The sequence below is a fragment of the Pongo pygmaeus genome, chromosome 2 (assembly GCF_028885625.2).
Source record: "Pongo pygmaeus isolate AG05252 chromosome 2, NHGRI_mPonPyg2-v2.0_pri, whole genome shotgun sequence".
Lineage (NCBI taxonomy): Eukaryota > Metazoa > Chordata > Mammalia > Primates > Hominidae > Pongo > Pongo pygmaeus.
In genome coordinates this window covers 157,182,264-157,254,352 of record NC_085930.1, presented here as the reverse complement: position 1 = coordinate 157,254,352, position 72,089 = coordinate 157,182,264, and positions in this window count along the sequence as shown.

Here is a 72,089-nt window from a genome sequence, read left to right as displayed (position 1 = left end):
GACATGCTCTAAATGAAGTACCAATTACTAGTCACTGGTTCAAAATTCAAAGGGGAAGAAGAAAGGAGTTGAGGGTGAAGTTAATAAGTAGTCTTCTGCCCTAGACTCCGAATCTGCACCCTGATTTGTCCCCATTCATCTCCTCCTCACACCAACCCCACCTATGAGGTCAGTTCTACTCTGGAATCTGGGACAAATCCTAACTTCAGTATAAAGGAGTTTAAGTATTTGTAGCTGAGTTCTCAGGGAGACTCAAACTTGAATCCATGTTTCTCTGGTTTTACTCTGACCTTTTGTTTTATTTCTAGAAAATGCAATTCTTGACTTGTGATAAAATCAGTTCCCCAATTTATACTGCATTTGTGGAAACTGGGTCTCGGGCAGCATCTCAGTAATTCCTTCCAACCTGGAGTTCTCTCATCTGCTGGTAACCAGTCCATTCCTACTGGTGTTCAAGCAATCACAAACACATCCTACTTTTGAGAAATGTGAGCACATCCTTCCCAGCCCCTTCCTAAAACTCTGCCTTGGATATAAAACACATCCCTGGGTAGCTCTTTTTCTGTCATCACTTTTGCCAGATGTCGATTGCAGAATTCCTGTTTGTTTATTATTAACATCAATTCCAGGAGATGTGTTACCCTCTGTCCAGAACATGAAGTACTTGACTTGCATCTATCTTGCTTATGATTTGTATTTCATTTGCACATAGTCCAAGATGAAAAACTTCAAGCAGTATAATCATAAATATTGGCATTTCAGTCATCTGATCCCTAATTTTTTTCCCTTAGCATTAGGAATTGATTCAATTTACAATGATTGCTGCCTATGTAATTATTTCTTTGTAACACAATATTTTAAGAGTACATTAACTCATGCATTATGAGATTGAGTATGTCATAATTATACAAAGCAGCAACTTGATCCAAGAGTTACAAAAAAGAATGGTACTACCTTTCATTTATGACTTTATCTCAGATCCATTTATTAAGTATTGTCAGTCTCATGGCCTGTGGATATCTTTATTTTGCATCATAAATAGAAAAAGAAAAAAACATTCAGTTCAGAGCTCAAATCCCTTCTAGGAAAAAAAAATCGTATGGTAAAACTGCTTAGCATAAGAAAAACATTTTTTTAAGGCTTTACATAGTTTGTAAACAAGTGTTTATAAAGCCCCTTTTGGGCCTTTGTGACCTTCATAAAATGCCCCTGATTATCAAAGAACAAATAAATTAGGCACGTATACCAAATTTTTCTCTTACAAAGAAACACTGGTGAAATTATGTTAAAATAAACTTGACAGGATTTCTGGATAAATGATACTTCAGTGCCAATAATGTTGTTTCTCTGATAACCTTGCTAAAATGCTAAATTTTTCGGTGATAGATTATTCCTGACCATGATACAGATTGCATTTTTAATTTTGCAAATGTTTTTGATTGGCTACTATGACCTTGATATCACACTGGACACTAGGCTATCGGGGGTTGATACTGGCTGTAAAGTCATCACAGGTGTTTTATTTGCAGCCAACTAGTGTTCTCTTTAACTCTGATGCCTATCTAAACTAGTTGGAAAAACCCAGGATGGGAAAAACAGAAAAGGAAAAAAGAGAGAGAGAGAAAAGCACTTTGCATGAAGAACCATTCGGCAAAGCATTCTTTATTTTTCTCTTTCCTTCTTTTGTGAAGGGGTCAACCTCAGATAAATAGATTAGATTTGATTTATTTTTTGCCATTGGTTTATTTTTTGCTGATAACCTAAGGTTCAAATCTCACAGTTTACTTTAAAAGTAAACAGGCTTCCAAATTAACCCACCTTGGGAAGGTCTTGTGATTCATGGCAACATCCTGTCCATGGGTAAAGAATCTTATCGTGAGCTTTCAAATTGTTGACGTACTGATAAATGCATAACCTACTGACACTGAAAAGGACACTGATTTATTTCTGAATTATAAAGTTTTACTGACTGTCTTGCACGTAGACATTCTAGCCTGTATGTTGCAATCTGTTTCCAAGGATTGTAACCTCTGTATTGTACCCATCAATAATAATGGACAACTCCCATATGAGGAGTCCCCCCTCCCTTCCAAGCTTTCTTATAAACGCCTTCCATCTTGTCGCAGACTCCAGAACACTCCCAATTTTGTTGGTGTGTTTTCCCAGGTCAATCCTCACATTTGCCTTCCAATAAACCGTTATCAAATTATTTCTGCCTCAACAGCCTTAGTTTTGGTGGACATTACCAATGTTACTATTTTGTGAACATACTCTATTATTTATTTAACCCACACTCTATTTACTGTAATCTATGTGTGCATCAAAGCTACATAGCTTTGAGGTTGAGTCCTGTGATGTATAGCTTTTCATCTCTCCCAATTTTTTTTTCTACTTCTCTCCTTCCTCAATTACTCTTAATTATTTTGAGGCAGGCAATGAACAGATAAACTTATCTCTGCAGGTGTGTTAGAATTTTAGCATTGATGTATATGACAATTTCTATATAAGTTTTAGTTAATATATAAATTTTGCGTAGTGTGAATATATTATAAGCAAGTGCTGTAGTTGGAAGTAGGAACTAGGAGGTTAAAGCCTTAGGATAAACATTTGTCACTTATAGCCAGATGAGAAAAATATTTTCTTACAAGAGATTATAAAATGAAGTTATCTTTATGTCTATTAACGCTAACATTTGTACATGTAAAAAGAGAGTTGTTTTTTAGTTTTCAAATTATAAAAACTCAACTTTTTTCAATTCATGTAAAGAATCCAGGCTCCATAAATGTTTTGCAAGATTACCTTTCTTTAAAGATAGAGATAGATAGATAGATAGATAGATAGATAGATAGATAGATAGATAGATGGATAGATAGATATGTGTGCTTAACAAACAAATGAATAGCTTTGTAAATAGTAGTAGGCAAGGACAATTAATGAATCTCTAAATTTCTTAATTGTTCTTTCCTGCTGTGGACTTTTCCCAGTGATTTTTTATTTTAAGTAACAGTTAATTCAGTTAAATGAATTGGATATTTTCAGCCAACAGATATTTCTTGGCCTCACTCTGTGTCTGAGGCACTGAGTCAGGGGTGGGGATTAATCAGTTGGTCAGGGAAAATTCCAAAACAATCATTAATGTCTAGAATCACAGAAGACATTTCCTCATGATAATATAGTATTGAGAGGGCAGAATCGTCTTGTTAAGTTATAAACTACAGAAGTGGGAAAGTAGCATCAATTACAAATTTATCCATTTACTAGATAATCTAAAACTTTATGATTTTGTAGAGAAACAGCCCATACTATTATTCTGTGTGTTGTTTATATGGTTCTGTTTTAAAACAGAAATGTTTACTGACAGGATGCTAAAATTTCTGCTTTTGAAAATTACCTGCTCTCTCAGGTGGGAATTCTGGAAATACTAAGAGAAAAATTACCTGAATTTGCCTTGGACAAATTTTTATTTGACTCTAAAGCCATACACACCAATAAATCAACTGACTGGGGGTAAAGATTTTAACCATCAGCTTTCTCTGTGATGATTTTGCATTTTTCATTATGTCATGAGAGTAAGCTATAGCCTAGGCCAGAATCCTATGGCTTTGGGCTAGAAAGATGAGAATGTAATGAGGTAGAAAACATATACACAAATTGCAACGTCAATGATGATGTCCTTATAGCTTAACTTGCCTGCATAACTGCATTATAAATGGAGACATAAAAAGATACAGCATGTTGACATCAACTTGTAAATCAGCAACCCAAGGGCCTAAGAGCTTCACAACCTTGGAGCAGAGTCAGTTTGCATGTTTTCTTCAAAACAATTCAGAATGTACAACACTCACAGAGGACTGGCCTTTTTTTTCTGTATTAAATGAAACAGAGGTCTTAGAGACAGAATTTTATATATATATATAATTATATATATTAAAAATTAGATATATATAATTTTATATATATACATCATTATATATATATCATTAGATATATATACACATCATTATATATATATCATTAGATACATGTATCATTAGATATATATACACCTTTACATATATACATCATTAGATGTACATATATGTATATATATATCTTTTTCATTTTAAAAGTTAAGTGACAAGAAGCCATTTCTTCCTTGTTATTACTAAAAGCTGACAGAAAGCGATGGGAAAAAGAAAATGGTGGTGGAATAAAAAGGTGATTGGTTTCAAGTAAGAGGACTGCCACCAACCTAGTCTCTGTTTCCTCAGTTTGGTTAAGAGATCTCTGAAAATATTCCAGCCAAATTTATTTATGTTACAGCTCTAAGACACTTGAGAATATCTTTCTAAGCCTTTTGTTAGTTCTGAAAGTCAGTTCTAGCTAATGGCACACTAATCTTTCCTTCTGTTCTTAAGTTTAAAGGTAGCAGCAGCAGTAGCTTGCTCTATGTCCCAGACAACCTCTGCCACACCAGGGCTTCACAGCTCATCAAACACAGAGTTGTTAATTTTCTAAAATTTTACCCCCAGACTGGAAAAAAAATTAAGAGATTATGAAAGAAATTGTGTTAGTTTGTTCTTGCATTTCTATAAAGGAATACTTGAGGCTGGGTAATTTATAAAGAGCAGAAGTTTTATTTTGGCTCTCGGTTCTGCAGACTATACAGGAAGCATGGTGCCAGCATCTGCTCCTGGTGAGGGACTCAGGAAGTTTACAATTATGGCAGAAGGTGAAGGGGGAGCCAGTGCAACACACGGTGAGAGGGGGACAGAGAGCAGGGGGAGGAGCCAGACTCCTTTAAACAACCAGCTCTCACATGAATTAACAGAGCAAGAAGTCACTTACTACCCTAGGGAGGGCACCAAACCATTCATGAGGGATCCACTCCTCTGACCCAGACACCTCCCATAGGCCACGCCTCCAACACTGGGGATTACATTTCACCATGAGATTTGGAAGGAACAAATATCCAAACTATATCAGATTGCAACTTAATAATGTTTGTATTTTATCAGTATACTTAGGAGAAAGATTAAAGATAAAGTAGCAGTAGAACACAGGTTTTTTGTGTTTGGGTTTTTTTATTTTTTATTTTTTTGTCAGACTTACTCTGTTCACGTCCAAGATCTACTACTTAAAATATGTAGCCTTGAATTATTTATTTTCAGTAAACTTCAGTCTCTTCATTTATAAAATGGTAATTATAATGATAATGATGGCTGTCTCAACTTTGCTTTTTTACCTAGAATGAAACTCAGCACATAGTAACACATTCCTTATAGGGAATTAAACTTTTGGCAGTGCATCTCTTTCCTGAAGACCTTCCCTAATTAATCAGAAATACAGACGTACACCTATGTCTGTGTATTTCACATGGATTAAAAACGTGTTTATCATAACTTTTGAAGTTTGACTCCTTCATACACATTAATGAAAAATAGAGAAAAACTTACTTTGAAGACAAAATGTTAATATCTAAGGTGGCAGTATTCCTCTTAGAATGTGTTTTCTGTTGAACATTGGAGGCTGATTTTATTAAAAAGAAAGCACATCCACATTCTCAAGATTTACAACAAAGTTAAAAACTAAACAAACATTTGGTTGTCCAAAGTTCTATTAACTATCAAAACTAGAATATTTATTTATTTATTTTTATTTCAATAGCTTTAGGGGTACAGGTGGTTTTTGGTTACATGTGTGAATTGTATTGTGGTGAAGTCTACAATTTTAGTGCACCTGTCACCTGACTAGTGTACATTGTACCTAACACGTAGTTTTTATTCCTCACCTCCCTCTCATCCTATGCTCATCCCCCTCTAATGTCCAATATACCACTCTATATGCTTTTTTGTATCCATAGCTTTGCTCCCCCTTATAAATGAGAGCGTGTAGTATTTGGTTTTCCATTCCTGAGTTACTTCTTTTAGAATAATGGCTTCCAGTTCCACCCAAATTGATGCAAAAGATATTATTTTGTTCTTTTCTATGGCCAATTAATATTCCATAGTGTGTATATGCCACATTTTCTTTATCCATTCATCAGTTGATGGGCACTCAGATTGATTCCATATCTTTGCAATTGTGAATTGTGCTACAATAAACATATGCATGCATGTATCTCTTTGATATAACTTATTTTCTTTTGGGTAGATATCCACTAGTGAGATTGCTGGATCAAATGCCAGATCTACCTTCTGTTCTTTCCATACTGATTTCCATGCTGTTTTCCATAGAGGCTATACTACTTTAAATTCCCACCAGCAGCGTATAGGCATTCCCTTTTCACTACATCCACACCAACATCTATTGTTTATTGACTTTTTAATAATGGCCATTCTGCCTAGGGTAAGGTGATATCTCATTGTGGTTTTAATTTGCATTTCCCTGATAATTAGTGATGTTGAACATTTTTCCATGCTTGTTGGCCATTTGTATATCTTCTTTTGAGAGCTGCATATTTATGTAATTTGCCTGCATTTTAATAGGCTTATTTGTTTTTTTCTTGCTGATTTGTTTGAGTTCCTTGTAGATTCAAAGGATACTAGACCTTTTGTTGGATGCAGAGTTTACAAATATTTTCTCTCATTCTGTAGTCTGTTTAATAATTATTTATTTTGCTGTTCAGAAGCTTTTCAACTTAAGTCCCATTTATTTTTGTTTTTGTAAAACTAGAATATTTGAGAGAATTTGTTTTATGAAAAAATATCAAGTTTAGTTTTTAACCACCTGAGCTAACAGGCAGAAATTTTGGTGGTTATCTTTATGTTTCAGTACTTGGGAAAAATAGGTATTTGCTATATATACCAATAGAACTAAATGAAATTTAATTTAAAATTCAGAATATGCATTTCAGTGTTTTCTGTACTTGTCTGATTTTAAGCATCAGGCACCCAGAATCATTTCTGATAATTCAGATTCCTAGGGTTTATTCTGGAGCTATCAAATCAGAAACTCTAAAGAGAGTCTGAAATAACACTGCGTTATTCTTATGATCAGATAAGTATGTGAAGAACTAACACAAATATTTCTCTGAGTTAAGCACATCTTTTAAGATTTTTAATCGTTACCAAACAACATGGACCTTCTAAGAGAGAGGCTTATATTAAAAATAATGCAACAGAATTTGAACAGCAATAAAGTTTACATTTTATAAACAAAACCAAATTCAATTATCTTAATTTCTTTTAATCATCTCACAGTTTTCAGATCAATAACATTTAAATTTGTGAATTTCTCACATTCATAAGGTGTTTTGACTCTCTGAGAGTCAAAAATAGGAAGTGCAAATCATAAATAAGGAGGTTTTGAAGTATAGCTGTATTGTTGCTGGTTTAATTTGTGAAGAGGTTTTAAATATTGATTTTTTTCTTCAACAAATAATTTAAACTATCTGCATGTTGGTGCATGCTAAGCTATTGTGTGAAATTTTACCAGCTGGGAATTATCCCCTCATTCTCTGGTGTGATTAACACTTCCAGCTGTAGAATAATTAAAATGTCAATCAGTTCAGAAACAGAGCAAAACAGTTTCTCATTTGATCCGTCAGTTGGAAGGCTAAATGAAAGAGTACTTCAGGTGTCTAGCTCTTCTTGCAACAAGAGTTCACATCCCACCTCTCCCTGTTTTCCTCCACCTCCCCTCTTCTGCCTTCACATACACAAACACACACTGTGGACTCTGGGTTTGGATTATGTTCAAATTTGATTCTTTGATATGTCATCAATCTTTCAAAATTTGTTGTGTTGATTATCTTTAAGAAAAACTTGGGGGAATAATGAGACCAGAAGGTTAGGTGGGTTTTGTATGTGTTTTTATATGTGTTTTCTGCATGGTATATGTTCCTTGAACCATGTAAACATACACTCTATTAGTTTTGAAACTTCTTCCTTCTTGATCTGACAGCACTGACAATTATATGCTTCATCATCACTCATAACCAGGACCTGAAGGGATGATAAAGCTTCTAGGCTTATAAAAAACAAAGTGATGGGAAAAAATAGTCACAGCATGCTTAATGTTCCTGAGTGTTCTAGTCTGTAGACTTGCATGAACGTAGTGGCTGGAAAATACAATACAGATGCACAAATTTAAATCAATACATCTCTGAAAGCCCCAGCCCCACTTCTGCTTCTTAAATACCCTTTTATAGGTCTCGATGCCTAGAGTCAGCAGCAGCAGTGTGGCTTTTACATTTTTCTGTTAGAGCTCTTTTTAAACTTAATTAAAGCTTTAATAGAAGTTTTATTTCCCTTAGAGAGTTACTCTGAAGTTTAAAGTGGCCTTAAAAATAAGTACCCTAAATACCTGTTCATCAAACATCCTTTTGAACTTTTTGTTTTACTCAGAAGAATATTACTAATCATATATATGAACTCTTTTGGATGAATCTGATACTCTAGGTAATGATCCCTAAGACTTCTATAGTGGTTATTTTAGTGGTTTCTTTGAAGTCTTAAGAAAAGGTGGTAGCAACATGTAAGTGAAAGGGTGTCAAATTGGTAGAAGCTAAAAAAGGTTGGCTTTCTGAGTGATGTCCTCTCATTTGAAGAAAACTTGAGCAACTCTTTAGCCAGCACCTGCTGTGATGGCAGGCTGAACCTCAGATAATATGGTGATGTTCCTGATTTATATGATCAAGGTCATACCACCCACAAGTACATTTCTAGGCTTAATCTTTTAAATACCTTTGTCATTTCCTTCCTTCTAAAGCAATTGTGCACACAGTGGAATTTATTGAATGTTGAGACAGCACAAAATATTTGCTCTTTTCACTAATTTTCCTTTTCTCTCTCTTTTCAACACACTAAACCTTTTCCAAAGGTTCCAGAGGAGGAGTCAAAGCGGCTGTAGTCTTGATTCAGTTTTATGGGCAATAGAATTATTTTACTGATTCCTGGAATCATGACTCCTATACATGTAAGTAAGATAATCTTTTTCTCCAATCAGTATGTATTCACTGAGAGGCTGAGATTACATCAGCAAGGACTAGTCCACTGACCCCTAAATATTCATACTTAAAAAGGAAATTTGGAATCCAATAAGAGAGGTGAGACTATGGTTCAATTAAAGAAAATGCCTTTAAAAAGGATGATGAAATTCCTTCAAGTACAAGGTATGCTCTTTGAGTTGTTATAAACTTGTTATTGTTGGAATTTTACTCTGGGTAGCAGATACTTTAATGTCAATGAATCCCAAATGCAATTCTCTGGGATATTTTTGAAGACTATGGAACATTAGAGAGCAAAAAACATAAAGTTACCAAAAAATGTCAGCACTGCATCTGAATGGGTTCAAAACAAAATCAGTCCATATCTTGATGCTGTGTGCATTCTCTGAAAACACAATAACCACAAATGGTGCCAGAGGGAAAAGAGAAAGGGCTTCTGTTGACTTCAAATAAAGGCGGTATCTGACAAAAGGGGAAGCAAATGATACCTTGATATGCCATTAACAAATGCCTTGTATATCTACAGCTGCACTCTATGAGCACTTTGGAAATTAAAGGATTGCCAGCTTTTCCACTTTGGGACAAAAAACATTTGTGCTAAACAGCCGGTAAGTAAATGCAGTAAACATATTTTTACAGTGAATAGAATTGTTTTATATTTTGGGGACTGATTGTGAATTTCTACTGCTTCTTGATTAGCAAACATTTGGCAGTTCCCGAGTCTTTAGACATTAAAATGCCAAAACAGATTTTTATTCTCAGACTGAGCTCCTATATTTTTTTCATTCCCCTAACAATTATCCTCAAAACATTTGAAAGCACTAAAATAAAACGTGTTCTGAAAACACATTTGGAAACATTTTACCTGTGTGACTTTAATAAGTATGTAAATAAAAAAAAATACTGGGTTGCTGTCTAACTGCCTTAGGGCAGAGATGAGAACACAGTACATACATAATGACTGATGGAACTGTTGGTGGGCATTTCCTAGGGCCTTACCTTGGGACAATGGAAGGTTTTACTGCTGAACACCAAAGCTGGTAAAAACAGATGTTTGTGCAAAGTCTCTTGGGTGTATCTGTTAGTAGTAATGTTCCTGCTAATTTTTAAAATCAATAAACTTCTAAGAGGTTTAAAAGTTCTCAGTAATGATTTCTATCTCTTTTTAAGAGTCATGTCCTCACACATTTTTGTGTTGTTACATTGAAATTATTGGAGGGTTTTTCTTTTAAATGATCATTTTAAGTGTCTTACACTTTAACCTTAAGATGGATTAGGAGATGGATTATATTTGTTTTGCATTCATTCAATGATTATGATTTTTAGTTAATTATATAGAAATGAATGTTTTAATCTGCGAACTTTATATAAAACTTGAAAATTCAGAAAAAACAAGTAGGCAAGATGGCATAATTTTTACACTGGTTCACATCTTGGTTGCAGTGCAGGATTTTGCAGTCTTCTATGATTGAGTGTGTATGTGTTGTGTATATATTTGTGCATGTGTGTGTATGTGATTTGTGTGTGTGCATAAGTGGAGGTTGTGGTTTTATCATTGTAATTAAAATTTTAAATTAAAATGTAATTGCATGTACTAGTTTTCTATTGCTTCTGTAACAAATTACTACAAATTTAATGGCTTAAAACAATACACATTATCTTATAGTCCTGGAGATGATCAGTCTGAAATGAGTTTCACTGGGTTAAAACAAAGTGTTGATGGGATTGCATTTCTTCTAGAGGCTTTAAAAGAGAATCCTTTTTATTTCCTTTTCCATATTCTAGAGGCCACTTATTTGTATTCCTTGGTTTTTAAGGAATCTTCAAAACAAGCAACTACATCACTCTGACTTCTGTTTTCATCAGAGTCTCTTTCTCAGACTCTGACTCCTCTGGCATCCCTCTGACAAGGACCCCTGTAATTACATTGGTCACATCTGGATAGAGGGCCATCATTGTTACTTCTACTGGCATAAAATTCACTAAAACAAAATTCTTGCTACTCACCTCTCCCTTCAGTAAATCTTCCCATGATTTCTTACCTCCCCTGAACACCAGTATTTTTATCCATATCGTATACCTATTTGCTTAAGGAAATTATCCTTGAGTATCCATGAAATTCATGCTGATGCCACTTGCCCAACCTTCCCCAACATGCCTACTTTATAAACTTTGGGCTTTTCCTTGCCCCCTTCCCTGTGTGAGGTGGAAGCATTACTTCTAGAACAAACTTCTTCTACCTGAATCTTTTTTTTCTAATGGTGCTTCAATTCCCTGAAATGGAAGCACAACTTTCTCCTGGAGGTTCCATTTCTATAAGATGACCTTCCACTGGAAGTAAATTCTTTTCTACTTCTGCAACTCAAGGTGCATATAAGGAGATGCCTCTTCCTTATTTCTTGATGCTTCTTCCACACCATTATTCTACAACCACCATCTAACAATTCCTCCTCCCTTGAAGTTGATGATATCTGGCGGTTGCTTTTCTTTCCCCATTTTTGACATGGTATGCTAGCTTCAAGTTCTCCTTATATTCTTCATTTAATTTATTATTTTATTTTTATGATTTGCAGGGATTATTCCTTAGACACTTTATTGTCCATACTGCTATCATCTACCAAACTAGCTTCAACTTCAACATCAATGGCCTCCTTTATCACCTTCCCATATTGTCCTTTATGTATGGCAATATCTTGAATCTTGAAATTACTTGGAAATGATGAGATGGAAAGTGAACTCTAAGGTTCTACTTTGTGACTTTACCCTTCTTCCCTTCCAACTGTTCCCTTTCCCTTTATTCTTTCTTGATGCCGTTTTTCAATTTCACCTGATTCCCTGTCTCTAAACTTCTCTATTCTCTCCATCTTTTAGCCTCTCCCATAAGTCCTTATTTATATTCTGGTGCAGTGTTTCTGAAACTATCTGTGAGGTAAAGGACCAGTGTTTATTTCCCAACCCACTGTCAAATGATATTTTATTAAAATATAATAATCATGAATTTTACTTGAGAATTGAAAATAATAGACAAGTACATACAAAATGCAAACAATTTTTACTTTGTCGATAGATGTAAAATTTCAATTACTATGATCAAAGCAAATAGAGTAGAATAAAATAATTATAAAAATCACACGTAACACATTGAAAATATGCTTGTAAATGACTAATATAGCCATTTTACTCATATTTGTATGATATTCTTCAACCATAACCAACTGGAATTTCATTAAGATTACACTGAATTTATAGATCAAGTTGGTAAAAACTGATATATTGACAATACTGAGTTTTCCTATCCATGAACATGGAATATCGCTCCACTTATTTAGCTCTTCCTTGATTTATTTTATCAGAGTTTGTCGTTTTTCTCATATATGTTTTGTTTATATTATGTTAGATTTATACCTAAGTATTTCATTTTTAGCATGCTAATAAAAATGGTGTTGTATTTTTATTTTCGAATTTCACTTATGCATTGCTGATTTATAGGAAAGTAATTTACTTTTGTATACTAACCTTGTATTCTGCAACCTTGCTATAATCACTTACTAGTTCCAGTTTTTTGTTGTTTTGAATTTTATATGTAGAGCATGTCATCTATGAACAAAAAGTTTTATGTCTGTATTCCTAATCTGTATACCTTCTTTAAGAAGCTTTCCTAAGAAAAGCACACATAAGTCTAAAACCCACTGGCCTGCATGCTATATATCTGTATGCTTTCTTAAATTTTCTCCTATATTTTAGTCATTTTTATTCAAACACAGCATGATATTTAATCTACTTTGAATCTCTAATTACTTTACTCTTTTCTTTACTGATTTCTATTCCCTGCCTCCTGCTCCCAAATTTCTTTCTGTTCTTTATTCTGTTCTTTAATGAGATACTAATATAATAACTTAAAATGTACCCTCTATGGGTAAATCAATATTTTGAATTAGGACCTCCACCTTTCGTTCCATCTTATTTTCAGTTCCTCTGGGCAACTCTTCTTATGTTTTTATCATCTTAATGAAAGTATAAACATCTGTTCTCCCAAGTCTATGTTAATTTTTTGTCTCATTTCACTAGTACCTCCATGTCCTCATTCATCCAGGATAAGTATTTAGATCTGTGGGTTTTTTTCTTTCTGTATAGGCAGAATTCTAAAATGATGCCTGTGATTCCCGCCCCTTGAAATGCACAACATTTTGTAATCTCCTTTTTCATGCAGGTGAAACTTGTAACTCACTTATAACCAGTAGAATATAGCAAAGGTGAAGGGAAAACTTAGATGTAACTAAGGTCTTTAGTCAGTTGATTTTTAGTTAATAAAAGGGGAGATTATCCTGGGTTGGCCTGACTTAATCATGTGAGCCCTTTAAAAGAGGCTCTAAGCCTTTTCCAAAATAAGACACAGGAAATAGCAGATACTCTCTCCCTTTCTGGCTTTGGAGAAGTAAGCTGCCATGAATTTTACAGCCAAAGAGAAATGAATCCTACCAACAACCCGAGGAAGCTCGGAAGTGAATACTTCCCTAGTTGAGCTTCCAGACGAGAATACATCCCAACCACCATTTTGATTACAGCTTTGTGAAACCTTGAGCAGAGTACCCAATGAAGCTATGCCCAAACTTGTGACCTACAGAAACTTTGAGATAATAAATATGTGTTGTTTTAAGCCACTAAATTTGTGGTAATTTGTTATGTAGCGGTAGAAAACTAGAACACTCATTTCTTCCAATTTCCACATTTGCTCTTCAACCAATTTCTGTCTCTTCTACATACACAATATTTCTTACTCCCATGTTTCACCTTCTCATCACTACCACTTTGGTTTATTTATTTATTTTCTATTACTAAAATGGCCTTTTGAATGATCTTATTTCCTCTCCAACTCACTCTAAGAACCACTAGAAACACTAATTATGCCATTCTCGCTGTAAGGAAAGATGGTCACTGTGGTCATTAAGTAGAGAGGTTGATCTAGTGGTATTGGCAGAAGAGCATGATTAGATGAAATTTCCAGGGAAGAACTATTAGAACAGATGGCTGGAATGGAGATGGTAGGACCCCAAAGATAAGTTAAGGAATTGAGAAATCATTGTGACTATGTTGCATAGGATATTCAAGTAGACACCAAAAATAAAATATGCTGGTTATTTTAATATTACAATTATAACAAGCAGAGAACAAATGAAATTACTTATTTTATGTTGTTTCTCATGCCTTCTTTCACAAAAACATAGTAAAAGTTCCCCTTTGGCCTTTTGAGAAGAAAGTTTTAAAAATGTGCATTTATGTAATAACTAAATATAAGTTACAAAAGTCATGTATTACAAAGTCCATGCAAAAAAAATTGTTATCACATAAAAAAAAATTCTGTAATTATCAAGCCTTCTAACCAAAAGTGAGTCAGTTATGCTCTTTTATACAGAAGCTGCTTTCTTCTAGGAAAAAGCAAATGCCAGCGTTAATCAAACCAGCATGGAAGTTAATTAGAACCCCAAGAACAAGTGGATGGGCTTAGCACCTTGGACACACGAATATCTTGTTTCTAAAGATGACCTCAAAAGATTGCATAACAATCAAGCCCAGCACAAGTCAGAAGTAACTAATTAACTTTTCATTTTCCCCTTAGTAATTTAGTCCTGCTCTTTAAAAATATTTCTAAACTGAGAAATCCCCATTAATTGCTGTATATTTGTTGTTCAAATGAGGGTAATGACCCTTTACTTGATTGTATATACCCGTCATTTAGTTTGTCTTTTATATGTGCTTTATAAACAACTCTCAAACATGAAGCAACTTTAGTTAATAGCCTCATTAAATTTGAATGTAGATATAGAATTTTAGAGACTGGAAAACTTTCTAACACTGCATGGGAAATATTAAATATTTTCTTATCTACCTTGCAATTGGGGGAGAAATTGTGCTAACCTCTCCCCCAGACATTATTGCTTCATCATCTCAAACCTCTGGAGGCTCATAGTGGAAATCGTTGGGAAGAGGGCAATACATCAAAGCACACTTTCTTATCAATAATTACTTTGATGTTTTTGGTTCTGCTCTCACCTTTTTTAGGTGAGAGATCTGCCCACTCAGTGGTTACCTAGGCTCAGCCCTGATAAAAGAGAGGTTAGGGGTCACTTCAGATGTTGCTTTGGCAGTTTTTTTTTTTTTTAATGTTTTGTGTTTGTTTATTTCCTAGAGTCAATCTACTGAGATCCTACAATTCTCTTCATTGACCTGAACAAACTCAACTCTGCTTTTCCCTTAAATTTCTGTACAGAACCCTGACAACTCGTCTGTACTTTCTGTTATTGATTTCTCCCATGCTTCTAAGTTTCTTATGACTTCTGGATTCTCCTTTTGGCTTTGCAGAACACCCCTACTTCCAAACTCTAGACTAAAATTCCCGTGAAGACTGATACCTCAGAAGTGACTGCTTCACAGATAGACATCTCATTTTTTAATTGAGAGTTCAACTATTTAACACTTACCATGTTAACTCATGACACTCTCCTCCATTTGCTCATAAACAACAAAACAATAACAAAAATGAAAGCTCACTGAGTGCTACAGAATGCAAACTATTAGAGATACAGAAATAATGAATAGGACTTCTGACCTTGAGTGGCTGGTAAATAAAACAGAAATATTAAAAATGAAATAAATAATTAGGGTTACTGCCACTATAGAAACAGATCACAGGCTACAGATTACTACTGGCCCTATGAAGCAGGAAGACAGCACAGGTATAGCAAGGGACCTTTTATATGTAGGTAGAACCTTGTTGGAGGTAATGATGAAAGCCAGTGAGCCCTTGCTCTGGGCTGCTCTGGTGAATTGGCACTCCCCTTCACTGTTTCGCTGACTAGACTTCAAGTACCCTCCATGAGAGACTAGGGAGGCCTTGTGGAGCTGTGTCCCCTTTTCTACTTGCATGAATTATTTGCATTGGTTGTTTGTGAGTTTTAGCAAAAGAAACTGAATGCAGACAATGCCATGTCCAAGTAGTCTTGCTTGGCAATGTTTGAATCTCTATCAGACTTTGCCCCTGCTTACTTTATTCCTTCTCCCGGTTCAACCCCAGAAAAGATACAGGAGTTAAATGACAAAAAGTGTGGGTCTGAAGAACTAAATCAAGACTGTTAGAAAACACTGGGCAGAGAGAGGTGGTTTTGTGCTTGTATGGAGAGAAATAGCTGGCAGGATTGAAAAGGTTTGCATGCACAGCATAGAAACTACTTAGGGGAAGAGCTTTCAATTGTGCTCCTTTCTCATAGTGCCACATTGGCTTCCATAGATGCTCACTTCCTCCTCATTTTTGATAGAAAAGCAGCTGTGACTGTGTAGGGCCTGTGGGGTCAGTAGGGTGGCATCAGAGAGGCTTAAGACCACACAGACTGGAAGGCCAGCTTCTGAACAAGCCCTCATCCCCTCCTCTCCTGCCACCACCCTCACCCAGCTGTAAATAACCAAACAGTGAAGGCAGGCTCTGGGAAAGAGCTGTGTCACAGCAGAGGGTTCCCTGAAAACCAGTGCCATCTGTTGGATCGGGGGCAGATGATGGCTCCTCAGCCTCTGCCCCATGGTATATGTCTCCCACCTTTAACCAGGCCGAGAGCAGCACATGCTCTACCTTATACACATTACCAGCAAGATACTGCATATGCCCAGGGAAGATGTGCTGGCAAATGGTGTCAGACTTTTGTGAGGCAGAATCATGAAATAGGAGAGTCAATAAAATGGGCAAGTCAGACTAGATGAACCAGACTTAATTAAAGTATCAAATCAAGAATTAAAAACAAGAACACTATCCTCTAATACTACAGAATAATAACGAAATGAGGGAAATGCAAGCCATTTTAAAGAAACACAAAGTAGAAAACTTGGATGGAGAAAGAAAATAATTAAAACATTAAAAATGAATAATTATACCTGAAAATGAATAAATGAGAGTATCATGTCAACAAACTCTGGTGAAAAGAATTAGCAGGAATTAAGAGAGGAATTTTAAAAGTTAAGGTGTACAAAATTTAGTACTAGAAACATCAAAGTCTAAATATTAGGATACAAAAGATGGAGAGGAAAGTGTTGAATACGTAATCATGCACAATTTTTCAGAACTAGAGAAAAATAAATAAATCATAGTGAAGAGATTCCTAGTATGACAAATAGGATAAATAAGGAAACATTTACATCTAGACATATTATAGTTAAAATATAACATTTACATCTAGACATATTATAATTAACATCAACTGTATCAAGAATATTCCAAAAGCTTGTGAATAGAGCAGATCTTCCTAAAAGAAAAAGACTTAGACTGACTTTAGATTTCCCTTAATGACCCAAGAAGCAAGAAGTGAGGTCACAATTGCAAAGGAAAAGAATTTAAACATGAGATTTTATTCTGTTTTTTATTATTAAAGATTTGTGACAAAAAGATAAGAATAATAAACATATATCTACTATAAATTATGAAATAATAAATCATTACTTTTTTGTGGAAGTATTTTGCTTGCCTACACCAATCAAATTCCTTCTGAGTATGTTGAATTTGATGGTCATCCTTCTAGGCATGTCTTTATATGTTTAGTTCTTATGGATGCATTTCTAGACAATATGTCATTTTTTAAAAAATAAGCCAGGTATTTTATTACCATTATTAAGCTATCATTTCTTTGGTGACAGGAATGTCTCTTTACTTGTATAAAATAACAGTCGTCAAAGAGTTACACGGAAAAATTAGGGTAATATTGCTTATCTTCTGATGCAGGCAGCTAAACAAAACTTATTTCCACCTCTAGTTATTTCCAATGAACACTTCCTTAATATGCTGACAGAAACTCGGTAATAGATAAGTACAGTAGTTGCAATATCATTTATGGCCTTTACAATACAATTTTAGTCTTACAATTCATGTTGTTAGAACTATTTTTCACCACAGATAGTACTAGGAACTCTGAATATTTTGCTAGACTCTAGTTTGATTATCACCCACTGATTGTGAAAAAGGTAAAATTTGTGTTTACGCACAATCATTGGTAAGCTAATGAAACTTTTCTTCCAATATCAGTTATAAAAACAGACACATAGACCAATGGAACAGAATAGAGAACCCAGAAACAAGTCCATACACCTACAGTGAACTCATTTTCAACAAAGGTGCCAAGAATGTATAGTCTCTGCAATAAATGGTGGTAGGAAAAACACAGTCTGTTCAATAAATGGTGTTGGCAAAACTGAAAATCCATGTGCAGAAGAATAAAAATAGATGCTTATTGCTCACCATATCAAATCAAATCAAAATGAATTAGAGAATGATAGTTTCCAGCTTCATCCATGTCCCTGCAAAGGACATGAACTCATCCATTTTCAGCAAACTAACACAAGAACAGAAAACCAAACACCTCATGTTCTCACTCATAAATGGGAGTTGAACAATGAGAACACATGGACACAGGGAGGGGAACATCACACACCAGGGCCTGTCGAGTAGTGGGGAGCTAGGGGAGGGATAGCATTAGGAGAAATACCTAAAGTAGATGATGGGTTGATGGGTGCAGCAAACCACCACGGCATGTGTATACCTATGTAACAAACCTACACGTTCTGCACATGTATCCCAGAACTTAAAGTATAATGAAAAAAAAAACCTAAAAAAAGAATTAGAAACTTAAATCTAAGATCTCAAATTATGAAACTACTACAAGAAAACATTGAGGAAAATCTTCAGGACATAGTCTGCGGAAAAAATTCTTGAGTAATATCTCACAAGCACAGGCAACCAAAGCAAAACTGGATAAATGGGATTATATCAAGTTAAAAAGCTTCTGCACAGCAAAAGATACAATCAACATGAAGAGAAAACTCACAAAATGGGAGAAAATATTTGCAGATTACCCATCTGACAAAGGATTAATAACCAGCATATATAAGGAACTCAAACAACTCTGTAAGAAAAAATCTATTAATCTCATTTAAAAATGGGCAAAAGATCTAAACAGACATTTCTCAAAAGAAGACATACGAATTTCAAACAGGCATATGAAAAGGTGCTCAACATCACTGATCATCAAAACTACAATGAGATATCATCCCACCCCAGTTAAAATGTCTTATATCCAAAGACAGGCAATAACAAATGCTGGTGAGTATGTGGAGAAAAGGGAACCCTTGTGTACTATTGGTGGGAATTTAAATTAGTGCACCCTCTATGGAGAACAGTTTGGAGGTTCCTCAGAAAGCTAAAAATTGAGCTGCCATATGATCCATCAATCCCACTGCTGGGTATATATCCAAAAGAAAGGAAATAAGTGTATCTAAGAGATATCTGCACTCCTATGTTTGTTGCAGCACTGTTTACAATAGCTAAGATTTGGAAGCAACCTAAGTGTCCATCAACAGAGGAATGGATAAAGAAAATGTGGTATATACAATGGAGTACTATTCAGCCATAAAAAAGAATGAGATCCAGTCATTTGCAACAACATGGATGGAACTGGAGATCATTATATTAAGTGAAATAAGCCAGGTACAGAAAGACAGACATTGCATGGTCACACTTATATGTGGAATCTAAAAATTAAAACAATTGAACTCTTGGACATAGAGAGTAGAAGGGTGGCTACCAGAGGCTGGGAAGGTTATTGAGGGTTCTGGGGGAAGTACAGATGGCTAATAGTTACCAAAAATAAATAGAAAGAATGAGGAAGATCTACTATTTGATAGTACAACAGGGTGACTATTGTCAATAATAACTTAATTGCACATTTTAAAATAACTTAAAGAATGTAATTGGATTGTTTACAATTCAATGGATAAATGCTTGATGGGATGGATACCCCCATTTTCCATGATGTGCTTATTTCACATTGAAAGCCTGTATCAAAATATCTCGTGTACCCATAAATATATACACCTACCATGCACCCACGAAAATTTTTAAATGATAATTTAAAATAAAAAATAAGATCTTATAAATATCAGCATTTACCTTTACAAAGAAAAAAGCCCATAAAACAAAATAAGATGCCATACACAATGGAATAAAACAATAAAATATTTTTTATTGTGCTAAGATATACATAACATAAAATTTACTATATTGACTAATTTTAAGTGTACAGTTCAATATTGTTAAGTACATTCACATTATTGTGCAACCATCACTGCCATCCATCTCCACAACTTTTACATCTTCCCAAAATGAAATACTGTATGCATTCAACCCTGATTCTCAGTTCTTTCCTTTCCCCAGCCCTTGGCCACCACCATTCTACTTTCTGTCTCTGTTAATTTGACTACTCTAGTACCTTGTCTAAGTAGAATTGAACACTCTTTGTTTTTTTTTTTTTTTTTTCATGACTGGCTTTTTTCACTTAACATAATGTCTTCAAGGTTCATCCATGTTGTAGCATGTGTCACAATTTCCTTTTTTTTAATCTGGAAAATATTCTATTGTATATTTATATCACATTTTATTTATCCTTTTATTCATCAATGGACACTTGGATTGCTTTCACCTTTTGGCTATTGTGAATAATGCTGTTATGAACTGCACGTACAAATATCTTTTCAAGCCCCTGCTTTCAGTCCTTTTAGACATATACCCAGAAGTGAAATTGGTAAATCATATGTTTAATATTTTGAGCAAATGTCATACTATTCTCCACAGTGGCAGCACTGTTGTACATTTTCACCAGCAAGGTGCACAAGGGTTCTAATTTCTCCACATACTCACCAACACTTGTTATTTTCTATTTTTTAAGTAGTTGCTATTCTATTATTTGTAAAGTAGTGTCTTATAATTTTGAGTTTTATTTCCCTGATTAGAGATGCTAAGCATCTTTTCATGTACTTATTGGCCATTTGTTTATCTTCTTTAGAGAAACGTCTACCCATGTTGTTTGCTCATTTTTTAAATTTTGTTTTGTTGTTGTTGAGTTAGAGTTCTTTATATAGTCAAGATACTAATTTCTTATCAGATATATGATTTGCTAATATTTACTTCTATTCTATGGTTTGTCTTTTTATTCTGTTAATAGTATCCTTTGATCCATAAACGTTTTTAATTTTAGTAAAGTCCAGTTTATCTACTTTTATGCCAATAGACAGCTTTAAGAAGTAGGGTATGCCTCATCTTTGCAAGAGAAGTAACTATGAAAAGGTTTGAGTCTAGGTTTCAGTAGAATGAATTGGAATGGTGGGGCATGGGGCAATGATAATTGCAAGTTCAGACCATAGCTAAGATGTTTAAAAGAAGGAAGGCAAAAGAGAGAGTAGTAGGAAAAAGATATGAGATCACAGAAGCAAATTTCTCCCTTCCTCTTCATCACCTTCCCTGTCTTCTCTCAATCCTGGTGCAATTATAAGTACTCTAAAATAAAACTCCAGCCAACATTTCCATCTGTATGAAAGAAAACTTATTTTTTTCTTTTTATTATGAATAAGACCTGAGTATATTAATAGGCTTTGGAAAGAGATCAGGGAGAAGGGGAGGGTCAGAAGATAGAAGAAAGAGGGGAAAATTGTTTAGTGAGGCCCTAATCCAAAAGTGAGGGGATGGAAGGAGAATAAAGGCAAATGATTATTAGACCTGGCCAATGGGTAGGATTATCTTTTACTTCAAATGTAATAAACCTAATAAATAGCTGGAGAGGGGAATAGAATATTTATGTGTGATAGAGGGAAGTTAAAGAGATTCAGATGGTAGAATTGCTCTTATATCTCTGTGAATTAGAAACAAAATCATCTGCCAAAGGTAAGGTGTTAGGTTAGGATTTGGAAACAGAAATAAAAGTCTGGAATTATAAAAAATGGCATTTTCCCTTGTTTTGGAACAGAACCAGCTTTAGGATGTTTTAGTAAATTGCTGTGTCTCAACTACCTGAACTGCCTTCCCTGTTGTAAATCTCTCTTTACAAGTAGAAACTGTGGCAAGCAACCTGTCACGGAATTCCAACTGAGTGCTAAATGCATTTTATTCTTTAAAACTTTCTCAATGATCACTAAACAGATGGCCTTCCACAGTCAGCTTCACCAGAGCATCTTGTCAGGCCAAGCCAGTTTAGCTTCGAAGATGGCATGTCATAGCTGTTTTCACATCGGCCTGTTTCTCAATTAGGTACGTTCACCTACTAATTATTTATATGAGCCTAATCGCTTTTTAAAAAGCCAATTTAATGAAAACAAAATGTGACTGCCAATTTTCTTCTAATTTATTCTTTTACTAAAAATATTACTTCTAAAAATAATTCTGATTACTCTACTCTCTTACTTAAAATGTGTCCTAGGCTCCATATCCTAAGTTGGAATGAAGCCATTGCTTTGTATGATCCTCAGGTCATTCTGAGAGACTCTCAATGTCTCTGCATGACCTGGACCTCTGTCCACATCACAGTCCCATCCTGTGGTGGAGAGTCTTACTCTCAAACTCGTGCTTCCCAGTTTTGTTTCAGAGCATCACGCAGACTACTCTCTATACCTACATCACTCAGCTCCTTGTACGTTATCAATGCTAATTTATACTCATGTTTCATGTCTCAGCTTTGATAGCACTCTTTCCAAGGGCTTAAAACTCCTATTATGTGCTCCCACAGTACTTTGGTTTTTTGCTTTACAATTGCCTCCATTTTTTCCAACTCCTTCTGCGTTTTTAGCCACAGAAGTCCATGGACCACATCTGAAGAGTCACTGTTCCCTCCGTATACCTTATACATAGAGTCTGGCATATACCATGAATTAAACCACGGTTTTACTATTTTCTGAATTTGAAAAGAGATTTTGTAGAAACAAATTGGAGTTTGGAGAAATTATCCAATTTTGTTGCCCCTTTTACTAGCTATATCGACTTGTGATATTATTTAAACTTCTTTGACCCTTACTTTTCTTAGCTGTAAAGTGAAGTTGTCTACCTACCTTCCTCATTGTTGTAAGAAGTAAATAATATATACGTCTAGTACAATGAATAGCACAAAACAGGGCAAAATATAATTGATTCTATCTTATTATTTTTCCAATTAAAACATGAATGCCAATATTGTTATCATGGTTTTTCTCCTTTATTTCCCCTTTACTGATTCTATCAAGATGGCAGTGCCAGTGCATTTGAAAAGAGCTACTTACACAATTAGTTGAGATAGAAATAACAACTAAAAATAGCTAACATTTATTAAGCAGTTACTCTGTGCTTGGCATTGTGCTAAGCAGTTTATACATACTATATTGCTAGTACTTATTTGTATCATTTGCTTCATAATATTTGGGGTTATGAAGGATGTAGTCACTGATTATCCTGCAGTCAATGATGACAATGGAAGATGAGACAGAATCTTCTTAGTTATGTTAACATTCAGGTGGATATTCATTAGCGCGTGCCAATTTTTTTTTTTTTTTTTATTCTGTATCCTTTTCGGAGTCTCAGTGTCCAGTAAGAAGAGAAGAGATCTATGTGGAGAAATGGACTCTCAGCTGCTCCCATCTCACACGTTTTACCCACAAAATATGCCAATCTAAAGCTGTTACCAGTATGTACTTATCTTCTCAAAGACATCACCAATTTCTGGGCCATTATTTTATTGGAAGTCCCGTAAATACCCTGGACATTTTAATGTCACTAAGATTTCTCGTTGTTGTTGTGTGTGTATATATATGTGTGTGTGTGTGTGTGTGTGTATCATACATACATATACATAAAATTTTCTACTTGCTGTTTTTTCTGTTTTTTCTTTTGTTTCTACTGTAGGTTTTTAGTTTCTTAAAGGCAAGAACTGGCTGGGCGCAGTAGCTCACGCCTGTAATCCCAGCACTTTGGGAGGCCGAGGCGGGCAGATCATGAGGTCAGGAGATCGAGACCATTCTGGCTAACACGGTGAAACCCCATCTCTACTAAAAAATACAAAAAATTAGCCGGGCGTGGTGGCAGGCACCTGTAGTCCCAGCTACTAGGGAGGCTGAGGCAGGAGAATGGCATGAACCTGGGAGGCAGAGGTTGCAGTGAGCCGAGATCACGCCACTGCACTCCAGCCTGGGCGACAGAACGAGACTCTGTCTCAAAAAAAAAAAAAAAAGGCGAGAACTATGTCTTATTTGCGTTAGTATCCTCAGAACCTAGTATTGTACCAGACACATAGTAGACTTCCCAAAATTATTGTTGAAAGAATACGTTTTGAATAAATTATTCCCCTTTACTTGTATACATGTGTGTACACCCACATGAATACTCTCTAGGTAATTGATATGACTGTCACAATTTTGCTAAGACTTGTACTTAAAGAGTACTTGTATCTTGAAGAGATGTATACAGATTAAGTAAAAGACACTGTGTGAGCAGTGATGACCCCTGTGGAAAATTGCTGCTCTGAGAACAGCTGGGAGAACAAGAGATTTTCAAAATGAGTAGTTCGTGCTTCTGTGTTAAAGATCAGATGGATGAACTAAAGTGAAACTAAGTGTGCTAAACATGACCTTGGCTTTTTATTGTGGACTTTGAACTAACCTTATTCTCCAACCTCAGTCAAAATAATTCTCTCAATTAAGGTCTGTCAAATAAACATGCAAAAAATGACCTTCACGGGATAGTCCTTAGGAAAAGCTAATAAATGACTGCAAAATTCTGAGACAAGGAAAAGCACTTGGTAAATCTTGAATAATAAATCAGGACCTTTCTGTGCTAAGTCAAACTAAGAAGCATTTAATTTGGAATCTTCCAGTGTTTGACTATCTGCTCAAGGAAAAAGGTTTGCAATAAATGTATATATGAAAGAAAAGCTGACAGTTGAAAAACTAAAATGAAAAGTAATGACATAATGTTGGGAGATGCCTTCAAGGAGACAAGTCCTCAGAAAGTTGAGATCTCAATTTAAAACATTTCTTTCTCTCTAATTGTTGTTCTGTGTGCTGCTGCAGTATGATGAAATGGCCATAAACTTAGTGTGATAGGCTTGCAGAATAATTTAATTATAATTTAACATTTACTTTTATGCTATGCAATTACTTACATTGCTTTTTGCTGAAGACAATCCATTTAAGCAGCTGCACAACAATGAAAAAATAGCTGACAGGGTCAATTCTAAAGTTATACTAAGGTTTAGTTACATTCGTTTTTTTACCCAGTGGACTTAACAAATTAGGCAACATGAGACTGGTTGAAAGAAAATATACAAGTATTCAGGAGCCCTTGATTCTACTCTAAACCAGCTCTTTGAATTTTGTAGGTTCTATAATCTTTAATGGGGTAAGTAGCTTTTTTTAAAAAAAAAATCTATAAACGTTGTCATTGTATGGTCGATATTTCTTTTATTCACTAACATTCTGTAAGAATGATACATGCTGATGTGGCCTGTTGAATCAAAGAAAGGCTGTGTCGTTTATGAGTTTAAATCTATCTCCAAAGCCAGTCATCTGCATATATTGGGTGCCTACTCTGTGGTAATGGACAAGAATGGTCCATGATGTTAGACTTTTATTCTGTATTCTAGGTTTCTTTATATTTTTTCTCTTCCTGGAAGTCTGCATCACTAGTAATTTTTACATAAGCACTTTCACTGCAAAATACTTGTCTGGTTACAATGTCGATATGACCATTTGAAACATCACTTAAGACTTTTTTTGTTAAATACTATTTTCATGTTCACTCTTTGTGACTCAGTATTAAAGATTCTATGTTAATTTTAAAATTAACAGGGATATATTTGACTACCAACCCATCAATTTTGACTTGTATAATTTAGAATTTGGGGTTATTCTGAAAGTAAGCAGGCTTTATTAGAATTAGATATTCCAAGTAAAGGGCATAATGTAGAGGCTGATAGTTTTAAAGCTTTCAAGCAACAGAATTCATTTAGTTTGTTCTTAGAGTAGACTAACAGTTTTGTTTTAAATAGTTTTATTAAGATATAATTAACATAAAACTTACCCATTTACAGTGTACAATTTAAGTTTTCATTGTTTTATTTTTGGAGACAGGGAAGGTGAGAGTGGTCTTCCTACTTCTGCTGTTTTCTGTTTCCAAGACATCATATATTCGGGTAGCATTTCCCTGTACTCCATCACTAGAGTATTTATGAATTTAGTGTATAACAAAAGTTAACATTTCAGTTCAGCAAGAAAGGATGTATCTGTTTTGTTTCTGTTCTTTTTTTTTTTTTTAGAGATAGGATCCTCACTCTGTCACACAGCCTAGAGTGTAGTGGTATGATCAAGGTTACTGCAGCCTCAAATTCCTGGGCCTAAGTGATCCTCATGCCTCAGCCTCTCAAGTAGCTAAGACTACAGGTATGTGCCACCAGGCAGGCTATTTTTTTAAAAACTTTTTGTGGAGATGGAGTCTTGCTATGTTGCTCAGGCTAGTCTCAAACTCCCAGACTGAAATGATCCTCCTGCCTTGGCCTCTCAACACACTGGGATTATAGGCATGAACCACCAGCCCAGCCCCCAATGTAAAGTTTTGAGATTATTCACTTAGCTGTGTAGCTATCACCACAACCTAATTTTAGAACATTTTGGGAGTCCTAGCCAGAAAAATCAGGCAAGAGAAAAAACAAATGGTGTCAAAATAGGAAAAGAAGAAGTCAAACTATCTCTCTTCATGGATGATATGGTTCTATACCTAGAAAATCCTAAAGACTCCACCAAAAGGTTCCTGGAACTAATAGACAACTTCAGTAAAGTTTTAGGATACAAAACCAATGTCAAAAATCAGTAGCACTTCTATACACCAATAATGCTCAAGCTGAGAGCCAAATCAAGAACTCACCCCATCTACAATACCTGCCAGAAAAATAAAATACCTAGGAATATATATATATATAACTAAGAAGGTGGAAGATCTCTGCAAGAAAAAGTACAAAACACTACTGAAATACATCATAAATCACACAAACAAATTGAAAATCATTCCATGTTCATGGATTGGAAGAATCCAAATTGTGAAAATGGCCATGCTGTCCAAAGCAATCTATAGATTCAACACTGTTCCTACCAAACTGCCAATATTATTTTTTTCACAGTATTAAAAAACAACTATTCTAAAATTCATATGAAACCAAAAATGTGCTTGAATAGCTAAAGCAATCCTTAGCAAAAGAACGAAGACAGAGGCATCACATTATCCGACGTCAAACTATACTTTAAGGCTACAGCAACCAAAACAGCAGGATACTGGTACAAAAACAGACACATAGACTAGTGAAACAGAGTAGAGAATCCAGAAATAAGGTCACACACCTACAGCCATTTGGTCTTCAACAAAGTCAAAAATAAGGAATGGCAAAAGGACTCCCTATTCAATAAATGGTGGTAGGATAGCTGGGTAGTCATATGAAGAAGGATGAAATTGGACCCCTACATTTCATCATATATAAAAATTAACTCAAAATGGACAAAATATTTAAATGTAAGACTTCAAACTATAGCAATCCTAGAAGAAAACCTAGGAAACACCATCATGAACACTGGGCTTGGGAAATAATTTATGACTAAGTTCTCAAAAGCAAATGCAACAAAACCAAAAATTGATACGTGAGACCTAATTAAACTAAAGAGCTTCTGCACAACAAAAGAAACTATCAACAGAGTAAACACAATGTATAGAATGGGAGAAAATATTCACAAAGTAGTCATCCAACAAAGGTGTGATACCCAGAATCAATAAGGAACTTAAGTAATTAAACAAGCAAAAACCAAAAACCCTGTTAAATAGTGGGCAAAGGACGTGACGTGAACACTTCTCAAAAGAAGACATACATGCAGCCAACAAACATATGAAAAAATACTCAACATCATGAATTAATGCAGGAACAGAAAGCCAAATACTGCATGTTCTCTCTTATATGTGAGAGCTAAACATTGGGTACTCATGGACATAAAGATGGCAACAATAGACACTAGCGACTACTAGATGGGGAGGGAAAGAGGAGGGCAAGGTTTGAAAACCTAACCATTGGGTACTATGCTTACTACCTAGATGACAGCAATACTCATATCCCAAACCTCAGCATCACACAATATGCCTATGTGACAAACCTGCACATGTATCCCCTGAATCTAAAATAAAAGTTGAAATTGCATTTTAAATTTTTTAAAAATTAAGTATTTATTTAAACAGGAGAATAAATATTTAGAAACTTTTCATCCCTTGTAAAAGAAACCCTGTACCACCAGCCTTGAGCAATCAATTCCCATCTCCTCTCCCTACTCCCACCCTCACTCCTAAGCAAACCTTTACTGACTTTGGGTCTATATGGATTTGCTTATACTGAATTTCAAATAAATGGGACAATAAAATATGTGGCTTTTGTGATTTGATCGTTTTACTTAGCAAAATGCTTTCAAGGGTCAGTTATGTGGTAGCATGTATCAGTCCTTCATTTCTTTTTATTTCCAAATTATGCACGATGTATAGATATTCTAAATTTTATTTATATATAAGTCAGTTGATTAACATTTTAGTTGTTTCCAGTTTTTGACTATTAGGAAACATTGCTGTAAACATTGTTTATAACTTTTTGTAAGAATCTATGTTTTCATTTAATTACCTGGGAGTAAACTCTCTGGGTCTTATGGTGACTTTATGTTTAACATTTTGAGGAATGACTAAACTGTTTGTCAAAGCAGCTGCACAATTTTGCATTTCCACTAGCAATGTATGAAGGTTCTGATTTCTCCACATCTTGTCCAATACTTGTAATTGTATTTTTAATGATCACCGTTCACTGGAGATGAGGTGATATCCATTTGCAGCTTTGATTTGCATATCCGTATGACTAACGATGTTGAGCATCTTTTCATATACTCATTGGCCATTTGCATATATTCTTTGGAGAAGTGTCTAAAGCCCTTTGTCCATTTAAAAAAATTGTGTTGTTGGGCCAGGCACTGTGGCTCATGCCTGTAATCCCAGCACTTTCGGAAGCTGAGGTGGGTGGATCACCTGAGGTCAGGGATTCGAGGCCAGCCCGGCCAACATGCTGAAACCCCATCTCTACTAAAAATACAAAATATTAGCTGGGTGTGGTGGTGTGCGCCTGTAATCCCAGCTACTTGGGAGGCTGAGGCAGGAGAATCGCTTGAACCCGGGAAATGGAGGTTGCAGTGAGCTGAGATTGCACCATTGCACTCCAGCCTGGGCAACAAGAACGAGACTCTGTCTCAAAATAACAACAACAACAAACTGTGTCTTTTATTATCAAATTGTAGACATTTCTTATATATTATATTTGTTATTTTCCAGTTTTTATGATAACCGTGCCAGCTGATATGAAATGGTATTTCCTTGTGGTTTTTTGGCATTTCTTTAATGACTAATGAAGTTGACCATCTTTTCATTGCTTTATTGGCCATTTATATATCTTTGGAGAAATGCCTATTCAAGTCTTTTGCCAATCCTTGGATTGGATTGTTTATTTGTTGTTGAGTTGTTGTTCTTTATATATTCTGGATAATAAGCTATTACGAGATATATGGTTTGCAAAAATTTTCTCTCATTCCGTTTGTTGTCTTTTCACTTTCTTGATAATTTCCTTTGAGACACAAAATTTTCTAATTTTGATGAAGTCCAATTTATCTATGTTTTTCTTTTGTTGCTTATTTTTATTGTCATATCTGAGAATCAATTGTCAAATCCAAATTCATGAAGATTTACCTCCATGTTTAGGTTATTCATCCATTTTAAATTAATTTTTGTATATAATGTCGAGTAGAATTTCATTAAAATAACTTCAAATAACTTCATTGTTTTGAATGTAGACATTCAGTTGCTTCAGTATCACCCGTTGAAGAGACAATTCTTTCCCAATGGAAAGAAGTCTGCACCCTTGTCAAATTCAGTTGGTAATACATGCATGGATTTATTTTTGTACTCTCAATTCTATTCAGTTTGTCTATATTTCTATATTTATATGTGTATGCCAATAGTGCACTGTTTTAATTATTGTGTGTATGTACCACTTGCATTGTAATATAGACCATTTACATTCCATATTAATTTGAGAATCAATTTTTCTATTTCTGTGAAAAAAGGCTGCGAAATTTTGATAGGAATTGCTTTTAATCTGTAGATTCCTTTGAGTAGTATTGAAATCTTAACAACACTAAGTTTTTCAGTTTATGAACATAGGCTATCTTTCCATTTGTTCCTTTCACAATGTTCTGCAGTTTGCAGTGTACAAGTCTTTCACCTCCGTGGTTCAATTTATTGTTAAGTGTTTTATTCTTTTAAATGCTATTGTAAATGAATTGCTTTCTTAATTTACTTTTCAGGTTTTTCATGGATGGTGTATAGAAACAACTGATTTTTGTGTGTTGATCTTGTATTTTGTGACTTTGAGGGATTTATTTATTAGCTCTTGTAATTTCTGTGGATTCTTTTGGGACTTCCCCTATATACGGTCACTTCCGTGAATAGACATAATTTTACTTCTTTTTTTCCAATTTCAATTCCTTTTACTTTTTGTCTAATTGCTCTGGCTAAAATTTCCAATACAATGTTCAATAGCAGTGTTGAAAGCAGACATCCTTGCCTTGTTCTGGATTTTAAGGGGGAAAGTCTTTATAGGTCTCTCAACATTGAGTATGATGTTAGCTGTAGATTTTTCATAAGTGCCTTTTTACCATGTCAAGAAACTTACCTTTTAATACTGGTGAGGTTATGATTTTTTGCTTTCAACCATCATATATTTTAAAGAACTTAGGAGAAGAAAAATAGTCTATCTACACAGATAGTTACCATTTCTGTGATTCTTTCATTCTTAAAGTTATCACTTTCCCTCTAGTATCATTTTTCTTCTCTCTCAAGATATTCCTTTACCATTTTTTTTAGAGCAGATATACTGGTAGCAAATTATCTTAGGCCTCCTGTATCTGAGAATGTGCTTATCTTACCTTTATTCTTAAATATTATTTTTTCTGAATATTGATAGTTCTTTTACTTTAAAAATATCATCCTAGTACCCTTGGACTCCATGGTTTCTAATGAGAAGTCCACTGTCATTTAAATCATTGTCTCCTATAAATAATATGTCATTTCTTTCTGGCTTCTTTTAAGATTTCTTTGTTGTTAATTTTCAGAAATTTGATTGTGATATTTCTGGGCATGGATTTATTTGTGTTTATTTTAGCTGAGGTTAGCTGAACTTCTTGAATCTGCAAGTTTATGTACTTAACCAAATTCAGTTACGTTTTCAGCCATAATTTCTTCACTTTTTCCCCCTACACTTTGTTTTCTTCTTTCTTCTGGCACTACAACTAAACAAATATTACACCAGTTGTTGTTGTCTGACAGATCCATGAACTTCTGTTTAATTTTTTCAATCTTTTTTTTCTTTTTATAATTCTGAGTGGATAATTTCTACTAAACTTCAATTCACTGACTCTCTGTCTTCTTTACTCTGCTATTGGGTCTTTCCAGGAAATTTTTGTTTTAGTTTTTGTACCTTTCTGTTTTAAAATTCCTATTTTGTAATATCATTTATTTCCTGGCGAATACATTCTGTATTTTCATCACTTTAAAAAAATTCACCTTTACTTCTTTTTACTTTATTTTATTTTTATTTTCTTTTCTTTTCTTTATTTTTTTCTTTTTTGAGATGGCGTCTCACTCGGTCGCCCAGGCTGGAGTGCAGTGGCGCGATCTTGGCTCACTGCAAGCTCCACCTCCTGGGTTCACGCCATTCTCCTGCCTCAGCCTCCCGAGTAGCTGGGACCACAGGCACCCGCCACCACGCCTGGCTAATTTTTTATATTTTTAGTAGAGACAGGGTTTCACCGTGTTAGCCAGGATGATCTCCATCTCTTGACCCCATGATCCACCCACCTGGGCCTCCCAAAGTGCTGGGATTACAGGCGTGAGCTACCGTGCCCAGCCTCACCTTTACTTCTTCCAAGCTTGATTATAATAGCTTCTTTAAAGTCTTTATCAGTTAATTCCAACATCTGGATCATGACAGGACTGGCATCTGTTGATTCCTGCTTCTACTTATGCTGACTAGTTTTGGATTGCATTTTGGATACTTAATATACTGTGTTATGAGACTCTGGGTCTTATTTAATTCTTATGGAGATTATTGAAAAGAGAGAGAGAGAGAAGTTCACAGACTTGGAGTTTTAAGCTAAAAGTACCAGACCACTTTCTGTAAGCGATGGTTCTAAGTGGGTTCCATTTTCAGAGTTTGCAGTGTTGTTTGGCTGTCTCCCATGTGTGTGCCATTCAGAAGCCACAGTCTGAGACCTTGGGGATGGCCTACCTATCAGTTCTCAAGAGTCTTTGGTTAGGCTCTTATTCATGCTTATGCAGCTTGTAGGGGAGACCCGCAATTCAGACACAACTTTATGGAATTACTTTCTTGAATTCTCTCCTCTTTACAGTCTTTGTGACACTTTTTGGTTCTGAAAGGCCCTGATTCTGCTCTTCTGTCTAGAAGGATAGGGCTTTAGTTTTCGCTTTCTGCTGTGAACATTCCCCAACTGTGTCTGCCACTGAAGCCAAGTAGCAGGGTATACAGAGAAAGAAAGAATTGGGTTACTCCATCACATTCTTAGGACCACGGTCCCCCTTGTCAGAGGGAAGGGTTGCTTTCCCTCAGAGTTTTAAGTGTCTGCCCAGCTACCACTATTACTGTTTGCACCTCTGTGACAGCACTGCCATAGATTTTCCTGGGTCTGGGATGGAAAAAACAAAAAGCAACACAGTCAAATTTTTATACTTTCCCCAGGAACTGACCCCAAGGACTCCTTTTCCTGACTGAGACTGGAAATTGAGGTCTTCTCTTACAGCTTTCTGCCTACATTTAGCCCAGAATTTTGAACTTTGTGATGCATTTCATTCCACTGTGGGAGATACCAGAGGCAAAAAACAAGAAACTCCCCCTTAAATTGGTCTTACTCTGAGTACTCATTTCCTTATTTCATTCTACCTGCTACCATTTAACATTTCAGAGTCTTCAGATAGCTGCTCAATATATCTGTTTTAGTCATTCGTTGTACTCAACAGGAAGGACAGGGTGACATATGCTTACTTTTATCTGAACTGGAGCCAGAATCTTAAATATATATTGAAAAGATTATATTAGATAATTTTTTATTTATGTCTATCTTATTTACTTGTTTTTTTCAATATATTGTTAGGCTTAAATGTCCTGAAGCATTCTAGGCAAATAGCACAAATCCCTTTAAAAAAAGCCCCTCTAAGTATATTCCAGAACCTCAGTTAGTATCTAGCCTCATTACTTCTTTATATTATTCCATTAAATTTTAAGTCCATTTTCTTTAGTTTTAACTATGGTGTATTACATCATTTTCCAAATAAAATGTTGCTTATAAATATCTAGGGGGATTAGAAATTTTAATAACTCTATTTCAATAAAAATTATTGTGGGTATATATACACATTTTAAAATAATTACACAATGAAGGGAAAGAAAGCAAAATTTTAATAATGATTCCTCTCATTAGAGGAGAAGAACAAATTTTTACCTGTTGGATGCACATTTACAGTTTGCTGAATATGTACTTCAAAATAACATACATATACAGAACATAATTTTTAGAGGAATTTTTGCTTCTGATTGACCTGACATATACCCTAAAAGGTGTTTTATCTCTGTTCTTATGGCTGTCGTGTTAGAGAAGGTAGTTATGCAAACATGAGCAGGGTAGGAGAAGGGCTCCCCAACAAGGAATGTCAGGCAACTATCAGGGGATGGTCAATCAGTTGTTAAACTGTCGCTTTAAAATCATAATTGGTTGCAGCCAGAGCCAGGGAAAGGCAGTCTCTAATAGCTAGAAAATACCTGAAGCTGGTGGTCAGTAGCTTCCCAATAAGATCTCAGGAGTTGGGCAAGTAGCCTCAAGCATGCGCACTAAGAGGCAAAATGGTGGAGTTTAAGTGGTATATGATCTACCTCTAGGAAAGCTCGACTGATAAGGAAGAAATGCTTCAAGTAAGCATGTGCACAACTTCAGTAAACGCACTGTGCATGTGGCCCCTCCTAAGTGCTGGCAGGCTACTACGCATGTGGACAGCCTGCTTCAAGGGAAGAATCAAGGGAGAAAAAAAACCCTTGCAAACCCTGGCACCAAGCCAATGTATAAAATCCCAAGTCAAGAGCTGAACAGGGCACTTGGATCTCTCAAGTCCCCTGCTTGGCCTTCTTCCAAGTGTACTTTACATCCTTTCCTTCCTGGTCTAAAAGTTTTTAATAAACTTTCATTCCTGCTCTAAAACTTGCCTTGGTCTCTCCCTCTGCCTGAAACCTACTTCTGCCCTTCAGCCGAATTATTGCCTCTGAGGAGGCAAGGATCAAGTTTATTGCAGAGCTGTACAGATTCACTGCTAGCAGCAATCACAACTCATTATTTATAGGCATACCAAAATTTTGCGGTGTTTAATAAGAAGAATCAAGGTGAGTTCAGGTTTACCTGTTGAGTAAGTGTAAGAACACTGGGGTGAGGGTAGGAGTGGAGGCTATAACTCATCCTTGAAAATAATTATATATGCCTGCCACTATATGCATTTAAAAAGCAAAATTGAATAATAACTAAGCTAGTAAAGAAGAGGTAAAGACTTTTCACAATCAGAAATGAAAAAACAAAAAACAAAAACAGAAAAGCGTTATGTTTCCCCAAGGTGGATCTTTTTGTGGTAGACTATAACAAAGCAATAAAGGAATCGGCAATACTTGCATACCCAGTGGACTATTTAAATATTACTGTGACTGAGAACAAAAGACTTCAAAATTTCCCTAGCTCTCTTGTTTAAATCTATATGGGAATACAGATTTAGAGCTAAATGGAGCACAATGACACAGGGAGCCTTTGGAGGCTACAAGGACTATGAATATTGATGGGAATTCACTTCTGTGTTGTGCTCTGAACAAATGACAACAGAGTAGTAAACAACTATTTCCTTGGAGATGCAAATAGATTCCACAGGCTGTGAATTGAAACTCTTTCTCACTCAGATCTTATTCAAAGCAAACTGTGTATTTAGAAGGGTACACATACCGTAACAATTAGACAGGATATGGCAAACTGGCAACAAAGAAATAGAATTAGTTCCAACTCCTTATAACTATGAACAAGCTTTTTTCTCTCTCTCATCAAATAAGCTAGAGATGGTATTATCTCTGTTTCACATTTTTTAAAATAAATGAATTCATTCTAGGAAAGTTGCCTTTGAGTATTTAGCAAAATTTTCCTGGAACTGAATTCTACAAGTGCCATCTTTCGGAGCAATACAATAGTTCCTGGAAGATTGTTACTAATATCATTTTACTCATGTTGAAAAACTCTATTTTCCAAATAGATAAATTTCTCTTTGGGATCTGCAGAGGCTCATAAGTGACCTTCCAGATACAAGCTGCTATTGAGAGTTAAGGGGATGATCAAAAATCACAGTAGTTGATGCAAAACCTGAATAATAATATTCTAAAGAGGAAAATAGGATTCTTTCTTTTTGCATAGAAAAGGAGCAAAGGCTACTGTATGGAAATTCAGAGAAGGAAAAATGTACTGAGCCTGAACATGGATGAGCAAATTATTAAATTATTAAATGGGATCAAATAATAAAACTGTCCTTATAGAATTTAGCATGATGTCTATCAATAATTATTATAAAGCATTAGCTTAAAGAACAATAGTTTTTAAAGGGCAGGAAAATTTAGGTTGTTCACAAAACAGACAACAAAAGTAAATTTGTGTATTGCTTCATTTCTGTGGGGGCATAAACATCTCAAAGTCTATTTTGGAATACCTGTGAGTTCCCTGAGGGCGAGGCTATGTGTTATTCTTCTTTGTGTTTCCAGGATCCAAGTTGAACTCTAAATTCAGAGGCAAATCAGCAGTCTGTTTTAATGGAAAACCCTAAGATGCCAGTCCATCAGAGGTGTTCAGATATCACTGGAAATGCAGCAGAATGGAAAAAAAATGTGTTTTTCTGATCTACTCTTAGGAAGACCATTGCATTCTGTTTGAAAGGATTTTTCATATGTCCTTGGTGTAGGCACTGAGACCTCAATGAGTATGTTCAAGTGATAAAAGATGACTAACTAATTGCCTTCTCAGGAGCATTTTTTTTTAATTTAATTTACTTTATTTTATTTTTTTACCTGTAGGGCTTTAGTGTTCTTCAGCGAAAGGCACAAGTTTGCCAAAGAGCAGAGTAACAAAAGAGCAAAGAGCAAGCTAGAAATGGGGTTTAAATTCTATCACCAGTAGCTCTCATTTTCTTCCTCACTTAAGACTTAGTTTTCTCTCTAAATAAATATTTAAAACTATTCACACAACATTTGTTAAAAGAGGCAGCAAAGTGCTAGCCTCCTTGGGGCAGGCACCCACATGATTCAGCCTGGATCTGTTTATAAATCACCATCACAGGTGCTACACAATGAATGCTCTTGACACAGAATGTTCTTGCTAACAGGGAGAAAAGCCAGTACCTTTTCTCTGTCCAAACATTTGAGAATTAGGTGCTAGATTTTGCAGATTCTGTTGGAAATTATCAATTTCATCAAGATTTCCTGAAACATTCCTTTATACCTTCTGACATGGTTTGGCTCTGTGTTCCCACCCAAATCTCACCATGACTTGTAATAATCCCCAAGTGTTGTGGGAGGGAGTCAGTGGGAGGTAACTGAATTATGGGGGTGGGTTTTCCCATGTATTCTTGTGATAGTGAATAAGACTCATGAAATTTGATGGTTTTATAAAAGCGCAGTTCCCCTGCACACACCCTCTTGCCTGCTGCCATGTAAGACATGTCTTGCTTCCCCTTTGCCTTCCATCATGATTGTGAGGCCTCCCCAACTATGTGGAACTGTGAGTCAATTAAACCTCTTTCCTTTATAAATTACCCAGTCTCAGTTATGTCTTTATTAGCAGTGTGAGAACAGACTGGGGCCAGGCACAGTGGCTCATGCCTGTAATCCCAGCACTTTGGGAGGCCAAGGCAGGTGGATCACCTGAAGTCAGGAGTTCGAGACCAGCCTGGCCAACATGATGAAACCCTGTCTCTACTAAAAATACAAAAATTAGCCAGGCCTGGTGGCAGGTGCCTGTAATCCCAGCTACTCGGGAGGCTGAGGCAGGAGAATTGCTTGAGCCCAGGAGGCAGAAGTTCCACTGAGCCGAGATTGCACCATTGCACCTAGCCTGGGTGACAAGAATGAAACTCCATCTCAAAAAACAAACAAAAAAAAAAGAAAAGAGAAAGAAAGAAAGAAAGAACAGACTAATAGAGCAAATTGGTACTGGGAAATGGGGCATTGCTGTAAAAATAACTGAAAATGTGGAAGCGACTGTGGAACCGGATAATAGGCAGAGGTTGGAACAGTTTGGAGGGCTTGGAAGAAGACAGGAAGGTGCGGGAAAGTTTGGAACTTCCTAGAGACTTGTTAAATGGCTTTGACCAAATGCTGCTCATCTCAGATTGAGATGAGGAACTTGTTGGGACTAGAATAAAGGTGACTCTTGCTATGTTTTAGCAAACAGGCTGGCAGCATTTTGCCCCTGCCCTAGAGATCTGTGGAACTTTGAACTTGAGAGAAATGATTTAGGGTATCTGGCAGAAGAAATTTCTAAGCAACAAAACATTCAAGAGGTGACTTGGGGGGTATTAAAAGCATCCAGCTTTATGTATTCACAAAGATATGGTTTGAAACTGGAGCTTATGTATAAAAGGGAAGCAGAGCATAAAATTTCAGAAAATCTGCAGCCTGGTGATGCGGTAGAAAAGAAAAACCCATTTTTCTGAGGAGAAATATGAGCTGGCTGCATACATTTACATAAGTAACAAGAAGCCAAATGTTAATCACCAAGACAATGGGGAAAATATCTCTAGGGCATGTCAGAGGGCTTCACAGAGGCCCCTCCCATCACAGTCCTGGAGGCCTAGGAGGAAAATTGCCTCGCTCCTTTGGGCAGTCTTGGGATTTGGTGCTCCGGCTTAAAGGGCCAAGGTACAGCTTGGGCCATGTCTTCAAAGGATGAAAGCTCCAAGCCTTGGCAGTTTCCATGTGATGTTGAGCCTGCAGGTGCACAGAAGTCAAGAATTGGGGTTTGGGGCCAGGCGCGGTGTCTCAAGCCTGTAATCCCAGCACTTTGGGAGGCCGAGGCAGGCAGATCACAAGATCAGGAGAATGGCATGAACCCAGGAGGTGGAGCTTGCAATGAGCCGAGATCGTGCCACTGTACTCCAGCCTGGGTGACAGAGCGAGACTCTGTCTCAAAAAAAAAAAAAAAAAAAAAAAAAGAATTGGGGTTTGGGAACCTCCACCTAGATTTCAGAGGATGTATGGTAATGCATGGATGTCCAGGCAGAGGTGTGCTTAAGGGGTGGAGCCCTCCTGGAGAACCTCTGCTAGGGCAGTACAGAAGGAATATGTGAGGTAGAAACCCCCACATAGAGTCCCCACTGGGGCACTGCCTAGTGGAGCTGTGAGAAGAGGGCTGCTGTCCTCCAGACCCCGGAATCGTAGATCCACTGACAGCTTATACCATGCACCTGGAAAAGCTGCAGACACTCGATGTCAGCCTGTGAAAGTAGCCACAGGGGCAGAGCTGCCCAAGACCACAAGACCATGGGAACCCACCTCATGCATCAGCATGACCTGGATGTGAGACATGGAGTCAAAGTAGATTGTTTTGGAGCTTTAAGATTTGACTGCCCCACTGGATTTCAGACTTGCATCATGCCCATAGCCCTTTCATTTTGGCCAATTTCTGGAATGGGTGTATTTACCCAATCCTTGTACCCCCATTGTATCTAGGATGTAACTAATTTGCTTTTGATTTTACAGGCTCATAGGCAGAAATGACTTGCCTTGTTTCAGATGAGACTTTGGACCATGGACTTTTGAGTTAATGCTGAAATGAGTTAAGACTTTAGTGGACTACTGGGAAGGCAGGATTGTGTTTTGAAATGTGAAAGGGACATGAGATTTGGTAGGGTCCAGGGACAGAATAATATGGTTTGTCTCTGTGTCCCCTCCCAAATCTCACATTGAACTGTAGTAATCCCCATGTATTGTGAGCAGAACCTGGTGGGAGGTAATTGAATCATAGAGGCAGGTTTTTTTCCTGTGCTGTTCACGTGATAGTGAATGTCTCACAAGATCTTATGGTTTTATAAAAGGGCAGTTCCCCTACGCACACCCTCTTGCCTGCTGTCATGTAAGACATGTCTTGCTCCCCCTTCACCCTCTGCCATGATTGTGAGGCCTCCCAGCCACGTGGAACTGTGAGTCAATTAAACCTCTTTCCTTATAAATTACCCAGACTCAAGTATGTCTCTATTAGCAGCATAAACTGGGCTTTCTCTGCTGTCCCAGATTTCTCTATTCCTTCTCTTCTAGCAGCTCCACCTTGCAGAGATGCTGTCAAATATGCACAAGCTCTTATATTATCAGTGTCTTTCCAAGATGAAGCCAAGTCCTGATGAGCTGAAGCTAAGAGTTCTTTTCATCTTGACATACTGGCAGCCAGCTAACCCAACCATGGCCCTATTTTCTCCAACCATTACTAAAAATGTAAGTCCCTTAGATCGTCCATTTTCTCTTTAATTTTGTCAGTCCACTTCTGTTTTCTCTGGCCTCTCAAAATTGCAAATATGCTCTTTGTAAAACTTCTCTTCTTTATTAAAACTTCTGTTCTTTGTTAGATGCCTACTCATCCTCAATTACCTCACTGATCCTTCTTGACACTGGCTCCTCCTTGAGGAAATCACCTTCATCGCAGCTTCTACCAATGGACAGAAGGCTGTCATTCTCCCAAACCATATTATATTCTGGTCTGTAGTTTTGGTCCATGTCTAAATGTTGCTGGTTGAACCTGGTCATTCATTCTCTTCTCTTTCTATGTTAATAGAATGCCCACTTTATAGCTGAGTCATAGTTGTCTTGAGTAAAGCTATTTCTCAGAATTCCTTACAATTGGGTGGCATGAGACTGAGTTAAGTACTTAATGAGGTGTCAGCAGAAATAGGGTATTTAACTTCCTGAAGTGTCTTTAAAGGAAGAGAACTGACCCTTCTTTCCATCCCTCCTTTCTACTGGCTTGAAGGTGGATGTGATGGTGGAGCTGGAATAGCTGTGACTTGGGGAATGGAGGCCACAAATGGCACAGCAACAGGAAGAAAGAAGCCTTGATCTTTGATAAGTTGAGTATTCTAACTCATTTGGAACGCTTATGTTTAGACTCCTATTTAAGAGATAAATAAATATCGATCTGTTATTGGATTTTTTGTCCCTAACCACCAAACCTAATCATAATTGACATCGTCAATGCTGCTTTTACTCTACTGGTAAAGCCAGTGATCCTTTGAAACTCATGTTATTTGCCTAAATCATCTTCAACCACTCCTCATTGCTGATCTTTGCTGACCTTTTTTATGCCCACTAATCCTTTGAAGACCTCAGTATCTTCAATATCCATATCCATATCCATAACCATATAGAAAATATATTGATTACATTGGCTTCTCAGTTTTTATTCTTCTTAATTCCTTCAATGTTTTCCATTTGTATCAATCAGGATACAATTAGCTATGTGACTAACAAACAACCCCCAAATTTCAGTTGCTTATAGTAACAAAGGTTTATTTTTTGTTCCTGTCGCAGGGCATTCATGTGTTTTCTTCACTCCAGGGCCCATGCTGACTTTGCCTCTAATTGGGATATCGCTACTCTTGTGGGAGAGGTAAAAAAAAAAAAACAAAGCAAACCAAACCAAACCAAAACAAAACAAAGACACACACACACACACACACACACACAGAGGGGACTATATACAAGCTGGCTCTTTCAAAACTTCTGCCTGCTCGAAAGTGGCACATATCCCTTATACTCACATTTTATTGGCTAAAGTAATTATTTGGTTAAATGGAATATTAATAATATTAATAGGGTGAGAGATGGGCAACTTTAGTGGAGAATAATATATCACTCTAATACCTATTGCCATGCACATAGCATATATATTCAATACATATTTATAGGTGGATTGATTGGAACATAAAATCATTTTTAATTTTATAAATTATTTAATTTTTATTTTGAAGAAATGTGGGTCATCCAATTTAGTCTTTTATCTGATTCTGGAACAATTTCTATAGTATATGGACAATTTGCTAATCTTTCTTTAAAAAACTGCTTAGCAGGGAGCCTACTATCTTATAACATAATCCATAAATATTTATTTTTACACAAAAATAGTTATTTCCATGGCACTTTGGAAGAATGAAGGTAAACGTGGGCTCAAGCCCCGTGTGCTGAACCAGGAAGTCCCTATAAATTTTGATTTTTTTTTTTTTTTGAGATGGAGTCTTGCTCTGTTGCCCAAGCTGGAGTGCAGTGGTATGATCTCGGCTGACCGCAACCTCCACCTCCTTGGTTCAAGTAATTCTCCTGCCTCAGCCTCCCAAGTAGCTGGGACTAAAGGCACGTGCCTCCATGCCCAGCTAATTTTTGTATTTTTAGTAGAGATGGGGTTTCACCATGTTGACCACGCTGGTCTTGAACTCCTGAGCTCGTGATCTGCCCACCTTGGCTTCCCAAAGTGCTGGGATTACAGGCATGAGCCACCGCGCCTAGCCAAATTTTGAACATCTTTTAATGTTAACTCTTCTTTGTAACAAACTGAAATTAGTCTCCTCATAACCTCTTTCTTCTGGTTTTTAACTTAGTTTGGAGATTAATAAGACCAGGTTAGAAAAGAGAGCTTGCTTGACAAAATGAAGAGCACCTACACTCTCTGAAGAAGAGTTTTTACTCAGTTCCAGCCAACTGCATAATTCAGGAAATTGCTCTCATTCTGCCAAATGTTCATGTACCCTTAGTACTAGAAATGGGTTTCAATTAAAAATAGAACAAAATAACACTAACAGGTCAACCACAACACATGATTGTGGCCTAAGTATTCCCAAAATGTGATGACTATTTTCGACTGACGTAGTTTGAGAATAATTCCCCTACTCTGAACACTTTTTGTGGCAGCTTCTTAGTTATGTCTTGTAGTTGAAAATTGATAGAAAAGAAACAAATTTTGAAAACAAGAGTACCCTCTATATCTCTTAGGTGCTTCTTGGTTTTTGAGTTTCATAAGAGCACGGCCAGGGAAAGTGAGATTTTATATATATGATGTGGAAAATCCCATCACAATGGGACTGAACCTGATAGGAAAAGCAATTGACATCTCTCATGCACATGGTGTCTATCTTTGTATAGCTCTAATCATTGATAAAGCTTTTTTGAGCTGAGGGTGAGGAGAGGTAGAGAATCAGAAGTAGTATGGGAGCATTTGAGAACTCCCTTCTGATAAGACCAATAATGAACCATGTTTGTTTATTGTGTAAGCACCCATAGACTTTTTTTTTTTTGGCTAAAATTCAATTGTACAGTGTTTCTTCTTTGCTCCAAGTGTTTGGTTTACTTTAGAAAACATGATTTCCTGTACTAGGTGCTCACAGGCCTTGTATTCAATGCTTCACTCTAGAGCTATGTTATGAATCAGTCTCTAAATTTGCTAGTCAGTAGTTTCTGGATTTGATCCTCTCATGTTAAAAATTGGAATATTTCCTTATTCTATATTTCTGGAATTTGTCAGATTTGTCACAATTCTTCAGTAATTACTAATAGTTGATTCTATGATAATTTCTTAAGGTTTTGACTCTTGAGGTAAAATTAATCAGAACCCAAGATCTTGAATTCATTTAAAACAGTCCAATGCTCTGGCATTATTTTGATTTTTGTTTGTTTATTTGTTTATCAAATATTTATTTAAGCCCTAAGTGTGTGGATCTTAAGTTGGGAATGGAGATATAAAAATTAATTAGATACAATTTTGTTTTCTAGGACTCCAAGTTTCATAATAACAACAGTTAAAGTAATTGAGTGTTACATGTGCACAAGGACTACACGTCAGGTGTTTGCCTACTGGAAGCTCATTTTTTTCCTCACAGCATCATGGGGGTGACACTTTATTTTGATGAAAAGGAAGCTGTTGCATAGAGAGATCCAATGAGTTCCTAAAGATCTCACAGCTCATAAGTAGAAGTATCAATATTCAAACCTAAAACTTGTGTTCATATCAGGTTACTTCCCTGATTCATTAGCCTTACTTGAAATTCTGTCTGTTATTAACCCATTTGACTACCAGTTTTGGTTTTAAGAACATTCTTCTTAATGAAGAAGCCAAGAGCAAAAGAGGATTTAAAAGTAATGCTTATTTTCTATCACTCACAGAAATAGCTGAATTCTGTCTGTGGGTATACATTCCTGCACAATAGAAGTATGATATTACTTTGCCTTCTCCTAACACTGGGGCTATTTACTTTTCTTCATTGTTCCAACTTTTAACATATTTGCAAATATCCTTTATGTTGTTCTTTGTCCTAAGACTCATTCACACCTCTGCTTTCTCCACATTTCAACATTTCTATCAAAAACCTGTGAGGGTTTCCCACGATGCTTTTTTGTGTTCCACTCACCCATACATCCTTGACTCAAGTCATCATCCCGGAGGAGCCGTACTTTAGATGTCTTCTTTCCCTGTGGTTTATCCTTATTAGGTTGATACATAGCTATTACATTTTAAGGAAAATATCTTGCCTCTCAGTATATTTGATAATAGCAATAATTTTTCTTGTCCCCTAAACTTCTGGAAATCAGTTTCTCTTAAGTCTAAAATGCATATGAGACCAGGTCTAGAACTGCCTCCCTGGATGAATGTGCCAAGATACTTTTCTCCTAAGCTTCCTACTGCTTTAGTTTCATCAATAAATTTTTTGATATAATAATTATCTAAGTCTAGAGCAGTAGTAACCTTTGTTAATTCTACTCTCTCATCGGACCTAAAAAGTTAGCAAGATAACTTCATAACAATTGCTTTGCTTTCATCAGTATAAGATTTCCAGTCAAATCTAAGTAGGTAAAATTCCCCAGTTCTTAGTAAATTTCTTTGCTATTATAAAACAATCCATTTTAGAAAACCTATTTCATTTGCTCAGTGTTCTCAATAGTCAGTAGCATCCAAAAATATTCCTGATGAAATAGTGTTCTTAATATAGAGTCAGATCAGTGTACAAGCCGTGGTATCAGTTTCCTTTTACCAGCACCATCACCTTTAGTGATAACTAGTCTTCTCAGAGTCTTTTTACCTATTACAAGATGAAATCAAATGGCATAATGTGAAAGAGTATTTTTAAAATATAGAAATTATTTTAACAAAAATAATTCCAGGATGCCTTGTGTTTTTCTCCCCCTTTGATGTCTTTACCTAAATGAATATCCTTTAAGCTGAAATCAGATAGGCCTTAGGTGGTCATTTGTTTTGTTTGTTTTCCTTCATGTTAAACACTAGCTTAAATGAATATTACAGAACTTTGTTACTTCACCAGAGTCAGAGTCAAAATATGTTGATATGTATTTTTATGTGTCACAGTTTAAGATAACACAACATTTTACTAACCCAAAGATTATTTGTATGTCTTACTGGTCTCACAGAGTCATTGTTATGGCAAATATGTTTCCTTAGGACTCAATCATTTATAGAAGTCTTCAGTTCTATAAAATCATGACATTCTTTCAATTATTTATATAAAAGAATATAACTTATAAGTTCATATGCCTTGGTATCAGACTAACTTGTGTTTGAATTTTGACACAAAAAATACTGGTTATGTGATGTTAGGCAACAAGTAATTCTAACCCTCTGAGGTTCAGTGAATTCATCTAAAAATAGTGATATAAATTTTTACTTGCTTACTGTGAAGAATAAGCAAGGTATTGTGACATATTGTGCATTTAAAGTTCGTTATTACTTATTAATTGCTATAATCATTCTTAAAAATGCCATAACATACCATTATCAAATTAGGAGTCCATGGAAAGCTGTACAACAGTGTTACACAACTCCAGGTGGTGCAAATGGTATTTCCATAGCATTTCATGTACATGGCAGGCCCTGCAGTTGCACAAAGTCTTGGATTTGAACTCAAGTACCTTATTCCATTGTCTCCAGATTCTACTAATTCAACAAATATATGTAGCCATTCAGATCTAGTCAGAGACTGACACTGGGTTAGATGGTGGGAAAACAAAGACAAATGAGAACACTATCCCTTTTTAATACAGTATATCATTTAACAAAAATAGTAGATAATTATGTTAGAGGAAAAAAAAAAAAGAATCAAGACCCTTTGTTTTCACCTGCAATTCTTTAGAGCATGTTAGAGAAAGGCTTCTCCGGGCGAAGAAGTTAGAAAAAGTTTTTTCTTGCAAAGTTGTATGGGACAGAATGCAAGTTTCATGCCACAGCTCCATAGATTGAAGAAGTAAACCCGGGCTCAGTTAAGATCCTAATGATGTTTCCTTAGCAAGGTAACTTTGTGCAGAGCACAACCTGCACGACTGTACTTGGAGATGCTAAGTTTACGGTAATAAAAAGAGGATGCACTTTACTTTGGATATACCATCACGAAAAATTCACAATCATGCAAATTAATGGAACTTCAAAATTTTGCATTTGCATAAAGTCATTAACATGTCTTGGCTCATTCTTGCATTTAATGAAATATGAGTCTTGTATTTACAATAATTAAACAACAATTTAAATCTTTACTGTAGTCTTTGGAGAAAATGCCAAAAAATGTTGAATTCATACAGCAGAACTTCTCATTTTTTATTCCTTTATGTCTTTCTTTCAATATCTTATATCCATGGGCAAGTCAGAATGGAGGAAATATTCTTCCCGTACCACTTGCTTAAGGCCCCCGATTTTTATAGAAATTGGCTTTATTTACAGGTAGAGTGAATATAAGTATTGTATTATACTGTGATGTTATAAAAATTCTCGTTTGCAGACATTGTTGAAGTCCATATAGTTAGTGAGTTAAGCTGGCATATATATTTCTTTTATCCAACACTAGGCAAGTTAGTAGTCCTGTATTACAAATTGCTTTTCTCTCAAAAGTCTTGTAAAATATACCACAAACTAAAGTTTAAATAAAACCAACTGTTATATTTCCTTTTTACTTCTAACCCTAAAAGCTCAGGAAAAGTATATACACTTTGGGATAGGGAACAGATAATTAATGGTTGCCTATAGTTCTGAAGCTGAACATGTTCAATCTGGGTAATTATGCCAAATCAGGCAGAAACACTATTATCAGCTTTTAAATGCTATTGTGCCACTAGGCTTTTTACCTTTGTTTTTCCACTTGAAATGAGACATGACACCATAATTGAATATATCCTGAAGTTGATGACAAACTTTAAAATATACAAAAGTACTTTCACCCTACTGAGTACTCAAGAACAGTTCTAAAAGTAGCTGGGACCAATCTCACAAGTCTAAAGATAACAATGTATTTTACGTGATCTTTCTAAATTCTATTCTGGAGGAACACCAAATACCTTTATATTTATAATTCCAATTTGAAGCTTTTAAAAATGCTTTTCAAATCAACTTTTACCTATTTTATTGGTACTCTCTTCTGTTTGAGTGAGAGAACAGAGAACAAGGTCTGAGAACAAGCTGAAGAAGCAGAACATCCTAGAATTAGAATTAATAATTAGAATTAGTAAGTGTATGAGTCATTTGGCCCAATACCCCAATTTTCAGGTTAAAACACTGAAACTCGTTGAATTTAGTATTTTTTTTTAAGTCATCCAGATTGCTTGTGGCGTATCCAGAACTAATATCTGATTCCCATCAAGGAGAGTGCCTCACTACTCCAGGAGTTTTGGGTTTCAGAGCTCAATGTGATGTCAGCTATTTAACAAGAATTGAGAAAATAAACACTATTCAAACTATTTTATTGATTGATTGAGATAGGGTCTCATTCTGTAACCCAGGCTAGAATGGAGTGGCACTATCATGGCTCACTGCAGCCTCATTCTCCTGGGCTCAAGTGAGCCGCTCACCTCAGCCTCCTGAGTAGCTGGGACTATATTTTATAGTGTTGATTTTACGTCCATCATTTTAGCTGCAACATTGTTAAATAATCATAGTAACTTTGAAAACATGTGACACAACAGTTGGGATAAGCTAGCCAGAGAGAGAGAGAGAGAGAGGGAGAGAGAGAGCGAGCGCAATAGATGTGTAATTTCAGTATTTTCCAAAAGTGGTTTTTGATCAATAGAACATGTATTCTTCTTAATTATAATTTTACTGTCATCATGGATATAGAGAAAATGGAGATTAACTCAGGAGAGAAAGTACAAATTGCTTTTCCAGTTACTCTTTTTCTTTAGTAATTTTTAAACCCTTATTTTTAAAAGAATTTTTGGATAAAGTAAGATCAGGTTTTTCTTCAAAGCTCTTCATTCAAAAGATTTGGAAATATTTCGATCAAGAGTATAACACAACATAAAAATTATGTCTTTATCATTTCATCTGTTAAGTTTATTCTTAAAAAGTTAAAGCACTAGCTTGTGGAAAGAACAAAAAGAAGCTAAGGTCATCAAAGTTATTGGAAGTCATTGAAGTCATTGAAATAACCATTTCAGATATAACATTGGTTTGAGAAAAATTTATTGTTTTGGATTTTATGCATTTTAACTTACAGTGATGCTGAGACATCTAATTGAAATGGACTCATAAGCAGGGAGAGATCTGGCTCATAATCTCATAAGTTCTAGTTAGTCATTTAGATTGTGCAAGTTTCCCAAGGGATAGTTAAAAAGAGGACAAAGGGTCAAGAAATAGACCTCAGAGAATTCTCATGTTTAAAAATGAGGTTACAAATCTGAGAAGTCAGAAAAGAGAAATCAACACAAGAAGCATAGGAGTTGAAAGGGTAGATGAAAATTTCGATAATGTAGTATTCCAAAAGGAAAGCAGAAAAGCAGCTTTGGAAGAACTACCGTTAAATGGGTCTGCATGGTGTGGGAATTCAATGAAGACAATTCATCCAGTGTAATTGAGAGTCGCGTGGGCCTCCATGATGTGTCTCTCACTCCCACTTCCCTGTGAAACTTGAGAATTGTAACTTACTAATTTGCTTTGAGCCCCATCTCCAAAATTCTGGCATCATTCTGGGTTGAAATAAAGGATCACAAGTATGTTCTCAAAAGTTGTTTACCCTTGTTTACTCTTTGTTTAGATATGGTCTGTCCCCACCAAATCTCATCTTGAGATTTGTTTCCCACTGTGGCAATGTTAGGAGGTATAATCTGTAAGCTGTAGAGCCTAATGGGAGGTGTTTGAGTCATGGGGCTCCACTCTCATGGATGGCTTAGTGCTATTCTCACAGTAGGCAGTGAGTGAATTTTTTCTCTGGCAAGACCAGATTAGTTCTCTCAAGAATGAATTAGTCCTCCAAGAGTGGGTTGTTACAAAGCCAAGATGCCCCTCAGGTTTTGCCTATTTGCACATGTCTACTCCCCCTTTAACCTTCTGCCATGTTGTGATATAAGCATGAAAGTCCTCAACAGAAACCAAGCAGATGCTGGTGTCATGTTTCTTGAACTTCCCATCCTGCAGAACCCATAAGTTAAAAAATCTCTTTTCTTTACAAATTGGATGAAGACAATGGCAACACAAAATGGACGAAGACAACCCTAAATAGCTGTAGACAGTTATATAAGGATGAATAATCAGCATTGAAACAATTGTATCTATAATTAAATATATAGATTGTTTTGCTGTTTATTCCTCTCCTTGAGTGATTATTTTCTTCATTGATATACTGAATTTTCCAATCTGATTTCTTCTTTCATAGTCTGTTACCCCAGTGCTGCCAAGACTGTGTGCTTGTTTTCATCTTAGATTTTTAGATCTCAGGGGTAGCATGGGCATCACTGCATATATAGCCTTATTTCATGGGAAAGAAGCAGATAAAAACAGGGTTAGTACTTTGCCAAAAAATACAACTAATTGGCTTCAGAGACTGGTATAAAGTTTCCAGGAAGACATTATGAGTTAACTAAAATTTCTCACATTTTAAGTGCATACTTTATACTGTAATAAGGACAGAGATACTTTATTAGAAGATAATAATGAATAGATCTTAGCTTTGCCATTACTGTATGAATTTGGATAAGCTACTTCAGTTTTCAGCACCTCATTTTTCTCATATATAAAATAAACATCATAATAGTACTTTTAAAAATAGGGTTGTTATAAGGATTAAATAGATGAACACACATCAACTCTTAGAACAGTGTCTCCAAGTAGGAAGCAGTCAATATATGTTAGTTATATTATTGTTGTTATTGTTGTTGTTGTTCCTTGGTATATACAAAACAAACTTTGAGCCTCTTCTTGAGGAATGCATACTACTGTGTGCAATTGAGTTAATAAAATTTAACTTAAACTATATTCCTAAGAAATTTATGGACTTGAAAATGTTTAGTTTGATTCAAACTCTGCTATTTATTATTTAAGTACACTTGGGAAAGTCATTTAAATTCTCTGGGTCTCAGGTTCTTCTTTTGTAAGATTTGTTTCTAGCTCTTCTCAGGTTGAATAGCATATCATATTACATTCACACAAAATAACTGTCAGGTTTACTTAAAGCTTATTTGCATATATAATTCCATAATGAATTTCCAAAATAAATATTACCATAAATAGTAAAAAATATTTGACAGAAAAAATAATCTGTCTCATGAAGTTACTGTGAAGATCAAACAAATAATGAATATGAAAGAATAAATTATAAAGTGCTATATATATGCAAGACATTATTTTTCTTATTTGACCCCTAATGGAACACTAAATCCAATGGAACCCTATCCCACAAAATTATTGCTTAAGATAGAATGCAGAAGCAAGTTGTGATAGCACCATTTATTTTCTCTTGTTTATACGTACCTGATTTCCTTTATTTCCTTGCTTCCCTGTCCTTCCCTTCTTTCTTCCTTTTTCCTTCTACCCAATATTTTGAATGCTGCTCCATGCCAGGTCCCATGCTACATATTCCAAATAATAAAATATATTTTCCCTCAAGAGATCTCATTGTCTAGTATGGGAAACACACTTACGAAAAAGTAATAAATTATAAGTGCAACAATAAATATATGAACTGGATAGGGAGGTTTAGTTATGTAATAATTATGTTTTTAAGACCATGTTTTCATCAACTGGCATTCTCTTTTTATTACAAAATCTTAAGACGAAACAGAAGTTAAGTCTTAAACATGGAGTCATAAGTACCTTGGAATAACAGTTATTATATATTTAGGGTACTGAATGTATAATAAAATAAGAAAATGTAATAGTTGTCAGATAAATTGAGTACATTATAGTTAGATAACTTACTCTGAGCAGAACCGCAAAAGGGATTCCAAAAAACATTTCAAATGAGGCTTTAATCTTTTCTTTGCATCCTATCCTTATAGTTATTATTTTTTTGGTTATTTGTGGTAATTGGGTCATATCATAACCTCTTCCACCTTCTTAGCTGCGTCATCACTGAACACCTTCCTGTGTGCTCCAGTCTTTTCATCCACCCATCTGTCTGACTGCTCCATTCGTCTCCTGCTGTGTCTCATTCCAGTTGACTTCTAGCTCAACTTTGCTCCCACCCACCTCTTCCTTTTATGCTCCAATGCACAATGAGCTCAAAATGGCATCAAACTGATCTCCCTTTACTTGAAGAATCACAACACCATTGCTGCAAAATATAGGAAGTTTCTATGTTGATTCAGCTTTCTTGTCTCTCTGTCTGCTAGTTAAATGCCATTTTTAAAAGAATTCAAATTGCTTAATTCAGGCTGTATCATTTTGAGTAACTCTTCTTTTGTGGAACTTGAAGATTTGTTTCTAGCTCTTCTCAGGTTGAATATCATATCACATCATATTACATTCACAAAAAATAACTGTCAGATTTACTTAAAGCTTATTTGCATATATAATTCCACAATGAATTTCCAAAATAAATATTACCATAAATAGTAAAAAAAATTTGTGGGAAATAAGTAGTCAGAACTATATTTGAAACTTTTAAAAGCATATTTTTCTCTGTAATGTCCTTGACCTAACAGGATAGTTATCAGCTTGTTGGTTATTATGTCTTACTGAATTGACTAAATTCTGGGGAGAGGGAGGAAAAACATAAATAGTTAGATAACAAAAGGCAGTTATGATAGCGATGGAAGTATGCTTACTGTAATAATAGCCAACATAATTTAGCCCTAAGTGTCATGCACTGCTTTAAGAAGTGCTTTATACACACCTATTCTCTTAGGTAGGTATTATTATTATTATACACATCTTACGAATGAGAAAATGGGACCATAGATTATAAGTAACATGTCTTGAAATGAGCTAACTAGTAAGAGGCCTTTCCACGGTTTGAGCTCAGGCACTCATGTTTCCAGAGCCCACTCACTTAACCTACAATATTAAGCCCTCCATCCACCTTATATGTATTTTGCATAGAATCTAATAAATGAGCTTATCCAGAGGCAATCAATAGCCCATGTCTGAAATATGTATTTTCATAGTAACACTCAAAAAAGCAAACTAAAGTCTAACAGAGCTTGCTGATGAGCTTGTATAATCATAACTTGTTTTCCCCAGGAGGTTATATAACTTCTTTGAGCCTCAGTCTTCCCGGGTGTATAATGAGGAAAATTATAGGCTATCTTGTTGGGTTATTTAATGGATTGCATGAAGTACTAACACAGTGGGCACACAGTAAGCATCTAACAAATTGTAGCTATTTTTTTTAGTGTTATCATCTACTAGTAAGTGAAACAATTTTAAATGGCAGTCTTTTAAAAATTCATCTCTTCTGTTTTATAAGTCCAGCATCATTTAGTTATTTGCAGTGAAGATACTGAATTTAAGACCACAGGCTTTCAAGAGCAGCTCTTTCTAAGAACATCTGTTTGCAAATTTGCAAATGTGAAAATTTTTGTAGACGTTCCCAGCTTTTCCATCTCCTTTTGTTAGTCATGTGTTTCCTGTGTGTTTTCTCATAAACAATTTAATTATTTCTTTTCTTTTCTTTTTTTAAACTGACACTTCTATCTTTTCTTGTGGACATTTTTGTCAAAAGACAAATGTTAATGAATGTTAATAAATGAATGCTACTGACACAAGATCGTTAGAAAAACCACGAAGTTACATTGAAATGTAGATACAAGGAATTTGTTTCTTGACTTGTATTTCTACCTTAGAAAAACTAATAATTACAGCATGTCATTGATCTTTCAGGTTAGTGAAAAAAAGTAGAAACTCAGAGTTAAATCCTCAAATGCCACAAGCCTAGAGAATTCACTATATATTTGGTACTATAAGAACACTGGGTAGTCCTAATATATGATCGAAGTTACAGCACACCCGAAGTATTCAGTACAAATTACATTCTATTTTCTAGTAGAGAGAAGATACATATATTCTGTTTCTACAACTTCAATTCAGATTGTTATGTATAGCAAAATTTGAACTGTATTTTGCTAATATTTTCTATTAAAACAAAACAGAAAACAGTTTGTCCATTGGAGAAAATAAAATTCATGTGTTTATAATTAATTCATGGACAGCCTCTGAAAAATTGCTTATGAAACTAACTACCTGATATCCAAGAAGCCTTTTGGCTGTTTAGAAGCTCTCTTCTTAACACAGGAAGTCATATTATTCTGAGGATAAACAAATGAAATTCCCCAAAGATTTAAAGCCAGTTCAAAAAGGTCAGATGGGTTCTAATATTGGCAAAATCATATTTTCCAGATGCAGTTTAACAAATGTTAAGGGTTGCTTTTTTTTGTAAATAGAAATTCCTTAGCCTATCAACATCCAAATAAGTGAATATTAACATATAATTTAAATATTTAGTTTTAATTGTATAACATTATCCTCAATGTAAAAATCCTAAACATGAAGCCACCCCAGTGACATGTTTGGAAAACTTAAGTTTAAAACAGAGGAAAAATCCAGATTTGTCTCGTATTCTCAAAATTGCTTATTTGAACTTTCCTAAATATCTAACATCTAATATACTAAAGGTAATATATTAGACCTTTATTTCTATTTTGCTTTAATAGTAATGGTGACTGTTTTTTTACTCCTTTACTCTAAGGCATGAAATCAATTAGAAATAAATGTATTGTGTGAGAGTTTTAGAACTAGGAGATGCAGTTTTATATTATTTATCTAACTTTGCATTGTATATTATGTATTACATAACTTTAAAATGTAAACTTTCATTTGGTCTACATATGTTTTATATAATTTTTATAAGTGTGCCACAAACAATGGTCTACATCACACTTATAGCTTGTGTATCCATGAAATTATGCGGTTTATTTTTTTGGCAAGGAGAAAATTATCATCAGTGTTGTACCAAGGTTGTATTGAATAATTTGTCCAGGATTTAATTTTTCCTTTACTGTTAAGATTATAGAAAAAAAAGATCACTGTGTATTGTGTGTTTACTTCCTCAGTTTCTGTTTAATCTTTAGTGCCCCAAAATGTAGCCATTTCTCCTTTTTTCACAGAAGCTGAGATTATGGTTAACTATAATGTCCTACTTGCCACACAGCCCACCGTCTTCATCTTTCCCTACTTCCCGTGGTAATTGCCATTACTATCTTTCTTTTACAATATTACTGAGGATTCAGTAATTGTAAAACCTCTAGTTTTTTTTTCTATTTTTCTGCCTGTTGCTTCTCAATTTGATTCATTAGTTCATCTTCTTCTGCAGCCCATAAAAGGCTCATGTTACACAGGATTTCTCTTCAGCCCTGTTTTTATTTTTAGTCTCTTTTTCATTTTAATCAAGCTCAACTTTCTCTAGGGTGTCAATGACTACATAAATTCCCATGACACCCAATTTTTATCTCCATCTTAGATTTCTATCTTTAACTCTAAATCTATATATCCAACCAATAGTTGGAATTCTGTAACTGGAACTTGCTTCAAGTTTAACAAATTTAAAATAAATTTAGCACCATCCTTCTCAAATCTGAAATTTCTCTCACACTCTCAATCTCAGTTAGTAACCACGCCTGGTTGCTTTAATGAGAAACCTGGGCATCATATGAGACTCATTCTCCCCTATTTATTACATCCAATCAATTACCTGGTCATGTTGATCCTATCCATAAGAATTTATTGCTTCTCTTCTGACCCTTTGCCACCACCATCTTCATTTAGAAACACATCGTCAATTGTCTAGACCATTGTAGTACCTTGTTTCCAGTCTTCCTCATTCTAGTCTTTTCTCCTTTCCGTTCATGTTCTTTAAAGATCTTCTTCATCTGTTTTGCACCTCTGTTTGGCATCAACTCCTTCCTATATATACCTTGAACTCTCAAAAGATTGAATTTCATGTACCTTTCAAAGAAGCCATGCTCTGTCACCCACCTTTGTAATGGCATAAGCTCTTTTTTCTGTCTTCCTATTCTACGTCCAATGCCATATATATGGCTTCCAAAATGAAGCCATTTTTTGTCTTTTCACTGAAGTTGCTCTTATTTTAGATCACTCTATTGTTCTAATATATCTGTCTATAGGCTTATATCTGTATTTTCTTTCTAAATATGTGTTATAGATTCATTAGAATTTTATTTAATTAACACTTATTTGGTGCACACAATACAATGTTGTGTGCTCAACATTGTATTAGATATAATTATAAGAAGTAAATAAAAGGATTCCTGCTCCCAGAAGCTCAGTTTTGCTGGTAAATCTTAACTCATGTATTATTCATCTCTTCTCTGAAGGCTTTTCTGACTTCCACCTCCCCAACAAGTCAGACTCATAGGCAACTGTCACCAAGGTCTCAATGTATCATGAATTTAGCTTTTTTGTATAAAGTATGTTTATTAATTTACCTGCACTACATTGTAGGCCATTTAAGTTCAGGGAATTTGTCCTTCATCTCTCAATTCTTAATTTATAAGAGCAACTCAATAAGTAATTTTCTTAATGAACAAATGAATGCAAAACTTTGGAAATGTCTACAGAACTCTCTGAGCTATTTAAATTGTATTATATCAGGATTTTAGTTTTTTATTATGTATACCTTTGATTTTTCTATTTGACTTTTGCTTTTAAAGATTTTAATTTAAAATATACCTAAATATAATTAGAAAATCATTTCCTTTGAACTTTACCCAGTTATTTATTGGAAATGAACACTTTAATATGTATAGACAAGACAAAATAGAAATCAAGTCCATTGTTTTTGAGAAGCCCGTATTCTAATAAGGAAGACAACAGTTCTTCATATTTCTATTCTAGATTTACTAAAATTTTATTTATTAAATTTTGAGGAATGCCTACTATATGTCTGACACTATGCTGGATATTCTGGATTTTTAAAGAGTAAAATATGGTTCCCAAGTTAAGAATTTTGTTTTACAAATAAAGAACTAATGTTGCTTGCTCATATCTACACCAAAAAAAAAAAAACAACAACAAATGATAAAATCCTTAACTGTGTTTTGTGAACACTTTGTGAACACTTCTGTTGTTATACATTTATTTTAATGAAGGCCTCTACCTAGGTCAAAAGTGTTAACATGGCTTCTAATATGGTTTGGCTGTGTCCCTGCCCAAAATCGCATCTTGAATTGTAATCCCCATTATCCCCATGTGTCAAGGGTGGCACCAGGTGGAGGTATTTGGATCGGTGTTGGGGGTGGTTCTCCCATCCTGTTCTCATGATAGTGAGTGAGTCTCAGGAGATCTGATGGTTTTATAAGTGTCTCGCATTTCCCCTGCTTGCACTCACTCCATCCAGCCATCCTGTGAAGAAGGTACCTGTTTTTCCTTTGCCTTCTGCCATGATTGTAAGTTTCCTGAGGCCTCCCCAGCCATGCTGAATTGTGAGTCAATTAAACCTCTTTCCTTCATAAATTACTCATTCTTGAGTATTTCTTCATAGCGTGACAATGGACTAATACAGCTTCCTTATGTGAAATGTAAGATTTGTGAAAAACTAACCACTTGCCTTTATCCAAGTCCTATATTTAAAATAGGACTTCTTATTTAACCAATTAACTTTGGGCCCGGTGCGGTGGCTCACACCTGTAATCCCAGCACTTTGGGAGGCCAAGGTGGGTGGATCACAAGGTCAGCAGTTCGAGACCAGCCTGGCCAACATGGTGAAACCCCGCCTCTACTAAAAATACAAAAATTAGCCTGGCATGGTGGCAGGTGCCTGTAGTCCCAGCTACTCAGGAGGCTGAGGCAGGATAATTGCTTGAACCCAGAAGCAGAGGTTTCAGTGAGCCGAGATCACACCACCTCACTCCAGTATGGGCAATAGAGCAAGACTCCATCTCAAAAAAAATAAATAAATAAAATAACTTCAATAATGGAAGTGCAAAAACAAATGCTGGAGACAGTAATGATAAAATCTTTTGTTATATGAGAATGGTGGCAGAATATGCCACCCCTAAATATGCCACTTTGCTGTAAGAATTATTTTGAGCTAAAGACATTTGAAAAATAGCATATACTGACATTCTGCCCTTTATGTCCCAGGAGAAAAGAAACACTCTTATCACCAAAGAAAGGAGAAAGCTACCATGTGAAAGATGGTCTATTGTTCTAGGAGGTACCTCTCTGTACTGTCTTGTCACCAGAGATGGGAGATTGAGGCTGAGAAAAATTTATATAAACAAACCTTGTTAAAATAACTCTTACCTTTCTTCAGCTTCCTCATTCATTTCAGTTACTTTTTAACAATTGGTACTGTTTGTTCAACCTAGCATAGAAGCATTTAGTTTTTGCTGTTTCTTCAGGGCTTTACTTTTCTGTGGGGATTCCCAGCTACAGGTAAACATCTATATACTTTTCTTTAGGTAATCTATTTTAGTTATTTTAATTTTCAGGCCCAGACAGAGACCCTAAGAGGGTAGATGTAAAGTTTTGTCTCTTTGCCATATGCATAGTGAAAACTGAAGTAAAAGTGAAAACAAATCATTAGCTATGTTATATATTAGCTATGTTACATAGCTAATAGATATATTTAGAGGTGTGAAAGCATAGCAAGTTTGGAGAAATAGATTGCATTGACATACAGTCTTGAGTCTTGCCATTGTATAAGATATTCTGTTTTTTTCTTTTCTATTTTCTTTTTCTTTCTTTCTTTTTTTTTTCCTCTTTTTCAGGGTCTCATTCTGCTGCCCAGGCTGGAGTGCAGTGGCATAATCATGGCTCATTGTAGCCTTGAACTTCCTGGATCAAGTGATCCTCCCACCTCAGCCCCCTGAGTAGCTGAGGCTACAGACATGCACCACCACACCTGGCTAAATTTTTAGATTTTTTTTTTTTTTTTTTTGTAGAGATGGTGTCTCTCTATTTTTCTGTGGCTGGTCTTGAACTCCTGGGCTCAAGTGATCCTCCTGCCTCGGCCTCCCAAAGTGCTGGGATTATAGGCATGAGCCACTGTGCCTGACCAAGATATACTGTTATGTAGCATTTTTTATTAAATATGCTAGCACTCATTTGCTTTTAGGTTAGAAAACAAACAACCAAAAAGCCTTAGTTTAAAAGAAAATCTATGTTATGTTATGGCATGTATGGCTACAAAACACATTGAAATTTTGTGCCAGAATGTTTTGTTCATAGTCGTAGATAGATTAAAAAAATGGGAGATGTGTCTTAGTAATTTTAATATATATTATTGCAAAAATAAATGGCGATTTATATAGTGAAATAATAGCAGTGTTTGTGTGTTTGTGTTTGATAAATAGGATGTGGAAACCACACAAATGTAAAAGGTTAATATTTCAAACAACAGTGTATAAATTTGATATTCCATGAAGAACTGTTTCTTTAAAAGTGAAGTTGTATTTCAATACGTGAACATTTTTTTAAAATGAGTTTATGTAAAGACCCAAGTAGCTCATCTTCTGAGGAAATATTACTAAGGCAAATTTCTCAATTTTTAAGTTTCCGGTATTAAAAACATAGTAAGTATGGCGGTAGTTATAGTTCTGTTTTTACTATTGTAAATGCAGTGTAACTTGGAGTACCTCTGGTTAAATGACAAAGTTAAAATGATATTCAATATTTCCTGTGGATTCATGTTAATTTGTGGTTTTAATTTGTTGCCATTCACAGCAGAACAATTTCCTCACCAGGTTTCCTCGTTGAAAATAATTCTCAATTTTCCAGAGCTCCTACCACACAATCTTTAGAAGTAGAGAAGTAAAATTGATTTTCAATAAAAAGGCTGATTACATCCTTGTACAATGTCCATTATCTCTAAAAAAAAACAAAAAAATACAACCCGTAGCTTATGATACTATGGATTCAAATGACCTCATCACTCTTTCACTCTTAGTTGCAATTATCTACCATGAAATATCTAGATATTTTCCTCATTACCAAGAGAAGAGAGAGCTCATTTAATATTTGCTTTCTTGGCCACAGATTAGTTCCTAGAAACTAACTTTGTTAAATAAACAAAATGAAGAACAAAACAAGTATAAAAGAAAAACTTTTCAAAACGATGGAGCCAAAGATGTTGCCTTTCCTCACTCCTAGGATCTGTCCAAAATGAGTAAGAAATAAGTAACTGGGGGAATAAAATAGCCATCGGCAATGAAATAGAGAATAGTAGCAACTATTTCCTGTTAAACTTCAAGACATTTTTTTCCAGATAGTCATACCAAGTTTAACATGACTCTTGGAACTGATACTCAACTTCTCTTCAAGATATCAGAGCACTGTTGTGAGAAATTAGCTGGGGAAATTCCCTCAAATCTCAATAAATTCCCTGATTAGGAGAACTCATAAAAAAGATGGAAGCTCCTTCTTCTACTCTAGATAAATAGCATCTCATGTCTAGTGCTAGAGTTGGAAGACAGAGGATCTGACCATGTCTCATTGTTTCCCTGAAGTTGTTAATTTTTTGATCTACTCCTCTTGTGGAAGGAAAACAGTATACAAACAAATAATACTTTTTGCCATACATTGCCCTCACACATTGCTATATATCAGTTTCCTTAGATTTATTGTCAATCTTAATGGTAAAGATGAAGAGAAAAGAGGCAAACTGGAGTAAAATCACATATGTGTATCTGTGCCAGCCACATTATCTCCAGAGCCCTCAAAGTTAACTACCTTTGTAGAAAATGATGCATAACAACAATGGGCCATTGATATCACTTCACAGCTGCTGTTAGAGTGGCTGAACTGCTTCAGGAGAGTAGACAGAGAGTGAACAGAGACCAGAAACTGGACTACCCCTTTTGCTTGTTAGTAATCTTCATGAATGGGATTAATGCCCTTATAAAAGAGGCCTGAGTGAGACCCCTTGCCTCTTCCAACTGTGAGAACACAGGAAGAAGGTGCCATTTATAAATCAGAAAGTGGGCACTCATCAGACACCAAATCTGCTGGTGCCTTGGTCTTGAATTTCCCAGCCTCCAGAACTGTTAGAAATAATTTTTTGTTGTTTATAGGCCAAACAGTTTATGACATTTTGTTGTGGCAGCCTGAATGGACTAAGACAGAAAGTTGGTACTGAGAAGTGGGGGTGTTATTATAACAAATATCTAAAAATGTGGATGCAGCTTAGGAACTGGGTAATTGGCAGAGGTTGGAATAGTTGAAGTGAATGCTAGAAAAAGCCTGCATTGTTATGAATAAAACATAAGGAGTGATTGTGGTGAGGGCTCAGAAGGAGAGCAGTACAGTTATAGAGATAGCCTCAATCTTCTTAGAAAATACCTAAGTGGTTATGAACGGAAGAACATTGGCAGAAGTATGATTTGTAAAGGCCATTCTGATGAGCTCTCAAATGGAAATGAGGAACATGTTATTGGACACTTAAAGAGAGGACATCCTTGTTATAAAGTGACAAAGAACTTGGAAGAATCATGTTCATGTTCTAGTATTTTTTTGGAAAGTAGAATCTGTGAGTGTGCAAGTGGGTATTTGGCTGAGTAAATATCTAAGCAAAGTGTTGAAGGTGCAGCTTGGTCCCTTTTGACTGCCTGTATAGTTAAAAGTGAGGTGAGAGAAGTTATTTAAAGATGGAATTGTTAATCAAAACAGAACCAAACCTTAAAATTTTAGAAAATTCTCAGCCTGTCCACATTGGAAAAAAAAAATGAGAAAGCCTGTTTGGGAGAGAACAAGGATTTGGCTAAATGATAAGAAATTACTATGGATTGTATGGATGGACCATCTCAACTGGAGCTAGGCACTATTCACCAAGATGATAGGGAGTTTATTTAGCCATCTAAACAACAGCCAGGACCCATTGTCAAAGAAAATGGAAGAATGACCCCCAAGACATTTCAGGGATCATCTAGGCTGCTCCCACAATCTGAGGCCTAGAGTGCTAAGGCCTGGGGTGAGAAAAATTTCAAAGAAGGAGCTGCCATTGCCCAATGATAGCACAAATCAAGGACTCTGCTGTTCTTACTGCATTGCTTTGTTTTTTTGCTGTCCCAGGTGCAGCCCTGACAAACCCTAGTAAAGTGAGCATTGTGCCCAGCAAAGCTATGGTGGCATAGTTACCTCCACCTAGATTTCAAAGGATGCTTTGGAGAGCCACAGGTCCAGGCAGGAAACTGCAACAGAGATCCTCCATCAAGGCAATACCCAACAGAGCCTTAGGGGCAGTGCCTCCTTTGTGATCTTTGACTGGTGGAGCCACCTGTGTGGCATGTGACTTCCACTGTGTAGAGCCACACGCACTCCAACCCATGAGACTACAATATGGGCTGTGTCCAGCAAATTTACAAAAGCAGGACCACCTAGAGCCAACCTTTGCTAGGCAAAGATTCAGGAGCAGAATCTCAGTCCTAGTGTGTCCAGAAGGCAGGATCTCTGGCCCAGATCTGGAGGGCAGAACACTGAGCCAAAGAAGATTATTCCAAAGCCTTAAGATTTAATGTTGTATGCCCTGTTAAATTTTGGACTTGACTGGGGACCTGTCCTTCCTTTTTTCTTTCCTATCTCCCTTTCCGAATGGGAATGTCTATCTTATGGCAGTTCCATTATTATATTTTGGAAGCACATAATATGTTTGATTTCACAGGTTCATGATTGGAGAGCAATTTGCCTCAGAATGAATGACAGATTGAGTCTTACTGAGACTCAGTCTCTATATGTACTTTGTAAAATGCATGCTCTGCAAGATATGCCTTGGAAATTAGCAGTTATCAGTTTTGTTGTGTCACCTATGGTAAAATAACATATACCCTGACTCAGTTTTCCAACATATGGTTTAGGTAAAAGTTCCATATTTTTTTGTTAGCATTGTACAAACCTTGTAAAGAAAAATGGTCAATTGATACACAGTATTATGTACATGTTGGGTGTAGTTTTTCAGAAAGGAGACATTCCAAAATCTCACAGAATTTGGTGTGACTTTGGAGGAATGTAAAATAATCATTTGAAACTACCTTTTACAACAGTGGACCAATAACAGAAAAGGGGAGAAACACTAGTTGAAAGCCTTGTATGGCAAACCTTTTGTTCTATCAAATGTGTTGCCAAAATGGCTGCCTTACTCCAATGCAGGAAAGTCATCTGAAATTGGAGTTGAACTTTCCAACGGTCATGAAGTCTTTTCTTCACCCTTTTGTAGGCTGGGTGGACCCCTGTTGCAAAAGTTTCAGCAAATGTAGGGAAAAGGCAAACGGAGACAAAATTACCCCATTCCCACAACTGTAAATGACTTTCCACCAATTTCTTAATTAATGTTATTAACAATATGAGTCTACATTAAGTTTAAAATTAGTAGTGACTTTCCTCTAAAAAAAGCATCAAGGTTAATGTTAAATAAAACAAAAGAAAAATAACAAATCAAACCTTGGACATGACCTATCACACAAGAAAATAAGATAAAAGTTGAACAAATGATATTAAATTATAATTATTTTTGTATTACATGATTACATACTGAGAAAACCAAACTACTAGAATTAAAATTAGTAAATAAACTGCCAAAAATAAACAAAAACAATAACTCCCTTGAAAATGAATAATAATCAGTTTTAAAATGCAATTAAATAAAGATATAAAGCACATAAACTTACCAAGAACTATGCAAAGCATACATAAAAACAAAATACTGGTGATCATCAAAAATGGTAAGTAAGAAATATCACATGGTCTTGGCTAGAAATATTTTGTTGACAAATTTTTCCCAATTAGCCTGTGTATTTTGTATAACAGCAATCAAAATTACAAAGGGTTTTTAATTGAAAAATTATTTATAAAATATATCCTGAAAAATAAGTGGACAAAAATATCCAGCCAAATTCTGAAAAAGATATGTAATGAAGGGGACTAACCTTATCAAATATGAAAGTGTCATTTAAACTAGATTGATTGAAACTATAGTGAGAATCCAAGAATGGACAGATCAATTAAAAAGAACAAAGTCTCTACAAATCAGCAGAAGAATTAAATATCTGACAAGAGTAGCTTTTTGAATCACTGAGTAAGGTTCTGGTTATACCAAAAAAAAAAAAAAAAGTGAGAGGCAATTTGGATACATATTTGAGAACCAAAATAAAGAAAACAAATAAAGCTCTTACGCCTTATATAAGCATAAATTCCAAATATATTAATGATGTAATATAAATACTAGAAAATATAATAGATCGATATTTTTATAATTTTGATATTCAAAAGCCCTCTAAGCACATGTCAATGGTAGAATACACAGAGTAAAATATTGATGTACTTGATTAAGTACAAATTAACACATTGTGTTTGGCAAATACACTCTAAAATATTAGAAAAATTATGCTGGAAATATATATTTATGAAACACCTATTCTGATAATGTTGCTAGTTACAAAACAACAGAAAATTACTGGTTAACATTAGCCTAAAGGTTGTTTTGGGAGTTGCTCACAGAACCAACAGGAAGGCTTGAGAAGCAAGTTTAATCAGAAGCAAGATGGAACAACTACAGCAAAGGCACTGTACCAAAATGGCATATTTTCACTAAGAGGTCATGGGGAAGCTTTGGGGCTTTTTACTTTACCAGAGCTATCTCAAATTATCTCTAAAAGACTCTCCATATTGAATTACCTCCTCTAGATTCAATATCCCCTGCAGAAGCATCTGATTGGCCATCCTTAGGGCATTTGACTCCAATATACTTGCTATACTAGTTCGGAGAGAGAAAATGGCATGTCTTATTTAGCTTCCTGAGTGGGAGGCAGCATGGAATTCTCTCATATTAGAAAGGCTATTTATTTGTTGGGCAGCCTGAACAATTATTCTCTACTAAGAAGTTTATATTTCTTTTCATTTGAAAAACTTTTGTAAATCAAATAAGGAAAAAATAACCAAATAGGAAAAAAAAGAGCAAACAGCACAAACATGCAATGTAGAAGTAGAAATACAATGACTAATAAGCCTATCACATGTCTAACTTTTCTAGTAATCAAATAGTGCAAATTATTGAAACAATTAAAATAAGAAAAAAAATTGATTAGCCAAAATATAAAAGTTTTGAAATATCCAGTGAAGTTAGTGAAGACAAGAGGAAATGGATACTTTGATACAGTGTTGGTGGAAATATAAGTTGATTGAATCATCTCAACTATACTTGTACCAGTACATTAGCTTCATAAAAGCTTCCATTCTTTTCTGTTTTGATTATTGCCATATTCGAAAAGACTACAATAGTGCCTGAGAAACACTGCAAATTCTTAATAAATGCTTGTTCAATAAATTAATATCAACATTTAAAATCTAATAGTCTTTTGCCATATAATTCCACTCCTAAAAGTTTACCCAAAGCATGTAAACATGTGTCTTAGTCTGTTTTGTGCTGTTGTAACAGACTGTCACAAACTGGGTAGTTTATAAAAAACAAAAATTCATTTCTCACAGTTCTGGATGCTGGGAAGTGTAAGATCAAGACACTGGCAGGTTCGACTGGTGAGAGTTGCATTCTCCAGATGGAAGAAACATTGTGTTTTCACCTGGTGGAAGGTGGAAGGGTAAGCTACCAAACACTCTGCAAAGATCCTTTAAAAGGTTCTTAATCCCATTCATGAGGGAGGAACCCTCATGACCTAATCACCTCTTACAGACTCTACCTCTTAATACTTTCACATTGGCAACACCTGATTTTGGAGGTAATATATTCAAACCCATAGCAAAAAGTATGCAAAATAGAAATCAAGTATATACAGATCTTACTTTGTCTATTAAAGTGTGAGAAAAACAATTTGAATGTTCAACAATCAGTTGTTGGTTAACTATATTATGGTCTCTACAAGTAGTGAAATGTTATACAGTTTTAAAAATATATATTTGTTAACATGAAATAATGTCCATGACACATTACTGAGCGCAAGAAAAGCAGTTTGCAAATGTTATCTCATTAGATCTGATTTTTAATTTTTCAAAAGGAAGTTACTATAGGTGCATACTTATCTAGACAGAGCCTGCTAATTATATAAATCAAAATAGTAACAGTGAAATATCCTCTACCCCTTTTTTTCTTTTCCCCTCCTCAATAATTCAGTCCAAAAGCCATTAGGCAGGGTGTCTATAAAGGTAAGGAAATGACACCAGACAGTAGTTGCAATCCCTCCACAATCCTCACTTCCAAAGCAAACAAAACAAAACAAAACAAAACAACAACATTCTTGACTAGCACTTCTTATTTTTCCAGGCTTATTTATCCTGGTTCCCTGATCCTCAAAATTTTTGTGATGTGTAATCCAATGATTGTTCTGCCTGACATCTCTGCCTCTCCCAAATATTCTTCTTTTCTTTCTTATTAGCCTAAATTCCATCACTTTCTAACATACACCCTCAGCTTCCTCTTCTCTCCCTTTCTAAGCAATCATTCTGTTTTCTTGGGAAATACTAGCAAAAAGCAATCCCTACGTTAGGTAAGTTATGTCCGGTAATGTTAACAGCTATGGAGAAAAATAAAATGTGGATGTAATTTTATATAGCATTTATTGTGGCACTATTCATAATAGCAAAGACCTGGAACCAACCCAAATGCTCATTAATAACAGATTGGATAAAGAAAATGTGGCACATATACACCATGGAATACTATGCAGCCATAAAAAAGAATGAGTTTGTGTCTTTTGCAGGGACATGAATGAAGCTGGAAACCATCATTCTCAGCAAACTATCACAAGAACAGAAAACTAAGCACCACATCTTCTCACTTATAAGTGGGAGTTGAACAATGAGAACACGTGGACATAGGGAGGGGAACATCACACACCAAGGCCGGTCAGATGGTGGGGAGCTGGGGGAGGGATAACATTAGGAGAAATACCTAATGTAGATGACAGGTTGATGGGTGCAGCAAACCACCATGGCACGTGTATACCTATGGAACAAAACTGCACGTTTTGCACATGTACCCCAGAACTTAATAAAAGAAGAACAGTACTGTGGCTGGAGCAGGATACTGTTGTGGGGGATGGGGAGTGAAGCAATAGTAAAAGATGATCTCAGAGAATTACAGGTGGCCAGACATATAGGGCCTTAAGTTACTACCTAAAATCCTAACCTCTCAACATTTTTGACATATTTTCTTCTAGTTTTGTTTCTTATCTAAACGTTTTGTATAGTTGAGATTATTATCACCTGTCTTATTTTCTTGCACTGAGCCTTTTTTATAACATTGCCCCTTCAGCAATTTTTCCAATGGCACAACACTTCCAACATATTTTAAATTATTGCATAATATCATATATACATGTGCAATGTCATTACTACGTACTAGTCATTGAAACTATTCACAGGCAGAAAGAAGATAAGGGGTAACAGTCTAATGATTCTGCAACTCAGCATCAGGCATCTTTATTTTGACTCTCTCCTGACTCTGTAGAACAGTTCTTGCCTCATTTGCAAGACTGTGTACACCTTCCCTATTCCTTTTTTCTTTCCTTTTTAAGAAAAATCTAGCCTATTACAGCACCCATATCTTGATAAGGTTCTTGTTTTCCTGTTTCTGGGGCTGAAACCTCTGCAGTTCTCGGATGCAGTTTCTATAAAAATAAATCACTCATTTCTCTAGACTTATTTCTTAGACAAAATATAGATGTTATATTTTGGACTTGTTATATATTAATACAGTATTACACAAGTCTATGATAAAAAGTATATTACCACATAGCCAACTTTCAATTTTTCTATTATGAAATGCCAATATGATGTTTGGAGTAAAACAAGAAAGATGCATGGCTTTCATAACTTACAAATAATTTAACTCATCTAAACAATGGGAGAAATATGCTATATTGAGGACCTTATTAGTTCATTATGATTCAAGAATTTTTAAAACAATGCCTGGGTCCTTTGCACCACACAGCTGGAATATGGCTGGAGGTGCTCTGAATCATGGGGAATCCAGAAAGAGAAGTATAGAATAAAGATTGATAAGGAATACACTAAGCAGATGTTTTATTTCTTCCTTTTGGGGATAATTCTAGAGATTATCACAATATGGTCTGTGGGAGGTGGAGAGAGAACAGGTAACTGGGATGACCCTGAAGTAGCTGGGAAACTCCATGTCTTTAGCACAAAGTTCTGTCAATAACACCAAACACTGGCTTTCAGTTATAAAGACCTTGCTAGGTCAGCATCTTCCACACTGCCTTATTGAATTGGGATTTAGTAACCTAACTTGGATCTTCATCCCAAAAGTGATCAAAAGATCTGCATCATCATATCAGCCTTTACTAAGTATTAGGGGCATATTGGATGTGATGCTGAAAAGCTTCTTTCTGGTTCCTAAGAATCTTGGTGCTTTAGTGAGATAAACTAGTTACTGCTACTTGGTTTTAAAAATGGCCATGGATATTAGTAATGTACTTAACCATTACTTAAATAGCATAACAAAGGGAGCTGAATTTTCTCTGACCATAACCTGCCTCCTGCTATTTTTGTTGTGTTTGTATGTATGTGTGTGTGAAGGGGACATTTGGAAAGCACAATACTGTGAATATATAGTATGTTCACTTCAAACTTTAATTCAGAAAACAAAACCTCAAGGAGAAGAAACATTTGAAACCCAGATAAATGCCATTTTGTCTTTCAAGCTTATGGAAAAGTTTCCTCCCTAAATCTTCCCCAATGCATCCAGATTATGGCTTCCGGTGGAGTTTCCTAATCACACAGTAGGGAAGATACATTAATGGAAGTCAGAGTAGGGTATTGAATGGACTAATGGAAGCTTTTTAAGAATTCCAAGTACTCTTCATATTAGAACCTTTGTCATAAAGGTGACAATATTAACAATAATAAGCCTCTCTAACAAAAGACTAATATCAGGTCTGGCTCCATAAGAGCCACTGGTTCCCCTCTGCTCTGTCCGAGGATGCCCTGATTTCCATTTCTAGTCCTGAGTACATATTGTTCAATTTAATAACCTAAATTTTCATGAGTAAAACAGATCTTCAGAATGAATTCAGTAATTAGCTTCCCTGTTAGGGGGCTCATTTAATTTCAAAGCTAATGCTATCCATGTTTCCGTTTCTAATTAATCCAAATATAGCAATGCTATAGTAACCAGACAACACGTTCTTTGAAGAGCTGAAGCTATGACATTGTCATGACATCAGCAGACTTTCATTAGTGATACGATTTTAGAACACACTTTAAAACAAATGGAATCTTTTCTTGTCTATTTTCTTGACTTACTGGTTTTGTTTTGTGATTTTAAAATGTTTGAAATATATGCAACCTCTTCCAGTCTGATTTCTTAAGAAGTTTTTAGCTATTTATAAACAAGATAAATGTTTTCATAAGATTCAGAATAGAAGAATAGAGGTTGAGATTATTTTGACATCAATGTCCTTGAGAAATTTAAGACAGCTATGGAAAGTTTCCTTGAGAAGTATTAGGAAGAAATATATAGCTACCTGGCAGCATAAAGAATCAGATTCCATTTAATTAGAGGATTTGGCATATGTGAAATTATGTAATGCTAGAATCCTGCCTTTAGTTCTTTCTAGGAATATTTATAGATATTTATAATTTGTATATTTTTGTGTTATATGTAGAAGCACATATATGTGTACATATATATCCATATTTGAAGCTATATTTAGTTATTCTTCCCTTAAAAATATCATTAAATGGAATATGGCATTGGACTATTTCCTGTTCAGTCATAAGGAGGATTATTTAAATGTGGTTAACTGTATGTCACATTTTCAAATTACATTGTCAAGGTTTTTCTACAGGAAGGATGAAATTAGAGATTTACCAATAGGTAAATATATTAATATAAATATACAATGATGTGTTATATTATATATGTTCATACATAGGAAGCAAAATGAAATAAATAAATAATAATAGACTGGTTAGCTGAAGGAGAGTCAAAGTTGTTCTAATCATTTATTTGGAGGTCAATCTGGCAGTTTTGTCTGGAAAAAGTCTGATCAGTTCACAGAAACAATAGGCTTGAGACAACCCCAAGAAAAGTGTAAGAACTATCTGATCAAAAGGATCACAAACAGAGAAAAATGAAAAGAAGCATTCAGTGAGAGATCCAAGGCCTACTACCATCAAAATTACTGTTGAGAACAATGAGATAAATTGGATCCTCCCTGAGTGGTTGGAATTATGATTAGGACAGCTTTCTAAGAATGATTTTTAAATGGTTTGAATGAGGTTTTCAAGTGAGAATGAGACATTAACAGTTTTTAAAACCTTCAAGAAAAATGGTCAAGCTGTAAGAATGTTTGACCTCTGCTTCCTAGAACCAAAGCAAAGACAGGCTGTTTCATAAGAACAGAGCACCACCTTGTGTTAGTAAGTTATTACACCTCCTTGGGACACCTAAGGGAGGTTCTTTCCATCGTATTAAGTGAGAGCCTGTCAGTAATCCTCTTGAGTACAACAGGCAAGTGTCATAGCTTCCTACCATTTTACGCTCTAAGCCTTATGTAGTGTCTGTGTTTGTGTTCCTAGGAAGATAGAGAAAATGATGTAGAGAGGTGATGAATCGGACAAAACAAAAAATATTTTTTTGTATTTTTAATATGAATGCTTTTATCTCAGGAAGGAATTTATAAACTAAATTCATAGCACTGATACCACATTGTTTTTGCATTTAACACATCATATTCATTGTTTCTTAACATGAACTAGGTTAAGTACCAAATCTCAATGAAGCAATTTTGAATTTAAAATAATTTAGAAGTACATATTTCTAGAGTCTTCAACAAATAATTGTTAAGGAACGATGAAAGATCTAAAAATCTTAAGATGAAAGTAAAATCGCCTTAGATTTTTCTAGCAAAGACACAACATTTATAAAGTAAGAAGAAACATTAGTCGAATAGCATTAAAAATCTTCACTTTCCTATAATCGCTGCCCTAGAAATTTTATCTTTTACATAAAGAGAAATTTAAAGCCGTGCAACAAATGTAAATATCTTGTTCATTCTTCAAAATTAAACTCAAATCTTAACGAACAGTCTTCTGTGGTCACTAGTGTTCTTGTGGCACATGATCTGTAAAATTAAAACTGTTTTGTATTAAAATGGTTTTTGCTCATGTTTCATCTCCTCTAGCATATCTTCAGCTCTTTGGCTATAATGTACTGCCCTCAACCTTTTTTGTGGCCCCAAACTATCTAGAAGAGTTATTGTCCTATGAAACTTTCTGTGATGATAAAAATGTTTTCTGGACTATCCAATATGGTAATCACTGGTCACATGTGGCTATAGAGCAATTGAAATGTGGCTAGTGTGACTGAGGGACAAATTTTAATTTTATTTTTTTTGAGACACAGTCTTGCTCTGTCAACCAGGCAGGAGTGCGGTGGTGTGATCTCGACTCCCAGGCTGCAGATCCATGGCAACCTCTGCCTCCCATGCTCAAGTTCAAGCGATTCTCATCTCTCAGCTTCCTGGGTATCTGGAACTACAGGCATGCGCCACCACGTCTGGCTAATTTTTGTATTTTTAATAGAGACAGGATTTCCCCATGTTGGCCAGACTGGTCTTGAACTCCTAGCCTCAAGTGATCTGACCGCCTTGGCCTCACAAAGTGGTGGGATTACAGGTGTGAGCCACCGTGCCCAGTGTGATTTTTAAATATTAATTAACATAAATTTAAATTTAAATAGTCTCATGTGTCTAGTGGCTACTGTATGGACAAGATGGACCTTAGAAAAGTATATATTGAATGAATAAATGTCAAATTATTAGAACATTATGTGTTAAATTATTTCTACTTTTCTTGTAGGAAATAATTACAATTCTCAGCTTCATGTTTTGTGTCTTATCTCAAATAAAGCTTGAGAACTCTGTAACTCATTCACATGAGAATTTTTTATAACCTAAATTATTGAGATAGTTTTGCTTCCTTCCTATACTCACCTTCTGTCCTTTATTCTCATATAATTTTTTTAAGTTTTGCCTCACAATTCTGCATAAATTCTGAAAAGCAATAAATTTAATTATTTGAACAACATAGGAGAGTTTTTAAGTATATATGTAAGTGAACTTGAAATCTATATGAGTAGATTTAAATTTCAGCACTATCTTGTTCAAATGTCAAAAGTAAAGTCACAGAGGAACCCCTTATCTCATTAAGTCCTTCTCTCCCTCCATCCTGACCAATGGCTTAGAATAATATGACATCCTGAAAAACTTTTCTGGATGGTACCCTGCAAGTGTATAGGCATATAGAAATATTTTGCATTCAACTCCCAAATTATTTTCATTTAATTTACTCATAAAATATTATATCTATATTATATGTCAGTCACTTAGCCAAGTACTGAGGCAGATACACAGGCAAACTCTCTATATAATACATCCTTAAGGTTTTCAGTTTGGGGGCCAGGAAGCAGTTAGTTTTAACAGTTATTAATATATATTGAACACTTAATTCTTTCAAGATCTCTGTGGTGGTATCATTAACCTCATTTTATAAATGATAAAAGTAAGCCTTGGAGAGGTTAAGTGACTTCTTTAAAGTAATACTGTAAAGCTGGCAAATGAAAAAGTCAGAATTCGAATTTAGGTCCTGTTACTTGCAAGTCAGATAATGATAGCTGTCATGTTTTATTACATTTTTAATAAATACTTATTTTAAATAAACCATTATGAATGCGTTAAGAGTTTGGTGGAAAATGTTACTAGAACTCAGTGAGTATGTTTCTCATGAATTCAAGTATATCAAGTATATACTTTTTTGATTATCAGAGATGTGGATTCAAACATAAAGGAGGGAAAATTTTGTCTCATAACCAGATAAACACATATTTATCAAATAATATGTAATTTGAGCTAGACACAAAACAGATCCCCTAATTATGTAGTTGAGTTTTTGTTGCTGTGCAGGCATTTCTGATCATGTATTTTTATTCATCTACAGGATTCTCTGAATCACTATTTGAAGAAGATATCCTAAAAACTTCATTAGACAGTGTTTTGTGTTTAATTATGAAATATGAAATGGGAAACACATTTGTATTATCCCAGCAGAATGGGGATAGGAGGGCATATCATGCTAACTTTTACTTGAAATATGGATGTTTAGTATTTTATTTAATATGAAACACACATTACTTACCTTTTAGAAGTTAGAAAATTCTGCATTTTTAAAAATGCACTTTTTCCCTTTAGTTTTTTCTAAATGTGTAAACACAAAGTTTTGTTACCTTTTTTTTGAGTTGTAGAGATGATGACCTTGCTTTGCAGAAAAAAAACATTATTTTCAAGCATATGTAGTCTACATTTCTGAGGTTAAATGTGAGAATTTGAGAATAGATTCAGTACAGCTTCATGTCAAAATAGCTAATCTTTATTGTTTTGAACCTATTTCTTCTATCTATCTTTCTTTCTTTCTTTCTTTTTTGACAGTCTCGCTTTGTTGCTTAGGCTGGAGTGCAGTGGCGTGATCTCAGCTCACTGCAATCTCCGCCTCCCAGGTTCAAGCGTTTCTCCTGCCTCAGCCTCCCGAGTAGCTGGGATTACAAGCATATGCCACCACGCCCAGCTTATTTATTTATTTATTTATTTATTTATTTATTTGTATTTTTAGTAGAGATGGGGTTTCACCATATTGGTCAGGCTGGTCTCGAACTCTTGACCTTGTGATCCGCCCGCCTGGGCCTCCCAAAGTGCTGGGATTACAGGCGTGAGACACTGCACCCAGCCTTCTATCTTTCTTATGTAAATACTTTTCTTCTTTCTGAATGTCTCAAAATTAAATTTTAGGAAATATTAAAATTTTTGGTAAAATATTTCTACCTTATTCACATTATTTTATTTCTCCTTTTTTATTTGACAAAGCT